Source organism: Pristis pectinata, chromosome 41, assembly GCF_009764475.1.
Source record: "Pristis pectinata isolate sPriPec2 chromosome 41, sPriPec2.1.pri, whole genome shotgun sequence".
NCBI lineage: Eukaryota > Metazoa > Chordata > Chondrichthyes > Rhinopristiformes > Pristidae > Pristis > Pristis pectinata.
The window spans coordinates 159306-220253 of NC_067444.1; the positions used below are offsets into that span (position 1 = coordinate 159306).

The following is a 60948-nucleotide window of genomic DNA, read 5'->3' on the forward strand; positions in this document are numbered from 1 at the left end:
CCTTCATATTTTTGTTTTCACAGCCCGGTCTCCAACAGTGACATGGTGCTTGCTTGGTGGAATTTATCCTGTGGACGGTCCCTCTCTCATCCTCACTGTCCATTATAATCCTGTCTACACAGCTCAGTGTCCAACATTGACACAGTGTTGGTTGGTATGATTTATCCTGTGGACTGTCCCTCGCTCTCACCCTCTCTGTACATTATATTCCTGTATTCATAGCCCAGTGTCGAAATCTGACACAGTGCTGGTGTGGGGGGATTTATTCTCTGGTCTGTCCCTCCAGCACCGTCTCTCTTCATTATATTCCTGTATACACAGCCCAATGTCCAACAGTGAAACACTGCTGGTTTGTGATTTATGTCATGGAGATGCTTCCTCTGATCCATCAATATTTATGGAGTCATAGATTCATACAGCACCGAAACAGGCCCTTTGGCCCATCTGCTCTATGCCGCCTAAGACTGACATCTAAGCCAGTCCAATTTGACAGTTTTTGGCCTATAAACATCTCAGCATTTCCAATCCATGTACCTTTCCAGCTGTCGTTTAAAAGTTGTTGATGTACCTACCGGAACCAATTCCTTTGCCAGCTCATTCCACATGAATCCCACCCGTTGTGCTAAAAAAAACTCCCTCGTGTTCCTCATAAATCTTTCCCATCTCAACTTAAATCTGCGCTCTCTAGTTTTTGAGAAAACTCTGGGAAAAAGACTGAGTGGATTCACCCAATCTATACCCCTCATGATTTTATCACCGCTCAGTCTCCTGCACTAATAAAGTATTAAGGAACTAATTTATTCAGTAGGAAGTTGGGTAAGTACATGTGGGTGCAGGAAGTGATAATGTGATGGGGTCACTTGGAGAGGGGTGGGGTGAGGAGCTGGTGGTGATCACAAGCACGGGTTGGGTACAGTTGGTTTGAATGGGCTGTTCCTGTGTGGACAAGTCTGTATAATTCATCTTTAATTCATAATTCTCATGGAATCCTTTGGCAGGTTGATCTTTTTCTCATTTTCTGTGGGGTCTGTTCACTGCTCATTCAGTTTAAAACTCAGAGTGCACTACCCCTCACTGATGTTGTGTTTGTCACAGGAAGCTGTCAGGCTGAGAACGATGAACTCTCCACGTCAGAGCGAGAAATATCAAGTGGTGAAAAGTCACAGGGGTACACTGAGCATCCGATTAAACAAGGCTGAGGTGAGATAGTGAGCTGGGTATGAGAGAGGATGTGCATTTTCGCCAGCCTTTCTGTCCTCTGTGATATCAGTGCTATCACACCCTGCATCCTTTATCCTCCTGAATTTAAATTCACCAGCCGTGGCTGCCAAGTCCCTCTAGAATTGCCTCCCAACGTTCTTCTCCCTCTTTAGAAAATAAAACAACAAAATAGGCGCAGGAGTTGTCCATCCAGTCTCTGAAGCTGAACTTGCTAACACTGCCACTGCGTTGGTGTGGAGGAATTTCTCCTGTGGATGGTCCTTCTGTCACCCTCGCTGTCTCTATTATATCCCTATTTCCACTGCGCACTGTCCAACATTGGCACAGTGTTGTTGTGGGGGGAATTGTCTTGTGGAGATGGTTTCTCTGAACTCTTCAATATATTTTCAAATGCAGGGTGGTATATACATGAGAGGGAGCAGACTAATGATATGATGGTATTATATGATGATACATGGAATAGCCAAAGGTGATTTGATCACCCGCAGAGCGTCCCGCAGATCTTTCCCGCAGAGCTTTCCCAACACCTGACGCCATTCAAGCTTTAGTCATCAGTGATACCTACCCCACTGCTCCTCACTGATGGATTTGTCAGATGGAAGCTGCCAGACACAAACCAATTCCTTTATCTGAAATACGATTTGTGTGTATGTGAGCAGTAGAACTTAGGTGGATGTTAATGATAATATGAGGTAAATAAGAAGGTTTGTTGTGGGATTTAGTTGAAAACTGGCTTTGGTTAGCGTGTTGTAGTTAGTGGGCCAAAGGGGCTGTTCCATGCTGTTTGTATTTGTATCTGAATCTCAACATTTACTCGGTCATGCCTCCTTAGAAACTTATATGGACTACCAACTACCAATCTTCTCAACTCCACTGAATGCAGTGCTGGTGTGTGTGTGTGGGGGGGGGGGAGGCATTTATCCTGTGGTTGGTCCCTCTCTCACCCTCTCTGTTCAGTATATTCCTGTATACACGTCTCAGTATCCAACATTGACATAGTGCTCGTGTGGGGGGATTTATCCTGTGGACGCTCCCTTTCTCACCTTCTCTGTCCATTATGTTCTTGTATACACAGCCCAGTGTCCAACACTGACACAGTGTTGGCGTGGGGGACATCCTGTGGACGTACCTTTCTCACCCTCTCTGTCCATTATATTCCCACTGCCCAACACGCACAAAATGATACTGTGGCTGAGTTGTCTTATGGAGATATTTTCTCCCACCTCCCCTCAATAATTATTGAAAGAGAAGCCTGGAAAATGCATGAGGGGAACAGGAATAAAATGTTACTTTGGAGTCTGTTGAAATGGGGGAGAGTGAGATGGTGTGGATCTCGAGCAGGGGCTGGGTACGGTCGATTTGATGATGCTGTTCCTGTGTGGACAGGTCTGGTAATTCATTATAAATTGCAATGCCACGATGCCCTCTATCGCCAAAGTTGATCTGTTTCTGGTCTGACTTGGGGCATGTCCTCTTGCACATTAAAGCTCCAATTGTCAGAGCCAACTGCCCAGTCATGCCCATTACTTATGTGCTTGTGACAGGAAACTTTCAGACTGAGAACAATGGATACTCAATGTGAGCAGGAGAGACATAATCTGGTGAAATCCACAGGGGAACGTGATCAACAGAGGCAAATCAGGGTGATGTGAGCGAGTGAGCTGGAATTGGGAGAGGTGCGCATTTCCTCAGGTCCTACACCCCACTGAGATATACCGGCTGTCCCACCGCTGTCCCATTTCGCCTCAACGTCAGTGCTCCGGTATTCAGTGCCAAGGTCCTTTGTTCTAGAATTGTCACTGGAAATCATTCATTCTCTTCATAGAAGAACACAACAGAACAGGAGCTGCAGTGATCCAGACAGCCCATCAAGATTGTCCTGCCTACATGACACAGTGGTGGTGTGGCTGAATTTATCCTCTTCATGGTTGCTCTCATTGTCCATTATATCCCTGAAATACACTGTCCAGTGTCCTACACTGCTACAGTGCTGATGTGTGTGTGTTTGGGGGGGGGGGGGGTGGAATTTATCCTGTGGGTTGTCCCTATTTCACCCGCTCTATCCATTATATTCCTGGAGTAATTGCAGGAGGCAAGGTTGTGTTGTCCTTCCCTGCGATGTAAATTGTAAACAATTCTTTCATCTTCCATTTCCGTGAAGTTCCAGTGGTATGGCTCCTGATCAATCCTGGCCCATTCCTGAGGATGTTTGGTGGAGACAGCATACTCACTGAGAATAATGGAGTTTTCTGATCAAGGACACAGACATCAGACTGGAGATGTATTTTGAGCAATGTAAGGAAAGAAAATGATGCAAGATTGGGTGGGAGAGATCCTGGGAAAAGTGAGAAACAGAGAAACTCCATGTAAGCTTGAGGGAACAGAGATGTTCCCTGTGTTTAAATTCCCTCCATGGTATTACAAACCCCGACACCTTCTCATCTCTAAAATCCCCTTCCTTACATTGTGTCTGACAATATTACCTCCTCTCATTCTGCCCTCTGCAACGTCCACAAATTTAGTGGCTTCACAACAGATAGCTGTGGCTTCAGCTGCCAAGACTCCAGATGTTGTCTGCCGCTGACAAAAATGTTTGGAAAATAACTTCCACTGAATCGTCCCTTCCCACACAGTTCCAGCACGGCACAGGGAGGGATTATTCAGTGGAAGTTATTTTCCAATCATTTCTGTCCATTATATTCCTGGATACACAGCGCAGTGTCCAACACGGACACAGTGCTGGTAGGGGGGCATTTATCCTGTGCGCAGTCCCTCTCTCATACTTTCTCTTGCTATATCCCTGGAAAGGCAGTCCAGTGCCCAACACTCGAGATTTCTTCTGTGGTCAATCCTTCTCACACCATCTGTCCATGATATTTCTGTGTACACTGTGTTTCATCTACCATTTTTCTCAAATTGTGTTCACAGAGAGGTTGGGTAAATACATGAGGGTTCAGGAATAAGATGGTGTGATGGGGATATTTGAAGAAGTGGGGAGGAGCCAGTGTAATCATAGCACAAGCTGGGAGACCAGTTCTATTTAATTCACTATAAATTCTTTGCCCAATAAAATTCCAGTGGACTTCCCCATTGCCAAACATAATCTGTTTCTGGGCTAGTGTGAGGTTTATCCTGAGGATGTTCTCCAATACCAACTGCCCATTGAAGTTACAATGGGCAGAACCCACTCCCAATCATGCCACATACCGAGGTTGGAAGCAATTCAAAGGAAACGGAGTGTTAAGTGTCCACCCCTTCATCATGTGACCATGTGGCCTACTTTGAGATTCTCCCACTTTTTCAAAGAAGAAAACCTAATATCCTGGAATTCCTCTCAGTAGTTGGCAAACTGAATACCTTCTATGCCTTCTTAAATACTGGTTTATCCTTTATTAAAGAATGGGAACAAAACTGTACATAGAACTCCAGGTATGTCCCCACCAGCCAATCTGTACACTTGTAATAACATTGACTATTTTCAAATGTCATCCCTCATGCAATAAATACCAGAATGCCATTTTCCTTATGACCCATCTTTTGCCCCATCAGGTGGTCTGACCCTCATCAGCAGGTTTGAACCCCAGTGTTACTGAACCTCCCATTTCTGCAATGTAAATTCAATAAAACTCTCTAGAACATCCTTTTCCAGTCCAGTTACCATGCAAACACTTTACTGCCGAAACTGACCAGTACTGATAGGGCAGGGAGATATCCTCTAACTTCTCCATAGAACCATATAACAATACAGCACAATTCAGGCCCTTCGGCCCACCATATCGTGCCGACCTTTAAATCTCGCCTAAGACTACCTTCCTCCCACATATCCCTCTATTTTAAATTACTCCATATGCTTAAAGAATCATCTCTTGAACTTGACCAACATATCTGCCTCCACCACCACCCCAGGCAGAGCATTCCACGCACCAACCACTCTCTGGGTGAAAAACCTCCTTCTGACATCTTCCTTGAACTTCACACCCATTACCTTAAAGCCATGATCTTTTGTATTGAGCATTGGTGCCTTGGGAAAGAGGCGCTGGCTGTCCACTCTATCTATTCGTCTTAATATTTTGTATACCTCTATCACGTCTCCCCTCATCCTCCTTCCCTCCTTTAGTCTCTCGTCATAATCCATACCCTCTCATCCGGCCAGCATCCTGGCAAATCCCTGCTGCACCCTTCCAACGCTTTCACATCCTACCTATAATGAGGCGACCAGACCTAGACACAGTACTCCAAGTGTGGTGTAACCAGAGTTTTGTAGAGCTGCATCATTACTTTGCGGCTCTTAAATTCGATTCCACGACTTATGAAAGCTAACATCCGGTAACCTTTCTTAACTACCCCATCCACCTGTGAGGCGACTTTCAGTGATCTGTGGATATGAAACCTCAGATCCCTCTGCTCCTCCACACTCCCCAGAATCCTGCCATTTGGAGTTTGTCCTTCCAAAGTGTACAACACCACACTTCTCCGGATGGAACTCCATCTGCCACTTATCAGCCCAGCTCTGCATCCGATCAATATTCTTCTGTAAGCTTCGACAGCCATCCACACTATCTACAACAACACCGACGTTTGTGTCTTCTGCAAACTTGCGAACCCACCCTTCCACCGGCTCATCCAAGTCATTAATAAATATCCCAGAACGGATCCCTGTGCGAAACCACTAGTCACAGGCCTCCAATCCGAATGCACTCCCTCCACCACAACCCTCTGCAATCTACAGGCAAGCCAATTCTGAATCCACACCGCCAAGCCTTCCTGGATCCTTTGTCCTCTGACCTTCTGAAGAAGCTTACCATTTGGAACCTTGTCAAACGCCTTACTAAAATCCATGTAGACCACATCTACTGCACTACCCTCATCAATCTTCCTGGTCACCTCCTCAAAGAACCGTATCAGGCTTGTGAGGCAAGATCTTCCCTTCAGAAAGCCATACTGGCTATCAGTAATGAGTCTATGATTCTTTAAATGCTCATAGATCCTGTCTTTTAGAATCCTTTCTAACAGCTTGCCCACCACGGACGTAAGGCTCGCTGGTCTGTAATTCCCTGGACTATCCCTCCTACCTTTTTTGAATAAGGTACCATTCCCGTGGACAATGAGGACTCAAATATCCTAGCCAAAGGTTCAGCAATCTCCTCCCTTGCTTCTCGAAGCAGCCTGAGGAATATTCCGTCAGGGCCCGGGAACTTATCTGTCCTAATATTGTCTAACAGCTCCAACACATCCTCTCTTTTGAGGACAGAACATTAACATGATCCAGAACATTAATCTTACCAACACTGTCCTCAGCGTCATCAAGACCCTTCTCCTTGGTGAATACTGAAGAAAAGTATTTATTGAGAACCTCACCCACTTCCACATCTTCCAGGCACATCTTCCCACCTTTGTCTTTAATCGGATCTACCTTTACCCTAACCATCCTTCTGCTCTTTATGTACGAGAAAAAAGCCTCCTCAATCCTACTTGCCAAAGCCTTTTCATGTCCCCTTCTTGCTCTCCTCAGCCACTTTTTAATGTCCTTCCTTGCTACTCTGTATTCCTCACGAGACCCATCTGATCCTTGATGCCTACATCTTTTCTATTCTGCCTTCGTCTTCCTAACTAGTTGTTCCACTTCTCTTGGAACCCATGGTTCCTTCACCCTGTCATTCTTTCTCTACCTCACTGGGAAAAATTTATCCCTAATATCCTGCAAAAGATCCCTGAACATCGACCACATCTCCATCGTACATTTCGCTTCAGAAATTTCATCCCAATTTACACTCTCAAGTTCTAGCCTTATAGCTTCATAATTTGCCTTTCCCCGATTAAGTATCTTCCCGTCCTCTTTGCTCCTATCATTTTCCATGACAATGCTAAAGGTTATGGAGCAATGGCCGCTGTCCCCCAAATGTCACCCACTGAGAGACGTGTCACCTGCCCGGTTCGTTACCTAATACTAGATTTAATATGGCATTCCCTCTAGTTGGTCTGTCAACATAGGAATCCGTTCTGGACACACTTAACAAACTCTGCCCCGTCTAAACCTTTGGCAATAAGCAGGTGCCAATCAATATTTGGCAAGTTGAAGTTTCCCATCATAAACCACGCTGTTATTCTTGCTCCTTTCCAAAATCTGCCTCTCAATCTGCTCCTCAGTATCCCTGGTGCTACCAGGGCTCCTATAGAATACTCCCAGTAGAGTAACTGCTCCTTTCTTGTTCCTAACTTCCAGCCATACCGACGCCAGAGTGGATCCTTCTATATTATCCACCCTTTCTGCAGCTGTAGTAGTGTCCCTGCCCAATAACGCCACACCTCCTCCTCTTCTGCAACCCCCCCCCCCCCCAATCCCTTTTAAGACACTGAAATCCAGGAATATTCAATACCCATTCCTGCCCTGGTTACAGCCAAGTCTCTGCAAGAGCCACATTATCATAATCCCATGTACTTTGCCAAACTCTCAGTTCATCACCCTTATTCCTGATACTTCTTGCATTTAAGTAAATGCACTTTAGCCCATCCACATTTCTACTTTTATACTCTATACTCTGCTTCTCCTTCCTCAAAGCCTCTCTGTCGTCCCGAAATCAATTTTCCCTTTCCTTCCGCTGTAAATAACACAGTGCCACAAGGTCGATTCGAACAAATACCTTTATTAGCAGTGCTCCGCTAGGAGAATTCTCTTCAGCACTCACTAAGAGTCGCTTCCCTAGTTCTCCCCGAACAAAGGGCAGACAGACATTTATACAGGAATTGTCACGCTCATCCCATGCAAACGACGCCGCGAGTTTCGGTCAAGCTATAGAGATCCCGAGACAGCTATCACATCTTTTGTCTTAGTATAATTGAGTTATAATCAAGGCTTTCAAAGGCAGGTATCACCCTTCATTGTTCAGACCAAGTCTCCACCTCGATGTTAATAACACTCAGTATCGCCACAGTCTGACATATCGGAATGGTTCGTTACCCGAAACAAAGGCAGTTAACATACTTAACATTCCAACCTAACTAGTGGGTCAGCAGCTTGCTAGTCCTTGCTAAAGAAATATAAATGCATATATATATATATTGTTTGTCAGTTATAGGTAAGGTTGCAATTCTTAACTTCCTCATCTCTACGTTAGATCTGACTTTTCCCCATCCACTTCTTGCTCTGACCTACCCCACTGGTCCCATCCCCCTCGCAAGCTATGTTAAACCCTCCCGAACGACACAACCAAACCTGCCTGCAAGCATATTGCCCCCCCTTGTGTTCAGGTGTAACCCGTCTACATTGTACAGATCCCACCTTCCCCAGAAGAGATCCAAACGATCCAAAAATCTAAAACCTTCCCTCCTGCACCAACTCCTCTGCCATGCAAGAGTGTATTGCAGGAGTTACTGGGTATCAGAGTGAAAGTTACTTCCCACCTGTTATTTAGAGCTTTGTTGAAACTGCACCTGGAATATTGTGGAACATCTTGGTCTCCTTGTGTAACATCAGTTGTACAGTATTTGCGACAGAGAAATTTCAATGAATATTTACCGCACTGGTGTCTAGAATGGTGGGTTTTTAATATATGGAATGATCAAATAGGTGAAGCCTCTGTTTTAAAAATAATTTAGATTCTGTTGGTTCCAAAGGGAACAGCTTGAAGAACCCAGTGAGTCAAGCAGCATCTGTGGAGACCAAGGGATGGTGGATGTTTTGGGTCAGACATTTGGATCAGGGCTGAGAGCGAAGAGGAAAGGTTGGAAATATGTACAGGTCTGGGGGCAGGGGAAGTTGTACACAGGCTGGTAACTGATGGGTGGACCAGACGGGGAGGTAATAATGGCCAGATTTAACCAGTTAGGGCAGGCAATGAAAAAGGAAACACTGGATTTTCAAATTTCAGGTAACTCAAGCCCTGATGTTCCCCTCCCACACACTCACCTGTGCACTGAGGTTTCTTCTCCTTTGTTGGCCATTCCCATCCCATCCCATCCACCCACCTGGTTCCATCTGCCCAGGATCCCTTCCCCACTGGGTTCCACCTGTCACCTGCCAGTCTCTATCTCTCCCCCCTCCACCCCCACCCACCCACACAATGGTACATACTGCAGTCTTGCTGCATCCCTGAGTTCTGATGCAGAGTTTCCATTCTTGGTCTGAAAAGTCGACTTGCACCTTTTGTTTCCACCGATACTGCTTGATCCGAGGTCTTGCACTGTTCTGTTTTCTTCTTCAATGCAGGGTCGACTGTGCCCGAGCGAATTTAGCCAATTTAGAGCTTCGTTTTAAAGATAATTTGATAGACCTTTTCGATGATTCTTTGAGTTCGCCACTGAATCACCACATTTAGAGTATGGTGTTCAATTCTGGTCGCCTCGTTATAGGAAGGATGTGGAGGCTTTGGGAGGTTGACCATGATGCTGCCTGGTTTGGAGGATATGTGCTATGAGGAGAGGTTAGACACGCTAGGGCTGTTTTCTCCAGAGCAGAGGCTGAGGGGAGGTTTGATAGGTTTATCAAATTATGAGAGGCATCGATAGAGTAGACAGCCAGTGAGGGGTAAGTTTAAATAAAATGCACGGGGAAGGTTTTTATTCAAAGAGCGGTGCGTGCCTGGAATGCGCTGCCTGGTGGTGGAGGCAGATACGATAGAGGGGGTGAAGAGACAGTTAGACAGGCAGATGAATCTGCAGAGAAGTGAGGGACATGGTCAATGTGCAGGGAAGAAGAACTGGATTAATTACGAGTCATGGATTTAGTTAATTTGACACAATATCTTGGGCTGAAGGGCTTGTCGTGTGCTGTACTGTTCAATGTTCTATGAAGTCAGCGTTGAGTGATTTAAAGTCTCCCTAAAGACCCGTTGTGTGTCTGGCCGTGCCGTGTTGTTGGTGGACTGGGCAGTTGGTGTCTGTCTCGGGCTGGGTCACACATCCCCAAGTGTTACTGGGGAGGACTTTACAGCGTGGTCTGACTTGCGGCGGTTTTGGTCAATGGATTGCTTACTTTTTTTAGTATTTGCATAAATATGGTCTTCATGATATGGTTGCATAAACAAGGGAACCAAAAGGGTTTCATCACTGAAGCAACACACAGAAAATACTGGAAAATATCTGCAGTTCGGGCAGCATTTATGGAGGGAAATAAACAGCCGGCGTTTCGGGTCGAGACCCTTCATCAGGACTGAATTCAAGATTATGTGATTGAAATGAATCCCTAATATATTTTTGACAAGGCACGTTAGCAGCAATTTTATTGCCCTCCGTCTGTGGCTGTGACACAACTCAAAGCTGGACTGACGGTGGATTTACTGAATGATTGAAAGGTGCGGGGAAAGACATTGGATTTGCTTCACACGAGAGACTCCAGGTGCTGGAAATCTGGAGCAACACGCACAAAATGCTGGAGGAACACAGCCGGCCAGGCAGCATCTGTGGTGGGAAATGAACAGTCGACGTTTCAGATCCAGACCCTTCTTCAGGACTGGAAAGGAAGAGGACAGAAGCCAGAAGGGTCCCGGCCCGAAACGTCGACTGTACATTTCCCTCCATTGATGCTGCCTGACCTGCTGAGTTCCTCCAGCACTGTGTGTGGGTTGCATTGGATTGGCTTCTTCATATTTAGAAAATGTGTCAGAATTTCAGAAACTGTTTTTGTCATAACGAAGCTCGGAGGATGTGGTTCAATATGTTATTTACATCCTCAGGTAAGTCAGTGAGTGATTTCTTTCGTTGCCACAGTAACAGCCTGCCTGAGCTGCAAGAAATGTTGCACATTTTGTCACTGTCTGGTCACTGCCTCTGGGCAGGGCGTGAGCGGGCTCAGGAGCAGATGCAACAGAGTGATCGTGGGGAAAACCGACGCTTTGGGGATAAATTCAATGGAATAGGATTTGTGTGCAACTGTATGTTAGAAGTGAGAACTAAATTAACAGGCGCATTGGGTGGCACACGGTATTTACAAGAGGTTGTTTATCATTACATTGGAGTCCAAAATATTTTGCAGCAGTTAATACTTTCTGTTGATCAAATTAAAGCTGCTGATGTTGGAAATCTGAAATGCTCAGCAGGCCAGACAACATCTGTGGACAGTCTCATTTATGATGATGAGTCAGATGCTGCCTGATGTAATGAATTTCCAGCATTTTGAGTTTTAACATTGAACATATTTTGTGATACTTTTTGCAGCCAGTTGTGCTGAAAAAGACCCACACAATAGCGTGACAGTAACCAGATAATGTGCTCAATTTAGCTGCGAAAGATTGTTTAAAGATCTGATGGGGAAGTCAGAGGGAGACCACTTATCCACCGTTGGCTGAGTTCGGGACAAGCAGCTGCATTGTTTAACACGGAACTGGAGCTTTCACGGATGTCGTCAGACAATCACAGCGCAATAATAAACTATAATCACCAGCTAAGTCTACACTCAGCAAATTAGAAAACTGAAGACTGGAACAATGTGGACCATAGGCAGCCATTCCTCTGAAAGGCAGCTATGGCTGAATCAGTTAGACAGCTGATTGTTGATAAGAAAAATGTTTGCTAGCCATTAAAGTTCTTCAAGGGTGACGGGTGGAGTTTAAGCGAAAATTGTGGGTGTCCCATTGAAGGGGCCGAACGGCCGGATCCGCTGCATTGTCCCTACGGTCCTCCGGCCACTGGTGGCGCTGTGGGGACCTCCGGCGTTGCGCCGAACAGGAGTTTGAGGAGCCGCTGTAAATTAAGGACTTGCGGTTGGGGCTCGGGTTTGTGGGAGTGCGGAAGGGGCTCGGATAAATCGGGGGAGGATTGAAGTGTAGAAACACTGCAACCGGCTCTGCCACAAGGCTGGAGGTTGTGGGCTCCCCGGTGACCCACAGCCCGGTTTTACAGCAGAAACAAAGGACTGCAGATGCTGGAATGCAGAAGCAGAAGCCGGTTTTACAGACAGTTCTGGTTCGGACTGCCGGGGAGACCGTGGGCAGACTCTCGGCGGTAAATGGTGCCGGAAAAGCCAGGCCCGGGCTGGAGATTCAGTGGATGCGCTGGAAAGAACCTCAGGATCCAGGGGCACAGACGGATGAGAGTGCAAAAATACTTGAGAGAGAGCACTGCCCACGTACTCCGTGATGGTGAAGTCCCTAACCACCTAAACCCAATGTATGATTCCGTCTTTTTCATTGTGTTTCACATTGCAGGAGTCGGGCCTTGGAGCGGGAGACTTTAACGTCTCCGTGTTAGTAAATTCCATTTTCGCATGAATCGGGATGGAGAGCGCCGGAGACTTTAAAGGAGGCAGGTCTCGTTGATTGGGTTGCTGATTAACAGCAGCCAATAAAAAGAGGGTAAGGTCAAGCGTAGCGGCTTATTGTTAGGAGCGATGCACAAAAAGTGCCGGAGGAGTACAGCAGGTCAGGCAACATCCAGAGAGGGAAACAAGCAGTCGCTGTTTCAGGCCGAGACCCTTCAGTGTAAGAGCGGGGAGCTGAGGCTTTGGGGAGGAGGCACAGGTGACGAGCAGGAAAGGGGAGTGTAACTCCAGTGGAGCTGTCCCTCCGGCCCTCCAGCCTCTGGTGGTGCTGTGATGGTCCTCCGGCGTTGGGCGGGAGCAGGTTTTCTGAGCAAATGGAGTGCCTTACTACCCACTCCCCTCTCTCTTCTCTCCCCCCCCCCCCACACCCATCACGGGCACTTGAGGAGCAGGTTGTAGAGAAATTGCTCAAAGTGAGAATAATAGGGTTGTGTCATTAGCCCTTCACTCGGGGTAGGCAGGATAGTAGTTAGGGCAGTAGAATGCTCCTCCTGCAAGATGTGGGAAGTCAAGGAACCTTGGTCTCCCTGACGACTTCATCTGTGGGAAGTGTGCCGAGCTGCAGCTCCTAACAAACTGGCTAAAGGAACTAGAGCTGTGTTTAAATGTACTTGGAATCATCTAGGATGCTGAGAGCATCCCTCTCAACAGTATCCACTGAGGTGGTCACACCTAAGGTTCATGCTTCAGAGGGATGGATTATCACTAAGAAAAGTCAAGGGAGTGGACAGAGAGTGCAGGTTCCCCTGTGGCCATTTCTCTCAATAACAGGTACACCTCTTTGGATACTATTGAAGGAGGTGTTCTTTCAGAGGCTAGCAGTAGCAGCAGTAGTCAGGTTTCTGGCACTGTGAGTGACTCTGAGGCTCAGAGGGAAAAGGTACAGCCAGAGGATGATAGTGATTAGAAATTTGATAGTAAGGGGGACAGACAGGAGATTCAGTGGCCACAGAAGAGACGCCAGAATGGTGTGTCGCCTTCTGGGTGCCAGGGTCAAGGATGTATCTGAGCAGTTGCAGAATGTTCTCAAGTGGGAGGCCAAGCAGCCAGAAGTCGTTATAAACATTGGTACAAACAATATAGGTGGAACAAGGGATGAGGCCTTGCAGAATGTGTGGGGAGATAGCTAAGAAAAGAAGTAGGATCTCCAGATGACTCCCAGTGCCACGTGCTGGTGAGGTCAGAAATGCAAAGGATAGGCCAGGTGAATGTATAGCTGAGTTGGTGTAGGGGGCAGGAATTCAGGCTTCTGGATCATTGGGATGACTTCTGGTGGAGGGGTCATCAGTACAAGAAAAATGGGTTGCATTTGAACCAGAGAGGGACGAGTATCCTTCCAGGAAAATTTGCAAGTTCTGCATGGGAGGGTTTAAACTGGATTGGCAAGGGGTGGGAATCTGAGCAGGAGCAAGTCATGGGATAAAGCAGTAGGCAGCGAGAGCAAGTTTTGTAATCAGGATAGCCAGAGGCAAAGTAAAAAGAGGGAAAAGAATATTCACTTAAACTGCATTTATTCTAATGCACAAAGCTTAACAGGTAAGGCAGACAAACTCAGTGTGTAGCTCTGGGAACTGGGGTGTTATACCCATAACTTGGCTAAGAGAAGGGTAGGACTGCAGCTCAGTGTGCCAGGATACAAATGCTACAAGTGTAACAGAGATAGGCAAGCGAGGAGAGGGTGTTGCCTTTTGATAAGGCGGGCAGGGGGAAGAAACAGCAGTGCTGAGAGAGATTCTTACATGATGGGATTGTCTAGTGAGGCTGTATGGGTAGAAACAAGAAGGGGAGGGTCACTCAAGTGGGGCTGTATTATAGACCCCCCTAACAGCAGGAAATTGAAGAGCAGGTGTGTAGAGAAATTGCTGATACTTGTGAAAAAAACTTAATAGGGTTGCATTAGTGGGGGATTTTAACTTCCCCAGTATTGACTGGTCCACCCAGTGTGTTAACGGCCTGGAAGGGATGAAATTTGTGCAGGAAAGTTTCCTGAGGGCCCTGCTCTGGAGGGTGCATTACTGAACATCTTGGGGAAGGAGGCAGGGCTAGGTAACAGGAGTGGCAGTCAGGGAGCACTTTGGCTCCAGTGACCATAATTCTATTTGTTTTAAGATAGTGATGGAAAAAGATAGGACAGGTCCACAGGTTTGGGTCCAAGACTGGAGCAGGGCTAACATTCAGGGAATTAGGCTTGATCTAGCAGAGGTTGATTGGGTGAGCCTGTTTGAAGAGAAAAGAACTAAAGGTTTTTAAGAACAAAGGCTTTTAAGAATGAGATATCAAGAGTCCAGTTCCTGTTCCTATTCGAGCATGTTGCTGTTAGGGTGAAGGGTAAACCTGGCAAGTATAGAGAACCCTGGCTGAGGAGAGATGTTGAGGCTGTGGTCAGGTAAAAGGAGATCAAGGATAGTGAATCCCCTGCTGATGAGAAGAAGATTAAGAATTCACATAGGAGGGAAATCAGGAGGGCAGAAAGAGGGCATGAGATGGATCTGGCAGGCAAGCTTGAGGAAAATCCCAGGAGATTCTGTAACTGTGTGAATAGTAAAAGGGTGGCTAGGGAGAGAGTATGTCCCCTTAGAGATCAGTAGCATTGCCGATGTCTTGAGCCACAAGAGATGTGTGGGATTTTTAATGAATATTTCTCCTTGTTATTTACTGAGGAGATAATCATTGTTCTTCAAGAAAGAGGGCAAACATGTGGCCATGTTTGGGAGAACATTCATATTACCAGGCAGGAAGTATTTGCAGCCTTACAGTGCATTACGGTGGATAAATCCCAAGGGTCTGACTCAGTGCATCCTCAGACTTTGTGGGAGGCCAGAGAAGAAATTGTGGAGGACTTGGGAGATATTTGCTTCAATGTTAGCCACTGGTGGAGTCCCTGAAGGTGGATGGTGGCTAATGTTATTTCATCCTTTAAAAGAAGGGTAGCAAGGACAAGCCAGGGAACTGCAGGTTGGTCATCCTGACCTCAGTGGTGGGGAAGTTACTGAAGTGAATTCTGAGGGACAGGATCTGCCAGCATTTGGATAGAAAAGTCTGATTAGGAGGAGAGCATGGCTTAGTGTATGGAAAGTCATGGTTGATGAACATTTGAGTTTTATTTTGAAGAGGTAACCAAAAGGGTAGATGAGGCATGGCAGTGGATGTTCTCTATTTGGACTTTAGCAAGGTCTTCCACAAGCTCCTGCATGGTTAGAAGGTTGGGTCCTGTGGAATTCAGGGAGAGCTAGTTAGGTGGATTCAAAATTGGCTTGGAGGTGGGAAGCAGAGGCTGGTGGTTGAAGGCTATTTCTCGGAATGGAGACTGGTGACTAGTGGTGTGCTGCAGGAATTGGTGTTGGGACCCCTGTTTTTCATTATTTATATGAATGATTTGGATGCCAAAGCATAAGGCTTAATCAGTAAATTTGTGGATGGCATGAAATGAGGATGTGTTGATAGTGAAGAAGGTTGTTGTAAATTACAGGGGGATCTTGATCAGTTGGGGGAGTGGTCTGAGGAGTGGCAAATGGATTTCAATAGAGAAGTGTGAGGTGATGCATTGTGGAAAGTCAAACCAGTGTAGAATGTGTACTGTGAATGGTAGGGCACTAGGGAGTGTAATGGAACAGAGAACTCAGAGTACAAGTGCATAGTTTGTTGAAAGTGATGTCACAGGTAGACAGGGTGGTGATAAAGGCATTCAGCACGCTGGCCTTCATCAGTCAGGGCACTGAGAAAAGAAGTTGGGACATTATATTGCAGTTGTATGTCATTGGTGGGGCTGCACTTGGAGTACTGTGTACAGTTTTGGTCACCCTATTATAGAAAAGACATGGTGAAACTGGAAAGACTACAGGAAAGGTTTACGAGGATGCAGCCAAAACTAAAAGGCCTGAGTTACAGGGAGAGTTTGGTTAGGCTCGGTCTTTAAACATTTCTATAAGGTCTCCCCTCACTCTGCTACGTTCCAAGAAATAAAATTATGAAAGGGAGAGATTAAGTGGATGGTAACTGTTTTCCCCAGGGTAGGGGCATCCAAAACCAGGGGGCATGGGTTTATAGTGAGAGGAGAAAAGGAAATGAGGGGCAACTTTTTCACACAGAGGGTGGTGAGCAAATGGGATGACCTGCCAGAGAAAATGGTTCAGGCACATGGACAGGTACATGAAGGGGCATAGCCTGGAGGGATGTGGGCCCTGAAGGGCCTGTATCCTTACTGTATTGTTCTATGACTCTGTAGAAACCACTGATGGTCAGGCATTGGGGAAATCATCAACTGTTGCTACAGGCAGAGTGTGGGGGTCAGACAGTATATGAGCTGCAGAAGATGGGCCTGGGGTGATCAGACAGTGTGTGTATTGATTCACAAGGCAATGTTTTCCTTTTCAGATCAATCACTGTCTAATGCTCCTGTTAATATTATTTACTACAGATCACCACAATTTGTGAACGTTTGTCACCATCATGGCTGAAGGTGTCAAAAGGAGAGGGGATGCAGGGACTTCTGCATCAAAGGAACACACAGGTTTGCACAGTCTTCTGTAAAATAAAAATGTGTTCCTGACAGTGAATATGGATCTGATGCAAATAACCACAACTTTACAAAGGCAGTGGGATCAGGGAAGGGGCTGAGCACAGAGAACAGAGGCATGGACAGGGACAGCACAGTCACAGGGGGAGTAACAGGACCTGGCTGATAAATCACTGTTGCTGGCTTCCTCGATAAACATAAAGACAGTGAGTGAGGAGAGAGGCCTCATGAGGAACAGAGTGAGCTGGGAAGCAGCAGGATCCCCTGAGTAGAGCAGTGGTGGTAATCAGGTCAGACACAGCATTAGGAGAGTGGTGATTGGGTTTCCTGTGTCACAGGAATACAGTCGTCTCCAGGCGGCAGCCTGGGAAGGGAAGTAGGAAGGACAACAGACATGGCTGTTGTGTATTGGGGTGGAATGTGCCATATTCTTCAATTCTAAAAAAACATTCCAAGGACATTCCAGAGGAGATTTACAGGAGTGCTTCCTGGATAGGAGAACATGAGAGGCTGAGCAAGTTGGGGCTTTTCTCCTTGGAGAGATGGAGGATGAGGGGAGACTTGATGGAGGTATATAAAATTTGAGAGGCATAGACAGAGTAGACAGCAGCATCTTATCCTCAGGGCAGTAATGGCCAATACTGGACATCACCTGTTTAAAGTGTGTGGAGGAAAGTTTGGGTGGGATGTCAGAAGAAGGGTTTTGGCCACAGAGTGGTGGTGCCTGGAATGCACTGCTGGGGGAATGGGGGGCAGGGTTGGTAGATCCCAATACAATAGGGTCATTTAAGAGACTTAAATAGCACATGGGTGAAAGAAAAATAGGGTTATAGGAGGTGAAGTAGAGAGAGGGACAGTTAGAATATGGGTAAGGTTTATATTGGTCAAAGGACCTGTACTGTCCTGTACTGTTTTATGTTCTATGATGCTTCAAATGTCAGAAGCAGCAGAGATGTGATCTCATGTGCAGTGTGCTGGGACAGGCCCTTTATCAGACTTTCAAGTTACAATATGTGGATGTGAACATGGTGTTCAAGGACAGATTTATTAAGTGATTCTCACAGAGATGGATATAATTTTACAAAAAAGATTAGTGGAAAAGCACAGAAGTTTATCATTTGTTCAAAAGAAGTTGCTAAAGACTGTCCCCTTTCTGGTCATGCAGGGAGGTATTGGATTCAACAGAATTGGTCCAAAGGTAAAATGTGGTTGATTTTCAATGAGGCAAGGGATGTAGAGTTTTGAAAGAAACGGTCTGTGGTGCTACTGTGGTCAGTTAGAACATTGGTGTTCAGAGTCATAGATGGAACAGTGCAGAAACAGGCATTGGACCCAGCACGTCTGTGCACCCATCAATCTATCTGTACTCATCCCATTTACCAGCCCACTGCACCTCTGCACTGTGAATGCACATCCAGATGCATGTTGTGAGAGTGTCTGCCTCCACCCCCTCAGATAGTGTGTCCCAGGCTGCAACTACCCTCTGAGTGAAAAAATACTGTACATTGGTTTAGTATTGTCATGTAAGGAGGTAAGGTGAAAAACTGTTTCAGATGTCATCCATGAATATCATCTCATCACATCAGCACATTGAGGTAGCATAAGAGAAAACACTAACCGAATGCAGAATAAAGTGTTACCGTTGGAGAGAGTGCAGTGCAGGCAGACAATATGGTGCAAGGTCATAACAAGGTAGATTGTGAAGTCAAGAGTCCATCTTGTTGTACTGGGGACTGTTCAACAGTCTTATAACAGCGGGATAGAAGCTGTCTTTCAGCCTGGCATTACATACTTTCAGACTTTTGAATCTTCCGCCCAGTGGGTGGGGGGGAGAAGAGACAATGTCTGTGGTGGGTGGGATCTTTGATTATGTTTTCTGAGATCCTCCTCCAAACATACTCCACATCTTTCATGCCTTCTACCATGGGAAAAGTTTTTTTTACACAGTCTGCCATACCTCTTTTTCTTTCACATCTCCCATTGTCTGTCCCTCCTGCAAGGAAAACAAGCTCAATCAATCCAGTCTTTTGTTATTGAATTGTTCAATCCCAAGCCACACCCTGCTGAATCTCCTCTCCAGTGCAACTGCATTCTTCCTATAGCATGGTGACCAGAACTACACACACTTCCAACTGGTCTCATCAACATTTGATAAAGCTGTAACAAGACCTGCCTGCACTTGTATTTGTCATGGTTACCTGCAATAAATAGATGACCAGGAGAAGCAGAAGATTCCTCAAGATTTGCAAAGAAAAGTTGTGACAGCCAGACAGTCAGATACCAGTCACCCTCTGACTACTGCTTTCTCTGACTGCCCCTGAGTAAAGCTCGCGGGCCTTTTTTATACCTTTCTCATAGCTCAATTACATTGTTACAATCCATCATGTTCTCTCTTATCTTCACAGTTTCATCCTTCACCATTTGCCTCCTTTCACAGTTGTCTCCTGGCTCACAACCATTTGTCTTTCATCAGTCATTTCCTGACTCAATCACAGAGTGCCCCAATTATTTATGGACATTGGGAGTACTGGTACTAGGCTGCAGAATTATCAGTTATAAAACAATACTAGGCTTATTCGCTACAAGGCTAACAGTTATAAAACATCACAATGTGTCCCAATTACTTATGAGTTCTAAGACTCGCTGGCACCTGACTTATCAGTTATGAAAACTGTCAGCTACAGAACTGATACAAAATCATTAGTTGCACTAGCCATAACAACAATTAGCTACACAATAGATCAACAGTGTCTTCTTAGGAATGGGCTAACCATCTTTTAATGAGCTACAATAAAACAAAAGTGTCTCCCTAAGAATGGGCTAACTATTTCTTTAGTTAGCTATATCTTTCCCGCACTAAGAGTTTCCTGCACTCGAGCTGAAGAAGGAGGCCCAGCAGCTATCTTAAACACAGAGCAGACTATGAATAAAAAAATGTATAGCCTCTACTTCCTATATAATCTGTGCTGCACCTAGTGACGGCAAGCATGCTGAATGTCACCTTCAATACATTGGCTGTCTGTGCTGCTACCTTCAGTGATCTTTGGATTTGTACACAAATCTCAGTACTCCCCAGAGCCCTGTCATTAATGGTGAATATCCGACCCTTATTTGGGCATCCAAAATACACCACCCCACACATTATGATTTAATTTGGGCTGTCATTGCTCAAGTTCAATTATGATCCCCAAATACAGACCAGTGAGCCTAACATCACTGGTGGGAAAGCTACTGTAGGGGATTCTGGGGTTCAGGATCCATCAGCATTCAGGAAGACAGGAACTAGTGATGGACAGTCAGCATGGTTTTGTCTGTAGGAAAATCGTGTCTCACAAGTTTGATTGAGTTTTTTTGAAGAGGTGACCAGAAGGATTGATGAGGGCAGGGAGGTAGACATGTTCTAGAGGTATTTTCATAATTAGATTGTAAATTATTGCTATCAAGCCCTTCTGATAAGAATTAAAACCTCAGACTTTTCCCTTAATTTCAGTTTTATAGAGTATCAGAAAAGAAGATGAAGTGACTTAAAAAGTTTCTAGTATATAAATATCGAAAAAAGTGTGATCTGGGCAAATTGTATTGATTAGACAACTGTTCAAAAGACATGAAACAGTTCTCAATGAATAAATCACAAAAACATGTTATTCCTTTTAGTTTCCATAAAGAAAAAAGCTAAGTCAATTCTAGATGGTTGAAAGAAAAAATAGATTGGATAGGACTTGATAAATTAAATTTATTCAATCCAAAAAAAATTACAAAATTGAAACCATATTCGTATTGTATGTTTAACTATCAGGTTAATCATTTGTTTACTCACTTTAGTAAGTGCAAAAGGGAGTGAGGCTCCGAAAATAGAAGTTAATGAAAATCCTTGCACTGATTCATACTCAAGATCCACCCATCAAGGACATAGAATTAAATCTAAATCTTGTGCCCAGAATATTAAGTATCTAATATTAATGGCCCAATAGTAAAATCGAAAATTAGGCAAAGCCATACCATCATCCTTTTTTTAATTTTTGTAAATATTTCTTACGTAACCTTGGATTTTTATTCTGGCATATATATGAAAGAATTTTAGTATTAATAGAATTGAAAAAGGAGTTCAAAATGAAAGTTGGAACTGTCTGAAACAAACACAAAAATTTTGGTAAATCTGCAACTGGGAAACAATCCCTCAGCTTCACTATCACCAGATCTGAGGAGCGACAGTTGTGGAAGGGATTTAAGAATTTAAGTTCTGTACCAGTAAAGTTAGTCTTCAGATGAATTTATAAACTAAAATCCACATTTACTGATACCTCCTATTGTTTGAGCAGGGGCCATTGGCTGATGCCTGTCTGAAATATTACAGACAGCGCTAATGAATTACAATACGAACAGAGACACTCACTGCTGTAATGTCCTTAATGTTCTAATACCACTCATGGCTGGGTAGGACAGATCTAGTACATGACCACCTCTGTCTGTGAGGACCCTGGAGGGTGACCTGTAATAGTGTGTCCCAGTCTCTTGTTAATCTGATATGAAGCGAGTCTTTTATTCTACCCTTTTAAAACTGTTTAAGACAACCAAGTGATTTCTGGACTCATGAGACATCCCATTTGTTTGGCAACTCAGATGTAGAGCTGAGCTTGTATATTGGTAAGTTTCCCTCCCTAAATGACCACAGTGAAGCCAATGTGTCCAACTGAAAATCCAACAGCTTTATGTTCTTTGTGGATGATTTAACTCAACCAAATTTGACCAAATACAGTCATGGGATGCAAGGTGGATTGTACATTGAACACCTGTTCAGCGGTCCAGATATGCAGCCACTGCTCTCATAACCTCAGTGCTAAATACAGCAAGTGTGAGACTGCAGTTCGCAGTGCTCCCCACCTCAACTGGTTTTATAGCTGATGCCAGATCTGTTGGAGACAAGTCACTGCAGTATGGAATTCCTGGAACGTGAGAGAGATTAACCTTGATTTCTATTCCCTCTGATGCCATACTTCTGTGACAATACAATAAAGGGAACTCAGTGTTCCTCCCACTCACCTCATGTTCTTGTCTACTGAAATGTCCCTCCTGTCTTGGGACTCTCCTGAGTCCTTCAACCCTTTCTTCAATCACCTGTTTCAGTCTCTCCCAGTAGAACTTTGCCAGCTGGAACAGTTGGAAATCGACCCACTGTGCCAGGAGCTCAGAGGTCACTGACTTTGCAGCTGTGAATATAAAAGGGAGAAAATGTAGACCAACTCAAATACCCTTCACCACCACCAATCTCCTCCCAAACACAACATTCATCAACCCACTCATTGCTCAGGACCCAATGTTTACCTGCCTCCAGCCCCAAAAACAGATTTTGTTCCAATCTCTGACACAAACACATATCTACGGCCCCAATCCACCCTGATTCCGAGATGTAGCTGGCCCCCAGCCCAGTCCTCACCGTCATCTCCCCACCAGGCCTCACCGTCACCTCCCCACCTGCCCCCGGCCCAGTCCTCACCATCACCTCCCCACCAGCCCTCAGCCCAGTCCTTACCATCCCCATGCCTCCACCCATTCCTATTCATCACAGTGAAATCTGTGTGCAGCATCTGCAAAATGAACTGCAGTTCCTCACTGAGCATACACAGCAACTCCCATCCCTCAAGTGGTCACACCAAGGACAATAGAAGCATGGGAACCCTGACCACCGATAGGTCTCACCCCCTCCCACCTGAAATCACTGTTCATTTGTCAACACTGGCCTTACAGCCTACCCAATAATGCTGTGTGTTACTTCACAAGAAGGACCAGACTTCTCACAAACTATTTCCCCATCCCCCTCCCTCATCTCGTTCAATCCAGGATGGGCAATTAATGCTGGCACTGTCAATGATACTGCACCCCAGCAATACTCTCCATCCAGGCAGCTGCATTTCCTTTAATTCACATCCTGGAAATCTTCAGAGCAGGTACTACATTTCCATGCTCCCACCTGTCCTACGCACACCCGCCACATATACCATATTCCTCTGCTCCCACCCAATTTTCTTTCCTCTGCTGCCCAACCCCCAGCAAGGCCATTGGAAAGACATTTTGGTCAGCATGAATGAATTTTGCTGAAGGGCCTGTTTTCATGCTGTACAACTCTAACTTATCCCACCTGGAATCACACAGTTCAGCGCACTGCCTGTAGCAGATGGAGACTGTTGGTCACTGATTACATAGAGGTCTCCATCACAGCTAAATTCAAATCATTAAATAATTCTGGGGAAAAATCCAGCCCCTGCAGTGGTTGGAATGATGCCAAAACACTTAGAAGTCTCCTTTGCCCTTCTCCCAGAGACATCCACATCCTGTGATCATACGTTAAATCCTCCCAATTTTAACATGTCTTTTGGAACCTTCAGTTCCACAGCACCACCATGTGGATTTGTAAAATTTACTCAGATCTCCTCTCACTTTGTTTAAAAGGCCACTGTACATCATCAGTGAGGCCAGAGACTTCTAAAATTCTCTCCACTGCCACAGGCTCACATTCTCCCTTCACTTGCCAACACGCTCACTTCAACCATCTGGAAAGTAAGCAAGATGTAATTCCCCCCCACCCCCCGATACTCTCCATCCCCTCTGATGGGAAGTTCAGTGCTTTTCCTGCTCCTCCCCCCAAGATGAGGGCACATGGATCCTGACTTAATAAAGATCAGCAAAGGCAAAGGAGGGGACCACTCTTGATGGCAGATGAGAATTGGTCTCAGTGGCCACACACATGCAGGAGAAAGAGATCAGAATTCCATTCCACAATGTTATTGCTTGTTATTTTGGGATAAGCTGATCATTTCATTCCACTGTTGACGTTAGCCTTTGACATTCAGTGATAAAGTTATTTTAATTACTTGATGATTTCACCTACCCCAGCTGGATTTGAATCACGGAGTCAGAGTTGTACAGCACAGAAATCGGTCATTCCGCTCAACTCCTCCATGCCAGGTTGGATGCATCAGCCAGTCCCATTTGCCTGCATTTAACCCTCATCCCTCGAAACATCTCCTGTCCATGTACCTGTCTATATGTCTTTAAAACACTGGCAACTCATTCCATGTAACCACGACCCTCTCTGTGAAAATGTTGCCCTTCAGATCCCTTTAATATCTTTTCCCCTCTCACCTTAAAGCTGTGGACTCTCAGTTTAGACTCCCCAATCTTGTGAAAAAGACAGTCATCATTCACCTTATCTGTGCTCATCATGATATTATAGATTTCATGAAAGCCACCCCTCAGTCTCCTATGCTCCAGAGAGAAAGGTCCAGGCCTATTCAGTCTCCCCTTCTATCTCAAGCCATGCAGTCCTGGTAACGTCCTTGTGAATCTTTTCTGTACCATCTCCAGCTTAATGACATCTTCCTTCATATCCCCAGGTGATCAGACGGCACACAATAGTGCAAGTGTGGACTCACTAAAATATTGTCCAGCTCTACCAAGATGTCCCAACTCTGGTACTCAGTGCTCTGTCCGATGAAGGCAGGTGAGCTGTTCACCTACTTCGTGTATATTCTGTCTCAGGAAACTATGCACCTGTACCTCTGCATCACCCCATTCTACAACACTTCCTAGGGTCCGAACATTTACTGTGCAAATCCTGCCCTGGTTTACCTTAAAGTGCAGCATGTTGCTAAGTTCCATCTGCCATTCCTTCACCAACTTTCCATGTTGATCTCGATCCCCTTGTAAGCTTAGATAACGCTCTTCATTCTCCACTACACCAACAATTTTGATGCCATCTGCAATCTTACAAACCACATTAACAACTTTATGTTCCAAATCTTAAATATAGATAGCAAACAGTGGACCCAGCACCCATCCCAGCAGCACACCACTGGTCACAGGCCTCCAATCTGAATAACAACTCTGAACTGTCGACCCTCTGATTCCTTTCACCAAGACAGTTTAGTATCCAATTGCCTAGCTCACCATGGATTCCATATGATCTAAACTTCCAGACCTTCCCACCATTCAGGACCTTGTCAAAAGCCTTGCAAAAGTCCATGTAGAACATGTTTACCTCCCTGCCCTCATCAATCCTTCTCGTCATCTCTTCAAAAAAACAATTAAACTTGTGAGACATGATTTCCCAACGCACAAAACCATGCTGACTCTTCCTCACCAGTTCCTGCCTTCCTAAATGCCGACGGATCCTGACCCCCAGAATCCCCTTCTGTAACTTTCACACCAGTGATGTTAGGCTCACTGGCCTGTATTTGAGGATCATTATTGAACTTGAGCAATGACAGATAAAATTTAATCATGATGTTGGGGGGATGCATTTTGGATGCCCAAATAATGGTAGGATATTCACCATTAATGATAGGACGCTGGGGAGTATTGAGATTTGTGTACAAATCCAAAGATCACTGAAGGTAGCAGCACAGGCAGGTAATGTAATGAAAGTGACATTCAGCATGTTTGCCGTCATTAGGTGCAGCACAGAATACAAGTGCAGGGAGGTCTGATGACAGCTTTGTAAAATGTTGATGAGACCAGTTGGAAATGTGTATGTAGTTCTGGCCACCATGTTACAGGAAGGATGCAGTTGCACTGGAGAGGGTGCAGAGGAGATTCAGCAGGGTGTTGCTTGGGATTGAACATTTCAATTACAAAAGACAGGATTGACGGAGCTCCCTTTCCTTGCAGGTGGGACTGACAGTGGGAGATATGATAGAGGAAGAGGTATGGTAGACTGTTAAAAAAAAATTAAAAAAAAGAAAATAATTCCCCATGGTAGAAGGCATGAAAGATGAGTATGTTTGGAGGAGGATCTTAGAAAACATAATCAAAGACCCCACCCACCCCAGACATTCCCCCTTCTCCCCCTACCCACTGGGCAGAAGATTCAAAAGTCTGCAAGTATGTAACATCAGGCTGAAGGACAGCTTCTATCCCGCTGTTATAAGACTGTTGAACAGTCCCTAGTACAATAAGATGGACTCTTGACCTCACAATCTACCTTGTTATGATCTTGCACCTTATTGTCTGCCTGCACTGCACTTTCTCTGTAACTGTAACACTTCATTCTGCTTTCAGTTATTGTTGTATCTTCTGCTACCTCAATGTGCTGACGTGAAGTAATGATCTATATGGATGACATGTGAAACAGTTTTTCACTGGACCTCCATATGTGATAACAAACCAATGTAAGTATTTTTCACTCAGAGGGTAGTTGCAGCCTGGGACACACTGTCTGAGGGGGTGGAAGCAGATACTCTCACAACATACATCTGGATGAGCATTCACAGTGCAGAGGTGCAGTGGGCTGGTAAATGGGATGAGTACAGATAGATTGATGGGTGCACAGATGTGCTGGGTCCAATGCCTGTTTCTGCACTGTTCCATCTATGACTCTAAACACCAACGTTCCAAATGAACCACAGTAACACCACACACCGTTTCTTTCAAAACTCTACATCCCTTGCCTCATTGAAAATCAACCACATTTTATCCTTGGACCAATCCTGTTGGACCTAATACCAATACCTCCGTACATGACCAGAAAGGTATTAACACTGTGGACAGTGTTTAGCAACTTCTTTTGAACAACTGTTGAAACTTCTGCGCTCTTCCACTAACTGTTTTCTTTTGCTAAATGATATCCATCTCTTTCAGAATCACTTATTAAATCTGTCCTTGAACACCATGCTCACATCCACACAGTGAAAATTGAAAGTCCGATAATGAACCAGTCCCTGCACTCTGCATGAGATCCCATCTCTCCCATTATTAAATGCTTCTGACATTTGAAATATCATAGAACATAAAACATTACAGGACAGTACAGGCCCTTTGACTGAGATAAACCTTACCCACATTCTAACCGTCCCCCTCTCTACTTCACCTCCCATAACCCTCTATTTTTCTTTCATCCATGTGCTATTTAAGAGTCTCTTAAATGAACCTATTATAATGGGGCTCTACAATCAACCCCCACACCCATTCCCACAGCAGTGCATTTCCAGGCACCCACCACTGTGTCAAAAATCCTTCCTCTTTCATCCCCCCGCCAAACTTTCCTCCACACACCTTAATGACCAACAGTCTCCATCTGCTACAGGCAGTGCGCTGAACTGTGTGATTCCAGGTGGGATAAGTTAGAGTTGTGCAGCATGAAAACAGGTCCTTCAACCCAACTCATTCATGCTGACCAAAACGTCTTTCTGATGGCCTTGCTGGGGGGTGGGCAGCAGAAGAAAGAAAATTGGGTGGGAGCAGAGGAATATGGTACATGTGGTGGGTGAAGTAACTCACAGAACATTATTGGGCAGGCTCTAAGGCCAGTGTTGACAAATGAACAGTGATTTATTTCAGGTGGGGGGGTGACCTATTGGTTGTCGGTGTTCCCATGCTTCTATGGTCGGTGTGACAACTTGAGAGATGGGAGGTGCTGTCTGTGCATCCTCAGTGAGGAACTGCAGTTCATTGTGCAGATGCTGCACACAGATTTCAATGTGATGGTGAGGAATGGGTGGGGGCGTGGGGCTTGGGCTTGGCAGGTGAGGACTGGGCTAGGAGGTGAAGACTGGACTGGGGGCTAGTGGGGAGGTGACGGTGAGGACTGGGCTGGGGGCCTGCTACATCTCAGAATCAGGGCAGTTTTGTGCCATGGATGTGTGTTGGTGTCAGAGATTGGGACAAAATCATTTGTTCTTGGGGCTGGAGGCAGGTAAACATTGGGTCCTGAGCCATGAGTGGGTTGTTGAGTGTTGTGTTTGGGAGGAGAGTGGTGGTGGTGAAGGGTATTTGAGTTGGTCTACATTTTCTCCTTTTTATATTCACAGCTGCAAAGTCAGTGATCTCTGAGCTCCTGACAAAGTGGGATGATTCCCAACAGTTCCAGCTGGCAAAGTTCTACTGGGAGAGACTGAAACAGTAGAGTGAAGAAAGGGTTGAAGGACTCAGCTTGATGTTAAGACAGGAAGGACATTTCAGTGGACAAGAACATAAGGTGAGTGGGAGGAACACTGAGCTCCCTTTAGTGTATTGTCACAGAACTATGGCATCAGAGGGAATAGAGATCAAGATTAATCTCTCTCGTTCCAGGAACTCCATATACTTTGATCTTTGACTTGTCTTCAACTTGTCTGGCATCAGCTTATAAAACCAGTTGAGGTGGGGAGCACTGTGAACTGCAGTCTCACACTTGCTGTATTTAGCACTGAGGTTATGAGAGCAGTGGCTGCATATCCGGACTGCTGAACATGCGTTCAATCTACAATCCACATAATCCCGTCATGGTATTTGTCAAATTTGGTTGAGTTAACTGATCCACAAAGAACATAAAGCTGTTAGATTGTCAGCTGGACGCACTGGCTTCACTGTGGGCATTCAGGGAGGGAAACCTGCCAAACACACCTGCTCTGTTTAACATCTGATTTCCCAAACAAATGAGTGACTCACCTATCATTGATGTCTCATGACTCCAGAAATCACTTGTTTGGCCTAAACAGTTTTAAAAGGGTAGAATAAAAGCCTTGCTTAATATCAGAGTAACAAGAGACTGGGACACACCATTACAGGTCACCCTCCAGGGTCCTCACAGACAGAGGTGGTCATGTACTAGATCTGTCCTACCCAGCCATGAGTGGTATTAGAACATTAAGCACATTACAGCAGTGAGTGTCTCTGTTCGTATTGTAATTCATTAGCACTGTCTGTAATATTTCAGACAGGCATCAGCCAATGGCCCCTGCTCAAACAATAGGAGTCATCTGTAATTGTGGATTTTAGTTTATAAATTCATCATCTGAAGACTTCAACTTTACTGGTACAGAACTTAACTTCCACAACTGTAACTCCTCAGATCTGGTAATAGTGAAGCTGAGGGACTGTTTCCCAGTTGCAGGGGAACAGCAGGAAATTATGCTAATTTATTCTGTAATTTTTTTTGTCCCCTCTTCCTGTTATGGAAAATCTCTCCATTTCCCTACTGGTCTCCATTTTTGGAGAGCAATCATCCCAGTCCCAGGACATCTGCATGCATTCATCAGGGCAGTGGCCTGGGCCTATTCATCATCAGCTGCTTCATCAATGACCTTCCTTCTATCACAAGGGCATAAGTACATGTTGGCTGAAGTCTACACCATGGTTAATTCACAGTCCTTCTGCGATGAGGCAGCCTATCCTTGCATCCAGCAAGTGACCAGTATTGTTACCATATGAGTGGCAGGCAGTGACCTTCTCCAACGAGAGACTAACCACCATTCCCCAATATTCAGTTGCCTTGACACACCATGTCATGGAGGTGAGAGGTTGCCAGAAACTGGACTCCACCTGCCACATATAATGTGGCTGCTCAGAGCAGATCAGGGGCTGGGGGTCACTCTCCTTTTACACTCATCTTTCCACCATCTTCAAGGTGCAAGTCAGGAGAGTGATAGTCTCCACTGAGTTTGCCTCAGTGAGTACTGCTCCAGCAACACTTGAAGCTAAACGTCATCCAGGAGGAAGGAGGTACTGGATGGGCATTTCCTCCAAATATACACTGTCTACAGTGTGTACCTTCTACAGCATGCAGTTACTTGCCTTCAGTAACTCTGACAGCATCTCCCAAACATGCAAATTGATCCACCCAGAACAATGCAGTAGGATCCCTTGTGGGATCATCACCCTCTGGTGGATCCATTGCAATTCTCAGACCATTCTGACTTTGGAATGTGTCACCATTCCTTTGTCAAGACTGGGACTTGATCCTGGAGCTCCCCACTGATGTCTTTGTGTTTTATCTTCACCAGGTCTTGTATCTCCCTGCCACCTTCTCGAGGGACAGTTAGGGAGGGACAGTCAATAATGGGCTTACTAGTGGGAGTTATATCTGGAAAATGTATAAATAGAGTATTTCCAACCCCTCCATCACCCATGCCACTTGGAATGCCTGTTATTATGAATGTGTCCTCTACTGAGTAGCTTCATTGCAACTGCTGAGACTTAAGTTGTCTTCCTGTATGTTCTGAGATTCTGCCCCTAAATCCATATATTGCTCTCTCACCCTTCCACACCCTTCTTCTGTTCTTGTTGCCATGGGCCAGTTTACTCTGTTTTCTTCCTGTACCATTCTGTCCATTGCTGACACCTTTGGGAATGTGTCTTGGTAAGTTGTTCACTGGATGAAAAAAATGTGTTCACGAGTCCTGCCTGCACGATTCCTGCCAATCCTGTTGCTAAATATGTGGTGAGGGGTTTTATATCAGCAGTTGTTGAGCCAAAGGAAAATATGTAGCATGTAAAATATTCATTCTTGTAATTGTTCAGTCCCTCTGATTAAATCACCAGCAGTTGATAAGATCATGTGGGGATCATTTCTGTTTGCTTGCTGCACCCTTCAGTAAAATGTTTGCCCGTTTTGAGCTAGTGGAGCTGTCACTTGCTGCTGGGCTTGTTTGTAACTAAATTCTGAAGGACACAATTGTGTGAAACAGGTGGATCATGTTCTGAACTTGGCAAATGTTGGAATCTCTTCTGATGGAAGATTTGAAATGCGAACCTTATTCCTTCCTACATAATTTATGCCTGATCTGCTGAGAATTTCCATATTTTGTCCTTTTATTTGGATTTCCATTATTTGCAGCATTGTTATTTTGTCCACCTGTATCATGCCGTTATTTAGTAATGTGATTTGATGTGGACATTGAAGGACAGAAGAAACTAATAACATTGCATCTGGTGCAGAGTGTCTGTGAATCTTCATCCTTGCACAACACTGATTTGGGATTTTCTTCACGTGTTGTTTTACTGTTAATGACAGAATCCAGAGACTTACAGAATGGATGAAGAGGCAGTTCAGTGACTGTTCCTGTGCACAAAACAGCTGGGACATCCCATCACTAAGCAAATATTTTCCTCCACATTCTTCATGTCATTCTTCCTGCTACTCAATTAAATTCACGGTTTCCCTTTTATAGGAAGTCACCGAGCTCACAGAAGGGAAACTCTTTTCCTCAGTCTGGTAATGGAGAAAGGTTCCAGGGCCCGAAGGGTAATGTGGGAATCCTTTGTGAAAATGTAGGATCAGTTACCAAAGTTGAACAAAATACTGAAAGAAATCCAGGAGTTCGGTATGTAAGAACAATGTTATGAAAACAAAATCACGTTGGAACATTGTAGTTTTAATTATATGAGGTCTGTTTTCATGAAATCTCACTGACTTAAACAGGTCCTGATCCACATGAATACATGAACATTGTCCGAGGTTTATCCCAATTACCCACTCAACTGAAAGGTGAGCGATTGAAGTGCAGATTTCAAACCACTTCTCTGATTCAATGTTACACTGCAGCTTGATGGAATTTGGGAATCAAAATTCACCAAAAATCAAGAGCTGATCTGTGGATTCAAGTTGCAATTTACAGAATCTCGTAATGTAGCCTGAAAATATTGCAGTAAATATTTCAACTAATCCAGCTGTTGGTTCCGTTGATCTCTTCACTCCCAGCTCTGACACACTGAAACCCCACAGCTGGCAGGGCCCCATCACAGCAAATCCCTATGTAACCCTGGCTGGGCCCTTGCACATGGTTTTCTTTCCCTTCGCTTGCTTTGTGTCAATGTGACGTCCAGCATTTGTTGCCCCTTGTTAAGCAGTGGTATAAATGCCACTCTGTTACTACGTGTTCTTTGGAGAAGCGGACAGTGCACGAAACATTATTCCAAGCATCTGTTTGTTGCACAGAGGTTCTGGCTTTATATTGCTCCTGCCTGAGCCAATTGTTGTGGATATCTGCACACTTTAAAATTAGGCTTATCAGAAACTGCAAGGAAAGGGTTGGTGGAACATTGGAAAGTTACAAATTCCTCATGGTCAGTGAGTCATCTGCAGCTGTAGGATACAATCTGAAGCTGAAAGTATATTTATGTATCAAATTGTTAACCAAGTTCAGCCTGGTTACATCATTATGGGGTGGCTTCCTCTTCTGCCCTCTTGTCAAGGAACAGTCCTTTCATTCATGAGTCATTGTTTATCCAAAAGAGATTGATGGATTGTAGTTGTTGATATATGTTTTGATGGTGTGTTCAAATGTTGTTTTCTATTTGAAATTGGAATGCATCTCATAAGGAATGAGATTTACTTAATGCATAAAACTGCTGAAAAAATGTTTTAAAACATATAGCAGGGGAGTGTTTGGGGTCGAGAAAAGACCATGTAGTCCAAATAAATTAGACCCCTGAGAAGCGAGGCAAACCACCACCCCTTCCCTTCTTGCTTTAACAGTGTCCATGTAAATGTGTTCTTTCTCCTTGATCACATTTGACATGTACCTTCAAAGTCCAGACTTCTTGAATGACCACAGTTCGGTTAACTTTGGTGGTGGAAGATAGCACCTATTTCCTCTTGTTTCTGGGGTTCAAATATTCCATTTATCTTGGCCACACAAAATTATCAAAGTGACAAACACATCCCTCAAATGAAATTGCCAATAAATAAAACTTTTGCTGATTCCTTTCTGTAACAGCAAGGTCTTGCAATGGTCTGAAGCAACAGCCATCACTAGGCAACAGATGTATACTTTTCCTCTCCCCTTTTGCCATTCAATAGGAACCATTCCTTCAATAATTCCCCACTTCTCTTTCATCTCCAACTCTGAATTGTGGTTTTTATAATATCTTCTCTTCCCACCTTCCTGGTGAAGCATCCATTCACAAGTCAGTGCATTTGCATGCTCAAGATGTGGTGTACAGTGGGAAAACCTCAGATAGGTTGGGCACTTGGCAACATGACCCCTACTGTTACCAGTCACATGGTAATGGTGACTCTGAGCTTCCAGTTGCCAGCCTCTCTGACTTTGATCTCCACACAGTTCCAACAAAGCCAACTGTGAGCTCAAGCAAAGGAACCTCATCTTCTGACAAGGAACCTGACTGGGTTCAACAGTAAATACAACAGAAATAAAAATCTGCAGGAGGATTTCCAGCTTAGTTGTGGCAGGGGGTGGGGTGTGAATGCGGGAGGAATTTTTGGTGTCCCAGCTCAATCCTGCTCCAGATACCATGTCTCGTTCCTTCATAAATACAGCAGTTCTAGATGACCAGCACCTCCAGTCTGTATCAGCTTTTCTCTTCTGATGAAACATTGTTAAACTGTGTAATGTCAACTTAGCTATTTTCCCCTTTTCCACAGATGCTCCCTGACCTGTTGCTTTTTCTTCTCATGGTTCCAGCATTGTTTTCTTCTCTCCTCTACTTCCATTTGCATCTCCTCCAGACAGATCACCTGCAGGCGACAAGGATTCATCACCCTCTGCTCACCTGCACCAGCAGCGTTTATATCATTCTGTCTCCACTGTATCACAGATCATACTTTTACTCTCCCCACTTCTCACTTTTCTGCAACTGAAGATACTGATTTTTCCTTGTAATTATTCTGTAATGTCATGGACCTGCAATGTTGACATGGCTTCTCCCCTCACAGATGCTGCCTGACCTGCTGAATGCGCCCAGAACATCTTTTTTCCACTTCCATGCAGAAAACACCTGTGATTGTCCAATTTCCTCTTGCAGAATGTCCAATGAATAGTTCAACAACTCCTTGCAGATTTAGAGGAGCTTTCAAGATGTGGTCCATGAGAAGAGTGCTAGCTGTAGTTTAAAGGAAGGTGTCTACTATTTGGCAGGCAGGATACTTTAAATTATCGGGGGAACATTCACCTTCACAGCTCAGTTCTGAATTTGATAAGCTGATGTTTTTTGGCTGTTGCTCACCGAAGTCTATATTCTGCAATTAATTGAAGTAATTGTAATCTTGTACACTGAGTGTTGAGTCAGAATTTAGATACGAAGTTAAAACATGTAATGTTGTCGACACTTTTTATGTTCCCATGGAAGATGCTCAACCGAAACACAAGGAGACTCTGCGGGCACAGACTGAAACACTGAGAGTGAACACAATCCTGTTGAGGGAGAAGGTGAAGGTTTTCCAGCTGGTTGATCAATACGCTGAGCTCACGGTCAGTTCTACTGTTCGAGATCGGAGACTTGTGGAACGTGAGCTGCGGGCAAGAGGCCGGGATCATGAGGAGTGGAGACAGAAACATCTCCAGGGAGAGCTGGAAAAACTCCGGACTGATCAATTGTTCCAGAGCAGCTTTTCCTGGAGTAAATCCAAATCTGGGAGCTCGGCAGCAGTGGCCGGAGTCCCGGGGAGTGGGAAAACAACAATGGTGCAAAAGATTGTTTCTGACTGGACCACGGGGAAATATACCAACACTTCCAGTTTGTCTTCAGTTTCAAATTTTGGGACTTAAACTGCATTAACTGTAGAATAAATCTGAGGGAACTGGTTCTGGATCAGTAACCCTACTTTGAGACTAACCTGGCAGAGATCTGGAAGAACCCAGAGGGATTACTGTTTATTTGATGGTTTGGATGAATTCAAGCACAGAATTGATTTTGCTGACAATTGGAGTGACACAGAACCTCAGCATGTGTGCCCAGATCCTGAGTTGTGGTGTGAAGTGTCTGACAATGTGTATGATTTAACCCAGCACAAGCTGCTCCCAGGGTGTTCAGTGCTGGTGGCCACCCACCCCACTGCATTACATTTATTGGAAAAGTCAGAGGTCAGCATCTGGGCAGAAATCCAGAGATTCATTGGTGAGGAAATGAAGGAATATTTCCACAGGTTTTTTGAAGATCAGATGGTGGCAGTAGCTGTTTTCAAACACGTGGAGGAGAACAAGATCCTGTACACAATGAGCTACAGCCCCTCCTACTGCTGGATCCTCAGTCTGCACTGGGCCCATTCTTCACACAAAGACACAGGGACCCGCAATGAGTTTCCAAAGCCATCACCCAACTATATTCCTACTATATTTACAACATCCTGAAAAACCACGGCCATGAGATTGAAATCCCACATGATGTATTACTGAGGGTTGGTCAGATGGCCTTCACCGGAGTGTCCAAGAGGAAAATTGTGTTTACAGATGGAGATTTGATCAAGTACAATTTGCAGCCTTCCCAGATCTTGTCCAGGTTCCTGATGGAACTTTTGGAGAGAGAGGATTGTGCCTGGAGTATGGTGTACACATTCCCACACCACACCATCCAAGAGTTTGTAGCTGCACTCACACAATTCCTGACTCCAGATCCCAGGGGTATTCTAAAACTCCTCACTGAAGCCCACAGCATGACAGATAGGTGATTTGAGGTATTTCTCCATTTTGTTGCTGGTCTCTCCTCCCCAGGGTCAGCTCGGGGGCAGGAGGAGTTTCTGGGTCCATTTCCTCATCAAACAATCTGCCGAGTGATTGACTGGATGAAGGAAGAAGTTAAATGTCTGATCAGGTACACAGGGAGTGAAGCTGGTAAAAGGAGGTTCCTGAACACATTGCACTACCTGTTTGAGTTGTAGAACCATGGACTGGCTCAAGCCGCACTGGGATCTGTGAGAGAACTTTCATTTTGTGAAATATGACTGATCCCAATTGACTATGCAGTCCTGTCTCATGTCATTGGGCTCTGTGATACAATAAAAATGCCTCAAGCTGTGGAACTGCCACATTCAGTGTGAAGGACTCCAGCGACTGGGAACTGAGCTGCATGAGTGCCAGGAGTTGGGGTTACTGTTACTTTGTCTCTTGCTCTAAATTTTAAAATTGTCTTGCTTTTGTTTCTTCTGAATGGAAGATTTTTGGCTAAAATTACCAAAATGCAAATTCAGCACAACTTTGACACAACAAGGTCAGTAATTCCAAGGAATGGAGTAGCTAAACTTGGCTCCTTGTGAGTTGGTTTTTGTCAGATCATTGGATTACAATCATTGATTTAACTAATTAATTGCATTTATTGCCAAGTTGCTCACTGTCAGCAACGTGTCCATTGATGACACTCCTCACTGTTCCGACCACCCAGGCCAACACTGACTGCAGTAGTTGATGAGTCAGAGCATCCCACCCTCCTCCCAAGGAGTAGGGACAAGTGATGGCCACTGGACTGTTGATGGAAGCATTCAGTTACAGAGGACAGGCACAGCTGTGGGCACTCATTTGTCAGTGGCTGAGCTTGTTTTCTCTAAATTCTTAACTTGGAAAGCAGACAGCCCTACAGCCCTTCCTATTCTCCCACCCACCTATCATCCCTTCACATAGCATTTGATGGTAATGGAGTCAGAACCATGCTGATATATTTGGGAGCTAAAAGCTGCCAGTGAATGGTTACAATCTACCAGGTTCTGGGGTTTATCCTGTGAGTACCAATGCAGACCTCCCAAGGAATGTGCCACTGGGGCAGGAAATGTGATAATTCACTGCAATCTGCCCCCAGGCACTGGGTTCCGCTGGGGAGGGAACTTCCAAAATCCATGAACCAGTGGCACCTCAAAGAAATGTAGGGCTGGTGTAATGGGGATAAAGGGAGAGCCATCCCTCAATGAACTCAGCTGCGTCATTGAGAACTTTAAATGGACAGAATAAATGTTCCCCATCCCATTAGCTCTGAGTTCAGGACTTACAGATTTTGGAAAACCTTGAGCATCATTTGAGAATTTAAATCATTCAGTGCTGTACAGATTAAAATGTGGTGTGTGAAATCTTGGTACAAGGAATGGTGGTATTATCATTTTAATCCTGGCACATGTTTCCCATTCCCTTAAAATCCACTTTTGAGACACAGTAAATAAAGGACAGAACATGACGAGCTGGTCACTGTGCTCAAGAAGGATAGTTCTGATCAGTGAATGAGACTATGAAAGATAGACTGACAGCACTTCATTCAGGGAATGTCAATGATTTATGGGATGGGAGCAGAGAGTGAGATCCCTTTTCATTAAGTGAGAAATGTAGTGATTAATTTCCTGAAATATCAGAAGATATCATATCTGATCAGGGATTTGAATCAGTTTGTTTCTCATTCTGAAGGCTTGTGTTTAGACTTGGGAACAACAAATTGGGAGATTCAGGTGTGAAATTGGTGTGTGTGGCTTTGAGGAACCTGGACTGTAAAGCACAGACACTGGAGTAAATAGCAGAATCTGAATGGATTGTGTTTTAGTCACATTCAGTATCAATATGCTGTTGTTTACAAAGGTTTGAGATTTAATCATCTCAATTTCTTTCTTTCCATTATTGCCTGTAATCTTCAGTCTGTGTGTTAATGGTCTCAGAGCTTGTGCTCAGGATCTCGCCTCTGCTCTTGGTACAAACTGGTCATTGATAAACCTGTACCTGGGTTTTAATCAGCTGGGAAATTCAGTGGTGGAACTGATGTCTATCGCTCTTGGGAAGTTCGACTCTTAAAGTAGAGAGACTAATGTAAGTATTAGACTGAAAGTTTGGAGCAGATCTTCTGTTCATTCACCACTTTACCTGTGTCACTGCAGAAAACAGTATGCCCTTATCTTGGGTTTGTCAGGTGGTCACCTCTACCTCAAAGAATTAGAGTGCTTTCCATGCACTTGAAGAACCAGAATGCTTTCCATCCATTTATATATTAAAGGCCTTTATTCAGTTCCTAGATAGACATGGGCCCACGATATGAAACTGCATACACCTGGACCCAAGTGGCAGTCTGACAAAGAAAGCTGCAAAAAAGCTACCACTTGTTGACCAAAGCTACTTTGGTCAAAATGTGGTCAAAGTTCTCTGTGAAATGTTTCTTGCCAAATAGATTAAAAATTTCAGTCGATTGTTTTTTTTATTTTAATTTATCAATATTTGTGCAAATAATGAATACTGATCATTACTCTGGGTGCCAGTAACTCAATCATCCTTTCCTGGTCATCACCTTATGGGATATGTATCTTATTTGTCATGAGGATATCACTTTGGTATTAGCATATGCAGCTTACTGGATCTGGGTTGAAGAAACTGGGAGGAGTTGGAACCAATCTGCTGTTTGCAACTTGGAACAGAATAGAAAAAAATGGGATAATGTCCAGACAGTGTTGTAATAACCACTGGAATCTTTTACTGGGTGTCGGCGTGTCTGTTGCATTGACCTGGATTTCTTTGCACCAGCCTTGGCTGTCACTGAAGCAGGTGCCATCTTCTGCTTGCCCCAGTATTGCCACCTGAAGGGTCCATTGAGACCAGTGGGGCAGCACAGATTTCATCAGATTCCCCCATTCACAGGTTGCTCTCCTGCTAACCCTGTGGCAGGCTAGACCAGTCATGTCGAGTGGACCCAGTAAGATCAATGGACAGAAGTAACTTCTTGGGGAACAGTTAGTGAAACTTACACTTGAAAAAGGTGAATGTTCTGCAGTGAGTGAGTGTTTGACTTTTGAATGGTTTTCTCTTATTTTCAAACGTTTGTGAGTGATGTTTGAATATTTAAATATTTGAGATTCTCAACTGTTTGATTTCAGTGACAGAGACAGTGGTGAGCCTGTGGCAGGGCTTCAGCAGCAAACCCCTTTCTGTTAATGCAGCCGGATGCTGAGGTTCTGAAGCCCACTGTTGCTGAATGACGAGGAGCCTCATTTCAGAGGATGACTTCCCCAAGGATCATGAAGGGCCAATCTCATCAGACACTCAATGAAGTCCAGTTCTGTGGGACATCTGCCCAATCACTAATGTTACTGCGAATAACAAACTCCTGGAGATTTCCCTGATTACCATCATTTCTCTCTCTGATCTGCAGTTTTAGGGTTACCAGTCTCTTGGATGCTTGCACTGGGAAACTTGCCTCTGCTCTCAGTACAATCTCCTTCCTGAAGGAGCTGGACCAGGGAAAAAGCTCCTTCACAGACCGATCTGTCCCTGCTCTGGAAAATCTCATTTGAACCTGCCAGAGTCTGCAATGGATTGCATGTGTATCCATGTAAATATTTTGTATAATAAAATAACAGTGGATCCATGGGCTTTTCTGGTGATATTTGTAAGTTCTGTTGAAATATTAACCCCAGTCCCCTGTTGTTGACATTGTTGTGCAATCTGTATATGTCCTTTTATTCTTCAATCTGTTTCAGGCTGGGTCTGGATCATCAGTTCAGTCCAACTGTGCAGGTTGCTGCAGGAATCCAGACCTGGACTGAGCTTGACAATGTAAACATTGCAATGTATGAATATCTCTGCCATTGGCACGGGAATAATTTTTGGCTGATTTTTCCATTCCCCTTGAATTGATGCATTCCAGCTCTTTGATTTCCATAACAAGAAGCACAGCTCTGTGGCATTGCTTCTGCCGATATCTGGAATTGGGGCTCATGCAGTGGTGACCTGTGTTAATGTGTACAGACAGGAAGGGCCTGGTGTGGGTTCATTCTGGGCTGCCTTCAGAGAATGACACAATATTGTCAAGAATCTGTTCAGCTGGGATGTGCCCCTTGTTCAGTGCTCTCACAGTTTGCCATGAGCCAGAGAATGGACCCCATTTTGAGAGTTTCCTGATGATAACATCCAAATTGGACAAACAGTCAGTGTTGTTTTTTTTTCACCCAGTGAAATCATTGACTAGAAATATTTGATGTGTGCTCTGTCCCATCCATAACAACTCAGGTGTTGTTTGTTTGGGCCTTTTGAACCTGTGTCACCACTCATCACGGTCATGATTACTCTGTACTGTCCCCATAATTATCTTAATATTAGAAGTCTATCAGTCTCTGTGTGGAATGAACTCAATATCTTGGCCTCCACAGCTATTTGGGGCAGAGAATTCCACAGATTTATCATTCTTTACATGGGAAGTTTTTCCTTGGCTCTGGCCCAAATAACCAACTCCTTATTCTGAGACTGACTTCTGAGTCTAGCCTCTGCGGCCAAAAGCATAGCCTACTTGCATTTCACCTTTCAGTCCTGTAAGTCTTATTTCTACAAGATCTCTCATTCAAACTTTTGAGATGACAGGTGCAGTCTCCTTAAACTCCTCATAATGCAAACCCACTATCCCTGGAACGTGTCTGGTGCATCTTTGCTGCATTCCCTCCACTGCTGGAATATCCTTATTTTTAAGGAAGGAGACCAATCTCTCACACAATCCTCCAGGTGTGTTCTCTCAGCCTCTATAAAATTGCAGCAGGCCTTTCTAACTCTGGTACTCAAATCGTCTTAAAATTAATGCCAATATAGCACTTGGCTTCCTTGTGCATAAGTGCTCGTGGGTTGCTCTTGAAATCACATTATCAAGTCATACCATTTTAAAATCGTGCTCTGCTTTTCTGTTTTGTAACAACGTGGCTCACTTCACATTTTAACACATTGTTCCTTTTGCCGTACTTTGCCCCCTTTGCCCATCTCGCTCAAAGCCTCTTTGTTAGTCCCAGTAGCGTAGTGGTTAGCACAACGCTATTACAGCGCCAACGATTGGGTTTTGGTTCCGGTCGCTGTCTGTAAGGAGTTTGTACATTCTCCCATGTCTGCGTGGGTTTGCTCCGGTTTCCTCCCACATTCCAAGGATGTACGGGTAGGTTAATTTGGGTTAAAAAAAAATGGGTGGCGTGGACTCGTTGGGCCGGAAGGGCCTGTTACCACACAGTAAATTAAAAAAAAAGACATCAGCTTAGTCATTAATGTAGATTCTGAATGGCTGGTATCCTAACACCTATCCCTGCAGTACCCGTCAGTCACAAAGTCAAAGTCGAGTGTATTGTCACATGCACAAGTGCAATGAAAATCTAGCTTGGCGCAGCAGCATCACAGGCACAGCATTCACAAGAAAACCACCATCAACATAAATTATACGCAAAATGCTGGAGCAGCTCAGCAGGAGATCCTGCTGAGGGTAGCATCTATGGAGGGAAATAAAGAGTCCACATTTCAAGTCAAGACCCTTCATCAGCCCAGCATTTAGTGTTTTGCTCCAGCTTCTAGCCTTTGCAGAATCCCTTGTGTCAACATAAATTATACACAATTTTTACAAGAAAGAACACAAATTAAAACAAAAAAATATATTTTAGTGCAAATTGATCATCGTGTTGCTAAACTGTAGTGACGAAGTTGTGCCGGTTGGTTCAAGAGTATCCTTTTGCATTCTGTCCAGTGACCAAGGAAAAAAAACTGGTGTCAGGTGGCAGAGCAACGAGTGACCACCCTTTCTGGGAAAGTGGTAACATTGGAACTGCAAAATGTCACTTTTACTGAATCAACTGTCAGTCCACGAACAGGCCCAAACCCAGCAAACCTCCCCAGCCTGTAAGCTCATTCAAGCGTGCCAGGAAAATTGGGAATGGCTGATGGATCAGGATCCAGATCCAGTCAGAGTGAGTGCCAAGGGTTGGGATCCCAATAGCCCGGATGGCAATATATGGTATCATCCCGATGCTCAGTGTGGTGATGGTCTCGAGGGTCTCCTACCAAGGTATGAGCAGGGCACCATGGATGAGAACCTGACCGTACAGGATTGTCCGATGACGATCCACAGGACTGAGACTGTGACCAGGCGGTGAATGCATGACACAGGAAGAGAGACTGACCAGGGTGGTGGACAACTCAGGAAAAAGGGGCAATGTGGGATAAATTTAAACAATAGACTCTTGTTGGACAGTGGATGGGTGGTTAATCCACAGAAGGTACAGGGGCCAAGTCAGATGGTCCAGGTCCTGGGTATCTGGTGGGTCTCAGGGCATCAAGTGATCCCGGAGAAAGTACAAAACAATAGTTGAAAGAGCTACCCCCACCAATAAGCAATAAACACCAACGTATGTGGGACCCGTTGGGCGACTGGAGGAGAAACACACGCCACTTAACTGTCCTGCTCCGATCTCTATACACAATAACTCAAGAGAAGGCAGCTTCTGAATGGGGCCAGAGCAGCAACAAGGCGTCTGAGGCTGCCAAGGGGAGCAGTGGCTCATTGACGCGGGCTGCCGTTTGAGGTACAGGTATCCGTGCATCAGAACACCACTGTGGAACCTGTGGCAGAAACAGAATGGAGTGAACACTCCCCTGGGGTTCTGGTCCCGTCCCCTGCCCGAGGCAGCTGAATGATACACGCACTTTGAAAGACGACTGCTGGTCTGCTGTTGGGCGTTAGTGGAGACAGAATCCTCCACAGAGGGGAGCCGGGTCACTTTCAGACACGACCTCCTCATTCTAATATGGATGCTTCCGGGTGACTCTGCTAACAGGGCGGGGAGGGCACAGCCAGCCTCTGCTGTGAAGTGGAGGTGCTACATTGGAGAACGAGCAAGGAAGGGTCCGGAGGGCGTCAGTACGTTGCACAGAAGTGTAGCCCAGGCACCGATGGACGGGGGTGCGGAGACCCTCGACACTCCCATCCTGGTGCCTCCCTCCATCGTAACGCGGACGTGCCACACAAAGCAGACCGATGCCGCACCTGGTTTATGGATGGCTCCAGCCACCGGAGAGCCTCTGTTCAGGGGTGGAGAACTGCTGCTCTGAACCCAGTCACAGGGACAGTTCTGCAGCAGCAGGGTATTGGGATTGGTTTATTATTGTCACTTGTACCGAGGTACAGTGGAAAACTGGTCTTGCATCCCGTCCGAACAGGTCAATTCATTACACAGTGCAGGTACATTGGGTTAGTACAGAGTGCATTGAGGTTGTGCAGGTAAAAACAATAACAGTACAGAGTAAAATGTCACAGCTACAGAAGAAAGTGCAGTGCAATAAGGTGCAAGGTCACAACAAGGTAGATCGTGAGGTCAGAGTCCATCTCATTGTATAAGGGAACCATTCTATAGTCTTACCACAGTGGGGTAGAAGTTGTCCTTAAGTCTGGTGGTACGTGCCCTCAGGCTCCTTTATCTTCTACCTGATGGAAGAGGAGAGAAGAGAGAATGTCCCGGGTGGGTGGGGTCTTTGAATATGCTGGCTGCTTCACCAAGACAACGAGAGGTAAAGACAGAGTCCAAGGAGGGGAGGCTGGTGTCCGTGATGCGCTGGCCTGTGTCCACAACTCTGCAGTTTCTTGCGGCCCGGGGCAGAACAGTTGCCATCCCAAGCCCTGATACATCCAGATAGGATACTTTCTATGGTGCATCGGTAAAAGTTGGCGAGGATCAAAGGGGACAAACGGGATTTCTTTAGCCTGCTGAGGAAATAGAGGTGTTGGTGAGCTTTCTTGGTCGTGGCATCTACGTGATTTGACCAGGACAGGCTGTAGCTGTTGTTCACTCCCAGGAACTTGAAGTTGTCAGCCCTCTCGAAAACAGCATCGTTGATGTAGTCAGGGAGAGGCGGTTGCAGCAGTTGGCTGAACGGGTGGCGGTCACCCTGTTGCCGCAGCACCAAACCCATCGGCTGCACGTCCAAAGGATCCCGGGCAGTGGAGAATGGGATGGCCACATGGATGGCACAAGGGGAACTGGCAGATCCAGGGAAAGCCTCTGTGGGGGCAGGCACTCTGGGAACAGATTTGGGATCCACCGATCACCTCCCAGCCTCCGGCCCATTCGCCACCCCTGGACACGGCCAACCTCTCCTCTTCCCCCTCAATGCCGATCCCAGAGCTCACACGGAAGGGTCAGAGATCCCTTTGCCCCACAGACGCTGAGCTCTCCCAGCAGTTTGGGTTTGAACCCGTTGATGATGTTGCGCATGTAGTCAGGTCACCACATCGTCCTGCACACTTTAAACAATGCTCAGCCTGTTTGATTTTTCTTCATGTGACAAACCCATGGCTGCAGTCAGCAGTGTGGTGACCCTTCACTGCCAGCTCTCTGCAGCAAGTGCTGCATCACTGATGCTACACCAGCAGACCTTGATGTTCCACAATATTCCAGCTGCAGTCTCAACAAAGCTCCAAATAACAGGTGCGGGGTTATTTTCACCCTTATACCCAGTAACTCCTGCAGTAAATACAACTTCCATGTGGCCTCCCTCACTGCCCACTGCACCTCAGTCCCTCACCATTTAAACACACTCAGCATTTCTGTCCCTTCCACAGAAGTGGGGACCTCACATTTCCCACACTAAACTCCAGCTGACCTATTGTTCCCACTCACCCACCTTGCCTCATCACCCTGAACCCTTTGAACATGATCATCCGCGCTCCACCCTCCCTGGGTTGTGTCAGGTCCGCTCGGGTTCATTGCCGGGTACACAAGTACAGGGAGGGACAGGTCCAATGGAAACCCTGCAGCAGCATCAGACAGCTCAACTCACCGGCTCCGGCCGCAGGAAGCCGCTTCACCCGTCGGTGTGGAAACCGGCTCACAAACGGCCCCAACTCCTCCCGGAAGGAAATAGGAAGAAATAAAAAAGCGGCACATTTGCTCTGCAGTTTGTTCGGGTTTGACCGGGAGTTTGGGGAGGGAGCTGGAGGCGGGGTCGGCGGGGGTAACGCCCCCTCGGCGGGTCCGCCTCCGCTGTTGGGTATAACCAGTGACTGACGTCCTCTCGCACCAATGGGAACAGTATTGCTCGACCCTCCTCTGTTGACAGTTGAGGGTCAGGTGACGGTTGGTGGGTGCGCGATCGGCCGTTAAACCGTCTCCGCGCGAGCCGGGCATCGCGGGTGTGACGTCACATAATGTGGGGAGCCGTGTGTGACGTCAGATGTGGGTGGGCAGCCGTTTTGAAAACATTTTAATCGACGTTTTCATTGGTTTCAGGTGGACAACGAAGGAAACTTCACGGGTTCACCACTGAATTCAGTGTGGGCTGATTTAAAGTCCCCCTGAGGAACTGCTGTGCCGTGTTGTTGGTGGACTGGGCAGTGTGGGGTTTGTCTTGGGTTGGCTCACAAATCCCCAAATGTGTATGGGGAGGACTTTCCAGGACGGTCTGGTCTGGGGCGTCTTTCGTCAATGCAGGGTCTCGTTAGTCAGTATATACTGATAAACACTGACATGGTTGGACAAAGAAGGAAAGTAACAGTGTTTCACCACTGCATTCAGTGTTGTGTGAGTGCAACGGCACACTGATGCCAATGATAAATGCCAGAGAAGTCTACCCAAAGTTAATTAATAAAGAGCTGCAGTCGCTGCAGTGTTTTATGTCTCCCAGTAAACTAAACACCCTGGCAATGTGGACCCTGAACATTCTTCCTCTGACAGGCAGTTGTGGCTGAATCAGTGAAACAGCTGATTGCTGAGGGGAATAATGTGTGATTGTCATTGAAGTTCTCCCAGAGTCAGTTGGGTGGATTTGAGGCGGAGGTTGGGTACCCAGTGAAGGGACCGAAAGGCCGGGTCCGCTGCATTGTCCCTTCGGTCATCCGCTCACTGGTGGCGCTGTGGGGGAACTCAGGCAACGCGCAGGCGCGGACCTAGTCTTCTAGCGCAGGCGCGGACCTGGTCCTCCAGGCATTCCCGACGGTTCTCCTGTTCGGACGGCGGTGAGGAGGGGGTCGGTCTCGGGTTTATGTAAATCGGGGGCGGTTCGGAGTGGAAATGGGCCTGGCGGGTGCGCCGGGATGAGACAGGGCCGGGCCGGTGCCTGGGGAGGGGGACGGGGCCGGGGCCGGGGCCGGGGCCGGGCCTGTGCCCGGTGAGTGGGACGGGGCGGGATGGTGACCGGGGAGTGGGCCTGGAACATGGGTCTGGATGGCATCAGTTCGTTGTAGTTCCGTGGGCGGGGGTGTCGGGAGGGTTCTTTCTGTGTGGGCGTAGGGGGGGACACCTGCGTGGTTGCGGGGGGGGGGTGTGGGCTGGGGACGTCTGGGTGTATGCGGGCGGTGGGGGGAGGATGGGATGACTGCGGGTGTGGGGGGAGGATGGGATATCTGCGGGTGTGGTGGGAGTCTGGGGACGCCTGCATATTTGCGGAGTGGGTGAGGACCACCTGCCTGAGGGTGGGGAGAACGCGTGCGTGGGTGTCGGGGTGGTAGAGGCCTGCGTGTGGTGGGGTGAGTGAATATCTGGGGGTGCAGTAGCGTGAGTGGCGTGGAGGGGAGCACCTGCGTGGGTGCATAGGGTCAGTGGGGGTGTGGTGCTAGAGTGGGCTCAGACAGTGGGGGTCTGATTAAGGTAGATACAGTGGACAGTGCGCGACCCTGGGGAGGGTGGGTCCCGTGGGACGGGAGGGTGCGCGAGCCGGGGAGGGTGGGTCCCGGGGGACGGGCTGGTGCGCGACCCGCTGAGGGTGGGTCCGAAACTAAATTCTGTAAACAAGGGAGGATCTGCTCCATTGGACCAGACAGTATGTGCGTCATTTCTAAATGTAAACTTTCCCTTTTCATCCTAATTATTTCCAACCCTCCTGTAAATATTCTGTTTGTTACAGAGCACCAGAATTTGGGAGCACCTGTCACTGGTATGGCTGAGAGTGTAGATGGGGAAGGGGACGCAGTGATCTCTGCATCAGACAAGGACACGGGTTTGTACAGCCTTCTGTGAGATATAAATGTCCTGACAGTGGGTTCGGATCTGGTGTGAATACCTGGAGTTCACAAAGGAAAAGGGAAAGGGCAGAGGAGAGAGAGGTAACATCTCCAGGAGAAGCACGGTACTGGTGGAAGGACATAGGAACTTTTCAATAAATCATCTTCATTGGGCTTTTGTGATCTGCACAAAGACAGTGAGTGAGGAAAGAGTGAGCCGGGAAGCAGGAGGATACCCAGGGGTGAGCAGCTCAGACACAGTGACTGGAGAGCGACAGTGATGGGGTTTCCTGTGTCACTGGTATAGGCAGGCTTCTCAAGCGATCTTCTCCTCCACATCTCATTATAGGAAGGATGGTGGAGGCGTTGGAAAGGGTGCTGAGGAGATTTACCAGGATGCTGCCTGGGTTAGAGAGTATGGATTATGAGGAGAGACTAAAGGAGCTAGGGTTTTACTCATTAGAGAGAAGGAGGATGGGAGACATGATAGAGGTGCACAAAATATTAAAAGGAATAGATAGAGTGGACAGCCAGGGCACCAATGCTCAATACAAGAGGGCATAGCTTTAAAGTAATGGATGGGAAGTTCAAGGGAGATATCAGAGGGAGGTGTTTTACCCAGAGAGTGGCTGGTGCATGGAATGCGCTGCCTGGGGTGGTGGTTGAGGCTGATATGTTTGTCAAGTTCAAGAGATTGTTAGATAAGCATACAGAGGAATTTAAGATAGAGATATGAGGGACGAAGAGGTTAGAAAGTCTTAGGAGTGGTTTGAAGGTCGGCACAACATGGTGGGCTGAAGGGCCTGTGTTGTGCAGTATTGTTCTATGGTTCAAGTGAGCAGTTTGTGTCGAGATGCAGCCTCCCTGGAGATGGAGGGAAGAGGAGGCACCGACAGGTGGAACCAGCTGTGGGTAGTCATGGTTTGTGAGGTCCAACCGGAACCTTCAATCTGAATCTAAAGACCATTCCTCGGGTATTTTAAATGTCAGAAGCAGGAGAGATGTGACCTCATGTACAGAGCGCAGAGGTTGGGTCTGCATCAGACTCTCAGTGAGATGGTTCAAGTTGCAGTGCTTGTGGATGTGAACACAGTGTTGAGGGTCAGATTTAATCACTGATTCTGACACAGTGAGAGGTGCAGGTTTGCAAACAGAAACAAACATTGATGGAAGAAGGCACAGGAGCTTCACCGATTGCCAGCTGTTCAGCAGAAGTTGCCAAACTCTGTGTGATACCTGGACAGGAACAGGTATAAGCAATGGGGACAAAGGGATACAGCCTCGTTTATTTCAAGTTGGAGAGGGGTGCGGAGTTTTGAACCAAATGGTTTGCGGTTCCACTGTCGTTAGTTTAGCATGTCCAGAGTCGCAGATCAGACAGCACGGAAACAGGCCTTTGGCCTGCCATGCCTATTCTGGCCATTGACTCGCTGTCTGTACTGGTCCCATTTATCAGCACTTGGTTCATAGCCGACTGTATCTTGGCAATTTCAATGCTCATCCACTTAAATGTGGTGAAAGTAGCTGCCTCCACCACCACCTCGGGCAGTGTGTTCCAGGTTTCAACTGCCCTCTGAGTGATAAACCTTTCCTTCTATCCCTCTGAACCTCTCACTCCTCTGCTTAAATCTATGGCCCCTGGTCCTAGACACCTCTGCCCTCGGTATGTAGTCTGTATGGACTCAGTAAAGCCTTTGACAGGGTTCCACATGGTCGGCTGCTGTGGAAAGTTCACATGGGATCCAGAGAGAGCTGGCAAATTGAATGCACGGTTGGCTTGTTTGAGAGAAGCAGAGGTGATGGTGGAAGGTTGTTTATCAGACTAGACGACCTTGACTAGTGGTGTTCCCCGGGGGACGGTGCTGGGCCAATTGCTAGTTGTCATCGATATCAGTAACTGGGGTGAGAATGTATCAGCCATGGTCAGTAAGTGTGCAGATGACACTAAAATCGGTGGTGTTGTAGACAGTGAAGATGATCATCAAGATTTATACAGTGATCTCCATCAGATGGGGAAGTGGATTGTGGAACGGCAAATGGAGGTTAATTCAGATAAGTGGGAGGTGTTGCCTCTTGGGAAGACAAATCAGGCTTGGACATTCACAGTCAATGGTAGGGCCCTGGGGAGTGTTGTACATCAGAGGGACCCAGGAGTAAAAGTACATGGATCCCTGAAAGTGCCGTCACAGGTAGACAGGGCAGTGAAGAAGGCATTTGGCAGGCTAGCCTTCATCAGTCAGGGCACTGCGCATGGAAGCTGGGCTGCAGTGTTACAGTTGTACAGGATGTTGGTGAGGCTGTATTTGGAATATTGTGTTTGGCTTTGGGCACCCTGCGAGAGGAAAAATGTTGTTATGCTGGAAGGAGCGATGGGGATGTTGTTGGGACTCGAGGGACTGAGTTACAGAGAGATGTCGAGCAGTTTGGGACTAGGAGAATGAGGGGTGATCTCATTGAGGTGTATAAAATCATGAGGGGCATAGATAAGGTGATGTGCACAATATTTTTCCCAGGGGTGGGGAATCGAGAACTGGAAGATGCAGGTTTAAGGTGAGAGAGGAGGGATATAATAGGAACCCGAGGGGCAAATTTTTCATGCAGAGGGTGGTCAGTATATGGAATTAGCTGACGGGGAAGTGGTTGAGGCAAGTACATTAACAAATAAAAGTTACTTAAGCACTACATGGATAGGAAAGTTTGAGAGGGATATGAGCCAAATGCAGGCAAATGGGATAAGCTTAGATGAAAATCTTGGTCAGCATGGACCAGTTGGGCCGAAGGGTCCATTTCCATGCCGTATGACTCTGACCGTATGATGAGTTTAATTTCCCCCAGTCTGTGCCTCCCATTATTTTGTGTACCTCTGTCATATCTCCCATTGGTCTCCTCTGCTCCAAGGACAGCAAGCCCAACCCATCTCATAACTGAAACATTTCATCCCAGGCGATATCCTGGTGAAAAATCAAAGCCACTGCAGGTGCTGGAAATGTAAAACACAGGAAATGCTGGCAATATTCAGCAGGTCAGACCAAATCTGTGGGAAGTGAAAGTGTTAATGTCTCAGTTTGAAGACTTCCTCAGGACTGGAGCATGTCCTCTGCACCCTCCCGAGTGCATTCACTTCCTTCCTATTGTGTGGTAACTGGAACAGCGTGCACTGTTACAAATGTAGCCTCATCAACATTTTGTAAAGTTGTACCAAGATGTCCTGCACCTGTATTTTCTGCCCCACCTAATGAAGGCTCACATCCTGTCTGCTTCCTTCACCCTGCCCTTTCCCTGTGCTGCCAACATTGGGGATCTTTGGATCCACACACCAAGGTTTCTGTGTTCCTCAGTACTCCTTGGACCTCGATCATTCATGGTGTATTTCCTGCCCTCAGCTGACCACCCCACAATGTATCACCTCACACTTACCAGGGTTATATTTGATCTGCCACTGATCTGCCCAACAAGTCAAATAATCATCTCCAATTACTGGTTCAATCCAGCCAGGTCTATTGGAATACTCGGTCAAGTAATTAAAATAATTTTGGCACCTAATTGTGAAGGCTGATGTCAGTAATATTGGGAGTGAAAATGTTGGATTTTCCTGAGGAGTCCGCTGAGCTAATCAAATTTTGGAATGGAAATCTGGCCCTGTCTCATGGCTTGCCAGTGAGGTCAATTGTCAGTCATGCAGGAATCACCTCCCACTGAATTAAACAATCTCCTTGCCCTTGTTGATATAGATTAAGCTGGGTTTGTGTGTCCTTATCTTAGAGAGAGGAGAGGAAAAAGCTCAGTATTCCTTAGAACTGTGACTCAGTAGACATGAGGGGGAGGGAAGGGCTGGGTGAAGTATTGGTGGTGCATTACATCTGGTTTAGTCTGTGGATGGTTGCAGTAAGTGTGTTTGCAAGTGAAGGGAGAATTTGTGTCCACAGCAGGAACTGCAGAGGATTTGACACTGTGATTATAAATAAGACTCCAGCCCCACCAATGATGCACACTGGCCTTGTAAACCAAAAGGAGATTGGAATCAATGTTTCATATCCATATGATGGTGCAGTGGAGATAAAGGCACCAAAAGGTATGTTAAAGTTGGGAAGATTTACCAATTGTTCACATGATGTGGGTGTCTCTAGGCAACGGGTGAATTAATCACTAATTGTGTAGTAGCGGCATGCCGGCCACTGAGGTAATGACATTTTATTCCACATTATTTCATAATTTGATTATTTAGCTGAATTTAAATTCTCAGTGGCCACGATCGAGACCACTGTGTACTTGGAGATCAGTGGTCTCCATCTGCTGTGGCACTTTGCTGAACTGGGTAATTCCATGTGGAATCAGTGAACGTTGTGGGACACAGGAGATGATCCAGGAGAGCAGGAATGGGTTAACTGCACAGAGGGTGGGATGGACACACCTGATACACTTCTGTTGATATGACTGTGGATCAGTGGGACAGGCTACACGTGGTGTCAGGATACGTTTGGTGATATGACTCTGTCACTCAGTATCGTAGGGAATGATGCTGCCCGACACCGACAGAGGGTCAGCATTGGGTTTGCTTTTCTCCATTTCCTTTTGCAGATCAGAACATTGCAGTCACTGAGCATGGGTCAGTTTTGGACAGTTATGTATTCATCAAGGGAGATGAAACAGTGTGTGAGCTGAGGAGGATGGAGATCAGGCAGTGTTTGACCCAAGGATGTATAGTGTATGGGGAGGGTAGGATAAGGAGTTGGACAGCGTGTGATCTGGGGAAGAATGACCCCAGGAGTGTCAGACAATATGTGACTAAGGGATGGGTGGTGCATGGAGGAGAGGAGGGGTGAGGGGAGAGTCAGACAGTGTGTGAGCCAGGGATATAGAAGGTGTATGGGGAGGGGTGGTGCTGGTGGGATGCGGAGTTGGGCAGTGTGTGACCCAAAGATAGATGGTGTATTTGGGTTGGGGGGCGTGGAGGATGAAGAGTTTACAGTGTGTGATCTGCGGACGAATGGCCCAAGGACAGCTGGACTTTGTGACCCAGGGGAGGGTAGTGTATGGGGAGGTGGAGGAGTGGGGAAGAGTTGGACAGTGTGTGACACGGGAGGGTGGTGTATAGGGAGGAGGAGGGGTGGGGGAGAGTTGGACAGTGTGTGACTCAGGAGGTTTTGCATGTGGGCAATCCCAGTAACATTTGCCTCCATCACCTGCAGTAAAGCTATGAAGACCCCCGTCCATCAGTGCATTCACCGACTGTGCAATGTGTAATCAGTGTGACTGTGTCTCCCTTGCTCTGTTCTCTGTGTGTGGGTGTGTTCACTCACGTGCTATCAAGATGATCACTGGTCAGGTCTCAAGGATGTTGGACTAGAGACTTTCAATCTGTGGGATCAGTAATTGTGTTATTGATAAACCCTGGGGATTTGCACTGTCTCCTGTATCTCTGTTTCCCTCACCCTCACTCTCTCTTATCCACAGGCTGAGCGATCAGGGTCTCATAGATTCTTGCACCAAGGATCTCACCTCCACTCTCGGTACATACCATTCACTGAGGGTGCTGGACCTGGGGAAAAACTCCTTCACAGACCGATCTGTTCCCGCTCTCTGCCACCTCGTACTGACCCTCCCAAATCTAGAGCTGATTACGTGAGTGGTAATGTGATTCATGATCAGTCGGCCCACGGGATGTCCTGGTGATATATGTCCCCAAGTTTTGCTGCTAACCCCAGTGCCCTGTTACTGACCCTGTTGTACAATCTGTTTATTTCCTCTTTATTCTTCAACCTGTTTTAGACTGTGGGAGAATCAGTTCAGTTCAGGTGGAGAGAATCAGCTGAATTGACTGCGGAGAACCAGACCCGGACCGAGTGTGTCCCTGTGAACATCTCGCTCTAGGAAAATCACCCGCCTCTGGATGGGAACACTTCTGGCCGACGTCCGCCCTCCGCTTTAAACGGCTGCACCCCGGATTTAACACCAAGCGGCTGTATCGGTTCCCAGCTCGAGCTGAGGGGGCTGTGGTATCAGGGGCTGTCCTGCTGCCCCTTGACTCAGCGGCCCATCCATTTGGACCTGGGGAACTGCACCGACGGGAAGGGCCCAGGGTGGGGCTCATTCTGGGACACCAGTGATGGCATTCAGTGTCTGGGGTGGGACTCCGCCTGGGACAACAGTCATGGCAGACATTGCCCGGGGTGGGGCTCAGTCTCGGACACCAGTGATGACATTCAGTGGCCTGGGGGTGGGATTATCTAGGGAGAGAGCTCTTTTGGCCAGGTTGCTGAGGATGTTGCAGCTGGAATTTTTCCTCCAGTCCCTGCTGCAGCCTGTTGGAATCATGGTAACTTGTCAAATATCTTAGTCGTTGTCCCTGGGTATGCAGTGATCTTGGATGCTGCACTGAAGTGCGATTGTATAATCAACGGTCATCCGGATGTTTCTCCCACGTTCCAAAGACACAGGTTCCGAAGTTATGGGCATGTTATGCTGGAGCCGGAAGCGTGGCGACACTTGCGGGCCGCCCCCCAAAATCACGACACAAAAGATATATTTCATTGTGTGTTTCAATGTATATGTGACTAATAAAGATCTTATTTTATCTTATCATAAATGGGACAGATTATTTAGCCTGCTATTCATCTTGTTCTAATTGTCTGGTTGGAACTAAACTGTGAACTGTTTATTTTGATTTTGCTCACAAATTAAAAAGTCCCTCTGTATTTACGTTACATTTCCGATGGTGAAATCAATAAACGTTGTCAGTTCCGGACGTGCTGTTTGACATCTGATGATTTGAGGGTGGGATGTGCCGACGCACCGACTACTGCTGTTTGTGTGGGTCTGGCTGCTGGAAACAGTGAGACAGACGTCGTCAACGGACGTGTCCTGAGCCTGTGGGGATCCGGCCTGAGGCTCCCAGCTCCGCTGTTCAGACTCTGTCTCCGAGTGCCATTCTTCCCAGGGGAATAGTTTCTCTCCGTCTCTTCCACCTGATCCCTCTGATATTCTGAAACCTCCATCGGATCACACTTCAACTTTCCACATCCTGGGTGGTAATCTCTGCACATAATGTGACCCTGGAGTCCGGGGATCATTCTGGTCAATCCACACTGTTGTCACTGAGTCTGGATTCTCTCTCCCCTGGTGTGGGGCTGTGCACTTCTCCCTGTGCTCCCGGGACAGGCAGACCACGGCTTTGTATCGCTGAAGCAGTCCCTGAGACATGGAGTGTGGGTCCCTCGGCCTTGCTGTTTGACTTCTGTAACTGCCCAGGACCTTTACAGAATCGATGTACACGGACCTCCAAGTCACTTTAACAGCTGGAAGAAGCAACAGCTCCATCGGTTGGGAAGTGTGATCCAGGTTTGTTCTGGGACACGCTCGGGGAGCAGCCCCACTGATACACTCAGAAGGTTGGCAGTATCTGCGGAGAGAGAAAGAGTTAACCTCCCGGGTTGAAGGCATTTCCTCAGATTTGGAAACGCTGTTACATGTTAGTTTTAAGTTGCAAAGACGATGTAGCTGGTGATCAATGGGACGACAAAATGATAATGGTTCGGTGAGGCAAGAGGTGCTGCGGATATAGGGAGTGACCGTCATCCGGTAAGGGACAATTAGAAGGTAATAACAACAACACAGTGGGTTAAAGTGATATCAGATGCAGGGCTGCATTTCACATGACACTGCTCTGTGAATGTTGAGTTTTCCCCACGAATTGTCTCCGATTACACATTAGAAGATCACCCACGGGACAGAAAGTGGGACCTGGAATTCGTGGGATGTGACCCATCCGTTCTGCTTCAGAGACATTTTCCGTCATGCTGGAATGTGAATCCCCAGACGACTGCTTGTGATTCGGTTACCATCGACCCCGGGTGTAATGTGACTGCACCGTTTCGTGTCCGGTCTGCTGAAACGTTCGGTTTCAGGACCCGCAGTTGAAAGAGCACTGAGTTGATCTCAGAGCCGAGTGAGCAGAGTGACGCAGGGCGATTATTGATCCCTGTTCAGAACCCGGAACATCAGCCTGTGGGGGCCGTGGACCGAACTCAGCGCCATCCGGTTACAACATCAGAGGATCCTCAGAGAGAAAGGTTGTCCCTGGTTACTGTGGACGGTGACTGATATTAATGACTGTCAGATTGTGGTAAAATACGGATTTTAGCGAGAGAATAGAACGGTAACTGGATACTGGTAGTGATACACCATTCATTAAATCGGATAAAATCCAGAAGCTACTCCATTCCTTACAGTTGGAAACGGGGTTCGAGGTCGTTTAAACTATACAGCGCTGATAACATCTCTCAGACTGACAGCGTCAACTGAAATGAACTCCGAGCACGGCCCTGTCACCCCTTTCTATATGGAAAAACATCCTTGGTAAAACAACGGTAAAGAGGACGGTGGGATTTCAACAAGGAATGTAGCAGACAGAAGTGTTAAAGCTTGTTTCAAACTTCATATTGTTGTTACTGTACTTGTTTGTAAATGAAGGGGTTAAATGTATTTTTTAACCAACTTTGTTCCGTTGAAGGTGAGCATGGATTGTAGAACCGGTTGTATTTGGTTTCGGCACCACAGCCACTCCCTGTTCTGACGAGTGTGGGCGTGGAATCAGTGCACAGGGAGCTGCTGACACACAGCCACTGAGCTCTCAGTCTCACAGAACAACCCGCAGCTCCCAGATAAACCAATGATCGCGCACCTGATTATTCGCAGTGAACCAACAAGGAAGTAACCTGGAAATATACACACAGACGGCCTATTGACGAAATTAAGGTAAGGATAATGCAGCAGATAATATTTATTTCTGGCTTTTCATTCAAACCAACCTTTTCCTCACTTGCTGAAGAATCTTCCCTCAATCTGAGCCCCCCTCAGAGCTCCGGCGACGTTCACCAAGTGCGGGCTCACACTCGGTCTAAAACTGTCGATTTACCCGAAGGATTTCATGGTTAAATATCAGTTCCGTGTAAAATGAAGCAGGAAACGAGCTCTGCAGAGTTCCTCCCCTCTGGGGTCAGAGGGACCTTCCCTCCCTCGCTTGGATTGTCTTTTTCGGCCAATTCAGGTTCAACTTGGAGCCTCAAAGGGTGTGATAATTTCTGAAGCCGAGTGGTCCTGGCAAAACCCACACTGGACATCGGAGAGCAGCTTATTATTGACAGCGCTGTCAACGATACCTTCAATCACTTCGCACTCCATCCATTTCGGAGACAGTTTGGCTTTAGTTAGATCAGATGGCACCTGCTAGTTGCTCGCAAGACATACCTGGACAATTGTCCATACCAGGTGTGATCTAGGAGTAGCTGGTCTACAGCACACAGCTGCGGTTCAACTCCAGTAGCCTTCTTGTACACAATGTTCCCAGTCTTTTCTTGGGATAATAAGGGATGAACCAAGGCGGCTCCAGGCTGCCTTCTGCCATGACGGGGATCTCAGCAGGAAGACCAGATCATCCGAACGTGCTGGAGCATATTCCGGAATTGCATTTACTATTTTGCAGTCTGGAGGGGTAATGCCAACTGAGCACCGCGAAGGGCCAGTGTTGAACTGAAAGGCCTCCAAATTCTGGGGGAACCAATGGGTGGAAACGTATCTCCTCGAGACGGGCTATGCGAGGGAGAAACGCACTATGGAACGGGCATTGCCCATCAGCTGCTGCACTGTGGGAGACTCTGGTTCCAGGAAGTGCCACACCGTGGGAGGTGCTTTACTGTGCGAGCTCCTTCTTCTCCACATCACGAGTCTCCCAGTGCACTGATGGGCGGAGCATTCCCCTTATTTGGAACGTAAGTGTTGATGCATTAATTTTCTTTATTTTCCACCAGTTCCGAGCCGTTGGCAGTGGATGTTCCTCAAACCACAATGTGGCAACCGGTTCCTCAAGGGTGGGATCCTCCTGCTTCTCATTCTTTGCCTGATCCTGATGCTTCTGTGGAGCAGAGATCGGAGCCGCAGCAGCGTCCAGCCCCGATCTCCGTCGCAGTTCAACGACACCCCCTTCCAGAAGCAGCCCGTCAGGCGGTGTGACAACAGCTCCCCCTTCCTCGTCCTGCTGGTCACCAGCTCCCCCGATCAGTTCGAGACTCGCTCGGCAATCCGCCAGACCTGGGGGAGCGAGCGACGGGTTGGTGAAGCCAGGTCGGTCACCTATTTCCTGTTGGGACACGGGCGGGAGCGACAAGAGTTGATCCGGCGGGAGGGCGCTGTGCACCAGGACATCATCCAGGGAGATTTCGAGGACACGTACCACAACTTGACCCTCAAGGTGCTGCTGGGTCTGGAGTGGCTCTGCCGCTCCTGTCCCTCCGCCTCTTTCGTGATGAAGACCGATTCTGACATGTTCGTTAACACCGAATATTTGATGGAACTCCTGTCCCAGGACACCCGCAGTAACGTCTACACTGGGTTAATTGTGAAAGGCGCCAGACCTTTCCGCCAGACATCCAGCAAGTGGTACGTCAGCAAGGAGGAGTACCCCGGGGATGTGTACCCACCCTACTGTTCTGGCATCGGGTACGTCCTCTCCACTGAGCTGGCCTGCCGTGTGTGGAACATCTCCGGGAGGGCGCCTTTGCTCAAACTCGAGGATGTTTACGTGGGGCTGCGCGTAGCGGAGCTGAAAGTGGAACCGGTGGAAATCCATACCCGACCTGTATTCTTCGGCAACAGGGTTGCCTTCTCCACCTGCTCCTACCGACATCTCGTCACCTCTCACGGGGTCAGAAGCTCTGAGCTGCAGAAATACTGGAGAGAACTGCAGGACTCGGCCGCTGAGAAATGCCCCTGAGAGCCACATTCTTCTTTTCGCCCCATCAGAAGGCAGGCGCGCTGTTTAGCACCGGAGAGAGTGGGGGAAGCGGGTAGCTGGATGGGAGAGGGTGGGGGAGAGGGGGATGAGAAGGGGAGGGCGAATTGGGTGAAATGGGTGGGGTAATGACACGACATCGCTGGGAATGAAAGTAAGAGAAAGGGCGATAGGAAGGGCGGGGAGGGGGAAGGGGACATGGGCGAGGGGAGAAGAGGGAGAGCCGGTGGACGGATAGGGTTGGCAGAGAAATGGGGAGAGATGTATGTGGAGGGAAAGAGGGAGCGTGGGATAGAGATGGGTGGAGAGAGAGATGGAGGGTCAGAGAGGGACGAGAGAAAGCATGGGGAGGAGAGGGAAGAGGGTGGGGAAGGGGGTTAGAGAAGGGGAGGCTTGGTAAGTTTGACGGGGGTGGAGAGGTATAGGGAAGGAAATAGGTTGGTAAGGAGTCTGGAGAAGTGATGGGATGTGCGGTGCGGGGGCGAAGATGGGGAGACAAAAGAGTGATTTTGGATTAAAGAGAAGAGGGCGAGAGATACAGTGACAAACCGAGAGAGTGAGCGAGAGAGCGAGGGAGCGAGAGAGATAGAGAGGGAAGAGAGAGAGGGAGAGGTTGGGAGCTAGGCAGCAGAGAGTTAGGATGAAGTAGATTCGGTGGGCCAGGGACCAAGTGCCAGAGAGAGGAGAGTGATGGGAGGGAGAGAGTGTGTGAATGAGAGGATTAGAGCAGAATCGTGGAGGCAAATGGCGAGAAACGGGACCAGAAATGGGAACAGCCGCGAATAGCAGAGGGTGGGAATTAGAGGGTGAATGGACGATGTGGGTGAGGGGATGGTAGAGTTAGGAGCAATGGCTGAGACAATCGGGGAGAGAAGTGTGAGAAATTGGGGGAACAAGGGATAGAGAGGACGGGAAGGAGTGGGAAAAAGCTTGCAGAAGGGAGACGGGCAAGTGAGAAGGAAAGAGGGAAGCAGGTGGAAGAAGAGAGAATCAGAAAGAGAGCGTGATGGGAGAGACCAGATATGGAAGAAGAGAGGGACGAAGGGAAGGGAGAGGTGAAAGGAAGGGAAGGAGAGGTGAAAGAGGGGAGGAAGAGGAGAGATGGAGAGGTTGGAGAGAGAAAGGATAGGAAGGTTGTGAGAGATGGGAGGAGGCTTTGAAAAAGATAAGTAATAAACAGACGGAGAGAGACTTCCGACGGGGGGGAAACAGAGGAAAGAGTGAGTGTGCAGAGAGGATGATTGGAGGCGGAGAGACAGATTGCGGAGACAAGAAGAAAAGGAGAGAGAGAATGTGAGAGGGTATGGAGAAGGGAGAGAGGGTAGGGTGATCAGGGAACGTGTGTAAGACGGGCTTCCCACCTGCATACCCAGATTTACAGTTGACCGCGATTCCGCTATCTCCGGTTGTGCAAGGTCCGACAGGGAATCCGTGATTGGCAACAGTCCAGAATTCCTTATTTTGCGCGTTCTATCATTATGTGGGATTGTGTGTTTTCAATGATTTTTATGTTATGGTTGACATTACAAAGTATCCATCACTCTACCTTTTGTTTTACGGACTGAAGTCAATGTACTCGGGGGCCTCTAGAGGGTGTCAAATCACCGCCAATCTAACCTCTTGTGACAAAATGAACAGGACATTCGCGACTGCTTTGCTCTCGTTACTATGGAGACTATCCCCACGAGTTTATCGGTCATCCTTTGATCTATTGCTGAGGATTCTGCCATACTCCTCCTCCCCTTCCTTGACCCGACATGCCAGGAATTTAGTCTCAATGTCCCCAGCCTTTTTACTCTCTGGTAGCGTAAACAGCTCTGGATTTGTCTGCATTGGTGAGGCGATAATTAATGGGTTTCATCGCAGTAACGACGTTACCGTCTGCAGATTGAAAGACCTCGGTAGGTGGAACCAGACCTGCTGAAGTCTAAATTTTCAATTTCTTGCACGGTATGGAATTGTGTGGACAGGCAAACCCACAGATGGTTCAGAAAAGAACATCAATAAATGATTAATTTCAGAATCTGCGTTTCTCCCTCTCCTCTCATGGCCTGCACGTCACAGACCTCCCGTGCCTACCTCGCAGAATGTTAGAATATTAGGTATTGGCGAAGAGGTTTTGAATAGGCATTGGCAAAGATCGATGTTTTGGGCACAATCCATCCTCATGTGAAAGCACCCGCCCCTAACAACGAAGACACAGTCAATCAAACTTTTCTTGCAAATAAAGAGAGAGAGAGAGCGGGAGAGAGAGAGAACGTCGCCTCCGGTTATAGGACAAACCTCCCACTCCGGTTATTATCCTTGTGAACTTCGTTGGCACTGCTTGTCCTTTGAGCAAATTATTTCGTCATTCAGCAGACAAAACGTGTGCGCAGTCCTCCATTTGTGGTCTCATCAGTAAACAACTGAAACAACATTTCCACACTTCCAAGCACCAGACCTCTTGCGATAATGACCAGTATTCATTGTGCCTTCCTCTACACCTGCTACATCAGCCTGTGAACGTTTTGTGATTCCTGCACATGAACATCTCGACCCCTCCGCTCATTTACAATCTCTCTCCAGTTAGGTAATAGTCTGCCTTTAGATTCCTCTTGTCAAAGTGATCCCTCACACCTTACCACCTTAAACCTCATTTGGCAAGTTTCCGCACTCACTCAACCTGACTTATCCCGTTACAGAGCCCAGATATCCTCATCGCAATATTCCACCCACCTACTTCAGTGACACAGGCAAACTTGGATACCTTGCACTTCAACCCCTTCTGGGGGTAATTGTGCAAATCGTAAATAGGTGAGGGACGACAATAGATCCCTGGGACAGTCCAGGTTTTACATCCAGCCTGAACAAACGCCTGTTTATAACGACTCTGTATTATTTGGGGTAAACACATTTCAATCCGTGCAAACGCATTCCTGCAAAGCCATGAGATCTTATCGAGAGCACTAGTCTTGTATGTGGACCTTGTCAAGTGCCTCCTGGAGATCCAGATACACAATATCTGCAGGTTCCTGTCTTTCCATTCTGATGGCAATAGTTTCAGTCAAGCCCAAATCCCAGGGTACAAACGCTACATCTATAAGAGGAGGGGAAGGAATGGAAAATAACTCACAGGCAGCAATGTGGCAGCTCAATGGGGTACTGGGGTCAAATGTGGGAACGTGGGTCGGAACTTATGTTTACGTGTAAGGTGTCGAAAAAATGTGATGATGTTCATAGTGACACAGAGTGGTCCAGTGTAGGAGCAGCCTTCCGGCCCACCGTGGCTGTGTTGATCATCATGTCTATCAATACCAACCCCACTTGTCTGCATTAATTCTACATTCGTTCATGCTTTTCTCGTTCACGCATCTGTCAAGTTGCCCCTTAAATGCTGTTGCTGTTATTGTCTCCACCACCTCCTCTGCAAGCTCATTCCAGGGACCAACTGCCCTTTGTGTGAACTCTTTATCTCTCGGATCTCCTCTTAAAACTTCTCCCTTTCACACTAAATTAAGACCTCTGGTCTTAGACACCCCTGCAGTGGGTAACAGGCACTGGCCATCTATCCTATCTGTGCCTACCATAATTTTGTCTCCATTTATCATGTCACCTGTCAGCCTCCTTCTCTCCAGGAAAAGCAGACCTGGCCTATGCAATCTCTCCTGATAGCCGAAACCCTCCAATCCAGAAACGTCATTGTGACCGTATCTTCACTCTTTATCTCTATGAGCAGAACTGCACATCATCCTCCAACTGCGACCTAACCCACGTTTGGTACAAATGTAACATGGCGTCCCAAATCTTATACTGAGTGTCTCGGCCGACGAAGGCAAGCAACATGTCTTCCTGTGTTTCCATTGTCAGGAAGCTACATACGTTTACCCCTTGGTCTCTCACTCAACAGGGGCCTGGCAATCACTGTGTATGTCCTGTCATATTTTAACTCCCCAAAATAAATCACTTCTCACTATATCAAGCTCAATTTCAGCTGTCCTTCCTTTGCCCACTTTC

At 46.7% G+C, this 60948-nt stretch overlaps 1 protein-coding gene and 2 long non-coding RNA genes across 4 annotated transcripts; all 3 read left to right on the forward strand.

Annotated features, from left to right (window-relative positions):
• The first annotated feature begins 34469 nt into the window (after positions 1-34469).
• On the forward strand, positions 34470-38727 carry LOC127566463 (uncharacterized). The gene is made up of 3 exons (XR_007955735.1): positions 34470-35687; positions 37087-37255; positions 38311-38727. It is a non-coding gene; the product is annotated as an uncharacterized LOC127566463 (long non-coding RNA).
• Positions 38728-45107: 6380 nt separating this feature from the next.
• Positions 45108-52911, forward strand: LOC127566456 (uncharacterized). Of its 2 annotated transcripts, XR_007955724.1 has the most exons (4): positions 45108-45182; positions 46070-46162; positions 51621-51788; positions 51936-52911. It is a non-coding gene; the product is annotated as an uncharacterized LOC127566456 (long non-coding RNA). The 2 variants fall into 2 exon arrangements; XR_007955723.1 differs by lacking the exon at positions 51621-51788.
• Positions 52912-54303: 1392 nt separating this feature from the next.
• LOC127566454 (beta-1,3-galactosyltransferase 5-like) lies at positions 54304-57010 on the forward strand. Its single transcript, XM_052008887.1, has 2 exons — positions 54304-54920; positions 55973-57010. The coding sequence occupies exon 2, from the start codon at positions 55993-55995 to the stop codon at positions 56932-56934; it is 942 nt and encodes a 313-aa protein (XP_051864847.1). The 5' UTR covers positions 54304-54920; positions 55973-55992; the 3' UTR covers positions 56935-57010.
• Positions 57011-60948: the final 3938 nt, after the last annotated feature.

What these genes read in the sequence shown, in the direction of transcription:
- LOC127566454 (XM_052008887.1), top strand. Translation starts at nt 55,993, where the DNA reads ATGTTCCTCAAACCACAATGTGGCAACCGGTTCCTCAAGGGTGGGATC.